We start from the raw sequence: 71,621 nt of genomic DNA, 5'->3' as shown, positions 1-71,621 counted from the left end.
AGGTCCAGTAGGGCCTGGTGTTGTTCGCGATGCAGGACCGCGAGGGAGGCGATGATGTCCGCAAGCGGCGTGGAGGACGGGCTTTGCATGGCGGCGGCGGCGGTCCTGCTTCCTTCCCGGGTTTCGGCACCAGTGTAGCAAGTTCGTTTGGAGGAAAGGAAGAGGACAAAGGGGTCGGCTGGACTGCTGACGTATTTATTTAACAAATATAAAATTAAAGTTCACAAACACCAACTGGTGACTTTTATTCTGATACGTCGGCACAACACTCTCGGTTTGCTCTTTCCGGTTTCGGTTTCCGGTTTGCGTCAGCAGTCCGTCTCTCTCTCGCTTGCTTCCGACTCTCCTGGCGTTTTATACTCTCTCCACGCCAATTACTAGAAACAGGTGATGATAATTTTCGCCCAAACCACTCACTTACCGCTCGTCTCCTGATTCTCTCTCCAGCTGCAGACTTCGCTAAACCACGCCCCCCCTGCCACAATATAATATATATATTTTTAACTTGCTATGTGCACTGCGTCAACCTAACTGTGACTTGTTATAGCACTTATGTATTATTGCTCTTTTGTTGATTTTAATTTCTTCCATTGCCAATTTGGATAAGTGTCTGCTAAATGACTAAATGTAAATATACATCTTCACAGGCATCATGAGAAGCTGCTATGTCAACATCTAAATTTAGCTCTTCAATATCTTAATGATTTAGCAGTTAAATACATAGTTAAAAATTCACTTGGACATATGCATGAACAGCAGTGTGAAGACAGAGTGGTAATGAAAGCAGGGTCTCCATACCTCATATCTCTCAGATTAGTACATTTTGTGTGTATCAGTCCAATGTGCCACAGCTGCTCTGAGCTTCGACTGCCTTCTGAGGAGAGTGCATGAAGAGTCCAGGCTTCTGCAAATGTGTCCAAGTCTGCCTGGATGCTTGAGAGAAAAGTTTACTGTACACTAAACAGGTCCTCAATAAGTCTGAGTCCTTGATTCTGACATCACACCAAATTCAGTCAATCCTATTAGAAACAGGTTTAAAAACAGATCAGTTATTTATTAATAATTGTAAGATATTTTGTTACATAAAAGCAAAAACAAAAATTTTGTTGACATTAAAAGCTACCTACAGATAATTAAAGTTACTAAATTTAGGACTAAATGAAATTTCAGACAACTGTACTTTACCTTTGATTATGGACACTTTTACCAGATATGAAACTATGTTGGTCTGTGCCTCTTGAAGAAAACATGAACCTGGCGATCTGTACATCCTCCAGTCCTTGGTCTCCCTTGACCCTGGTTTAAAGAAAATTTAAATGCTTTTTTCTTTACTGTACTTGCCTTGACAGTATGCCAAATTTCTGCAATCAGAAGAATTCCAGTAAATCAAGTATCTAGAAAAGATCTACTCTATAAACAATGCATTAAATTACATTAAAGACAAAAATAAATTAAACAAGCAAATGAAATGATAACTCATATGTATCTGGTCCACTGATGAAGTCATGTGTCAAGTCAAGTGAATTATTAATCATTTTCTAACAGGCGTCCAATACTGACTTCAGGAAAAGGGGAATAACCAATGACATTTGAGATAACAACTAAAACAGCAAGCCCTAGTCATAACCTGGGTTGAAAATTTTGGTTTTCCAAAAAAGAAAAGGTACCTTTAGCATAACAGCTCTTAACAAAATAAAAGAGAGCTTGGAAAAATGTGAAAACAAATGAAAAGAATATAAAAAGCGAAAAACAAGCAAGTTTCAGAAACATAGGAATTTTTATTTTACTTTTTAAAGCACAGGCATGAAGCAGCAGAACGCTGAGAAATAAATTTCAATGCCATATAGGAAAGAACTGAAAAATGATAGTTCTGTAGAAATTGCTGATAAAAAAAGAACAGATCATACTGTTCAGAATTATTCTCTTTATTCCCTTAGACAATTGCAGTGTGCCAAAGTGGACTTTGATCTGGACTCCTGGCTTCACCCCTTCAACCACCACAGCTGCCTTCATCCTACAGAGCAACTGCATCTGCACCGCAGTCCTTGCCGCCCGACGAAAGACAAGCACAACTTCACAGCATCATCATCATCCAAACTGTTCTGCTCTGCCACCAGGAATGTCATCGGAATGATGAAATACTCCATGACCGTTGTCAGCACCAGATCTAAAGCTCATGAGAGAGTGACACTGCAGCCGGACAGCCTGAACGAGAAGAAACTGGAGGAAAAGGAGAGCATGTCAGAGCTTTCTCCATGATTCAAGTGGCTGGGCTGAATAGAACTGTGCTGGTCTCTCGACCATGGAACAAGAAAGACTTAAAAGAGACACAACGAAGCCTTTCATTAAGCAGTGTAAACACAGTGTCAACAGATCAAGACTGACTTTCCAGTCAGGGTGAACACAACCAAAATCACGCAGAAGAGCAGAGAACAAAGACTGTCTCAGAGTCAGACTGATCTAGATGTTTGCTTTTACTGCAGGGAGAGGGGACATTGAAAAATTTCACTGTGCACATTTGATCAACCAAACGGCGGCTGGACCAGAGAAAGCTGAGGCAGACTGACAACAGAGACTTTCACAGTAGAAGCTGGAGAAGGAGGTGGAGTCGGGGTGTAAAAGTCCACCAAGGCCACACAGCACAAACAGATAAGTCTGAAACACACACACATTTTCTCTAAAGCTCAATGCAATGAAGAAAGTATGCTTGCTCATGTTTCTGCTCACTGCAACGAAGAAAATATGCTTGCTCATATTTCCGCTCTTAGCAATGAAGAAAAATGCTTGCTTTTATACATGATCACATTGGAAGATTAGAAAATGATAAATCTTCTCTCGACAAGAACATAGGCACATATAGTCATCCGAATAAATTATCTTATAAACAAATGCCACAGATTAGATTATGGGTTAATGGAGTTGAAAGGGCTGGCAACTCAGTAATTAGAATGGATGAAATATATCCAATTCCAAAATTAAGTGGAAATTTAGTTTGGTCTACTACTGCATCTGGTTATACGGTCAGAGAAAATTTCACTGTACCATTGAGATGTGAGGATTAGAATGGCATGAAGTTTAAGCATTGTTTACTACTGTCAGAAAACTGCCTTAAAAATTTTTTAGAAAGAGATTTAATGTGAAACTGGGAAGTGGCCCAGTGCCAAATTCAAGCTTTAGCCACAATCCAACAATTGCAGTTGTATAGTTACCAGTGTAAACCTAAAGATGATGATTTATGTAAAAAGCTTGTCAATGCTGCAAAAGACAGTTTCACCTAATTCTGAATTATGCCATTCTCTGAATTACAATGCTCAGCACATGTATCATTTGAAAGAAATGAAATGTTTGAATAGACCTGAAATGTTTAATCTGGAAAGAAAACAGATTTTGTACAAATTGTTGATGAGAGAATGGGTTTCTGACTTCTGTTCTGTTACAGGATCATGGGGGAGACCTGTGGCCTATTTTTCAAGTAAGCTCGATCCGGTAGCGGCAGGCATGCCAAAATGCCTGAGAGCTGTTGCATCTGCAGAAAAAAAAGCTATTTTAGCTTCAAGGGGAATTGTGGGGTAGTCTGTGTTTGGAGTGTCATTGTTTCTGTTTGTCTGACCATATTTGTATCTTGTCATCAAACCGCCTTGCACTTGCATCCTGAGTCGATAAATGCATATGCAACAATAAGATCTGGAGCGCTCCCCGCACATTGCTCTGTGCAAGTGGCTGAACTTGTAGCATTGACGGAGGCTTGCAAAATTACTGATGGACAAACAGTTACCATTTATACAAATTCTTGTTATTCTTTTGGGGTTTGTCATGATTTTGGGGCATTGTGGAAACACAGGAAATTTGTGCGGTAAGTCTGATGGTAAGTCTGTTGGTAAGCCTGATTTAAACCATGATAAAATAGCAGCATTGTTAGCTGCAATTTTGCTACCAAAGTCAGTTGCTATCTGCATATGCGTCACACATTCCAAAAGTTAGTATTTTGTGTTTGTAGGGTAGCAAGTAAGCTGATACCATGGCGAAGGACGCAGCAATGAGAACAGAACCTTCTTTTACCTGTGTAACAGTTAAAAATGACTCATTTACACTCCCTTCAGATTCTCTTACAGCCATGCAAGCTTTTGTCACAGCAGAGGAGAAGAAACAATGGGTGAAGGCCGAGTGCAAACTGAAAACAGGCAGAGTACTGAAGACAGACCATGTCTGCCAAAACTTTTTCCCACTCTAAGCAAAACTTGTACATGGCCTAGATCACATGAGTAAAGGGGGAATGTATGATTCGCTAAATAATTATTGGTTCACAAAGGGATTCACTTCCTTTGCGGAGAGGTATTGTCAATCATATATGGTCTGTGCCACAAGCAAAGTGGACAGAGGCCAAATGATTTCACAAGTGGCGCACCCAATTCCAAATCAGTGATATGATCACATAATGTAAGAGTGACAATGACACTGACAGATGTGACATTAAAGAACAAATTAATGAAGTGTTGTGAGCAAACACGACTGTCTTGGGTAAAAGCACTACCCATTTTGTTAATGTATATGAGAATGACAAAAAGAACAGTCTAACTTGGGTCCATTTGAAATGTTGTTTGGCAGGCCAACTTCCAATGGAGTAGGACCAGAACCACAACCACTGTCCTCTATAGCCTTGTGTGAAGATTACATGCTAAAGTATTGTCGAAAGTTGTCTCTTGTTCTGTCTCAGATATCTCAGCAGGTAAAGAATGCTCTGTCCAAACCAGAGGAAGGAGACTTGCATGATATCAGGTCTTTCTGATAAGACAAGATAAGACGTAAAGTTGCTGAGACAGGTATGTGGTTACACGCAAGTCACTGCAGGAAGGTTCCAGCGCCACCAAAGTGCTACAGCTCAGTAAAGTGATTGACCAGCTGCCCTGTGCCAAGGTGGACATCTGGCTGACTTGGGTGAACAAACATACAGTGGTGTATGGGAGCTGAACACGCAGCAACATTACTGTGTGGGAGTGATCTGAGGTCAGTTTGGGCCAACAGATGACAGCAAGGGACTTAAGTTGTTAGAAAACCTACCATCTGACCACTGCAGTGAAACTACATGACCAACTCGACAGGAGGGAACGCAGGCTGTGGAACGGAGCTGAGAAGTTCTTCCATGCTATAATTACGGCACTTGGGGTCAGCCTTCTTCAAATTTAAGTCAAAATCGCAAGGTACTGTATGAACTGATAAGTTTCATGAACACTACTAAGTTGATGATGGAAGGCGTCTACGAGGAAACTACGAGGACTGAGACTGACTGCACTGTAAGATCATTCTGGACCAGCTCTCCGCATCTCCTGGCTGGGGTATGTGTACTTTCTGGGAACTGCATTCAAAATATATTGGGTTAATGGCCATCTCATGACTTTGGGGAAGTTATGGCCTAGTGGTTAGAGAGTTTGACTCCCCTAGGGTTGTGGTTTCGAATCTCGGGCCGGCAATACCACAACTTAAGTGCCCTTGAGCAAGGCACCGAACCCCCAACTGCTCCCCGGGCGCCGCAGCATAAATGGCTGCCCACTGCTCCGGGTGTGTGCTCACGGTGTGTGTGTGTTCACTGCTCTGTGTGTGTGCACTTTGGATGGGTTAAATGCAGAGCACGAATTCTGAGTATGGGTCACCATACTTGGCTGTATGTCATTTCACTTAGCACTGGCCATGATTTTATTTTTGCTGTGTATGTGGCCTTGTGTAGTGAATGATTAGAAGAGCTGTAAATTCAATCATGAAATCTTTAGTAACGCATCAGATGGTAATGTACAATGTCTTGTGTGAAAGTAATAATAATGTGAGTGCTTCTGATGAAAATGATGAAGACAATGAGATGCTAAAACCTGCAGCAGCTCTACAGAAGAAGAGTAGTTAGTAAGCATTACATGCTGTAGAATAAAGAGGGTCTAAAGCAGGTCATTGTCTGTGTTACGGGATGATGCAACTGGAAGGAAAGTTCATTTTTTTCTGTTTGAATATCACACTAAGATTTTTACATATAATCAAATATAAGAGTTATTGTTTTCTTTATAGCTTGCTTATATATTAGGAATGACTATGTTCCATAAAAAACATGAGACGCCCTTATGAGAGTAATGGTGTTTTAAATCTTGAATTTACATGATACACTATAAGGGTAGTGTGTTCACAAATGTATCTACATTTAATTAATATAAGTGATCAATAATGATCAAAAGGGAGGAGTGTTATGGAAATTTTTAGTAAACATACAATGAATATGGTAGTATATTTAGTCCATAGGGATATTGAGTTATTTTTTTTTCACTCTTATCTTACAGAATGCAAAAATTAAATAAAATGAACAATTAAACATAAGACAGCAACCGGATGTCGTGATAAAAAAATAAAATAAAAACATTCAGATTACACAGTTTCTAATGCTATTTTATAAGCTATCCATTTGTCCCATTTTTCTTTAAATTCTGCTTCTTCCAATCTTAGAATAAAAGTCATTCTTTCCATGGTGAATATTTCCTGCACAATGTCTATCCACTGAGTATGGCTGGGTGGCTCAGGTTTGAGCCATCTTTTTGTTATCGCTTTCCTCCCTGCCGACAATAAAATCTTAACCAAATATTGATACTCTTTCTTTACATTGGACAAAAGACCCAGATACATTGTTGTAAAAGTTAAAGGTACAGAATACTTCAGTACTTTGCAAAAAGTAAGGTGGACAGAAGTCCAGAAAGGTCTTATCTCAATGCAGTCCCAGAAAACATGCGTGTGGTTAGCACCAACAGTGCCACATTTCCTCCAACACATCTGTTGTTTACCTTTAATAGATGGCGTGATAAAAAATCGAATGAAATTTTTCCAATTGAATTCTCTCCATTTTTGTGAATTTGTAGATGTCTGTGACATCTCACAGATTTTATACCATTCTACATTTGAGATCGTGACAACTGCTTCTTTTTCCCACTTTTCTTTGACATACAGAGTTGTGTTTTTCTGACAGGACATTAAGCTAGTGTACAGCTTTGAAACGATTTTGCGCATTTTCTGTTGATATGCACCACACAAAGTCTCTAAAACCGCATTAGGTTCATTTCTGTCCTTAATTTCTTTATTATAATATTCTCTTAGTTGCAGGTATCAGAAGAAGTCTCGATTATCTAGACTAAATTTGTCTTTCAGATATTGAAAACTTATTTTCCCATTATTAATTAAATTACAAAAGGCTGTAACCCCTTTATTGATCCAATATTTGAAATTTGAGTAATGCATTCCTGGCTTGAAGTCTTTGTCATGAGCTACCCATCTTAGTATTTTTCTTTCTTTATTCAATTTTAATTGTCTTGCTACATTATACCAAATTTCCATTGTGAATTGTGCAATTGGGCCAAGAAATTCTATTAATTCGTTTGGAATATGGTCCTCTCCCATAAGTGTCTGAACATTATATCCAGGGATGCATGTCTCAATCTCTTTCCATTTAGCAAAATAACTAGGGTCACACCAGCAACACAAGTAACGCAATTGAGCTGCATAAAAATACATTTTTAAATTAGGAAGGGCCATGCCCCCCTTATCTTTCTGCAAATGTAGTGTTGAAAACCAACTCTGGACTTCTTCCCGTCCCATATAAACTTTGATAACTGCTTAATGTCACAGTGTCTGGGTTGTGTCCCCGGGGTTCCACTAGATGTCCTCCTTTCTCATGGTGTCTGTCACCTTATCACTTCCTGTTCCCTTATTTGGTCACCTTCCTCCTTGTTTAGTTAATTGATTGTTCCCCACCTGTCTCCTGTTTCCCCTTTATCCTTCTGTGTATTTATACCCGGCCTGTCTGAGTCTGTGTTACGGAGTCCTTGTTTAATGTAATGTTAATTCATGTCTGTCAGTTCTTGCCCTTGCCTTGTCTTCTTGTTTGGTTTATGTTTGGATGGATGTTTTTTGGTTTCGACTCATGCCTGGACTGTTTACCCTTTGGATTTGCCCTTTAATAAAGTCACATACCTGCACTTGGATCTCTCCGTGTTTCTTGTATCACCAGACGTAACAGAAGGACTCCGTCTAAGCGAAGATCCAGCGGTATGTCTGCTTATGTCTCCTCCCCAGCCACAGAGCGGGAGAGGAACGGATTTGAGGGAACTCGCCTGGTGGTTTTCCGGGGGACCAGGGGAGGTCGCAGAGGAGGGGGTGGTCGAGAGGAGATTCAGCACCGCTCTCAACCATGGCCTCCCTTCGACCCGGGGCTCGTGTGGGATGGATCAGAGCCACCGTCTCACCATGGCGGACTGAGAGGGGAGAGGAAGCGCACGTCCGCCACGGTGGCGCCACTGCCCATGATTGCCGCGAGTCCAGCGCCACGGTGCAAAATGGCCGCCAGCTCAGCGCCAACGCCCAAGAAGGCCGCTGACTCATTCTTGGATTATTTCGCTACACTGTCCAAGATCCTAGAGATTCCCAAGACGGTTAACGTCATGGCTGCTGAGCCATCGCCTCAGCACAAGATGGCCGCCAGCTTGGAGCCACAGCACAAGATGGCCGACTCAATGCCTGAGACTCCAGAAAAGGTGTCACCGACTCGCCATCATAGAGGGCGGAGGAGGAGGAGACAGGCGTCTTCCGTTCCTCAAAGCCCGGAGGACGTTCCCGAGGCGGTGCCCGATGCTGTTCCGGAGGCCGAGGCGGTGCCCGAGGCCGTTCCGGAGGCCGAGGCGGTGCCCGAGGCCGTTCCGGAGGCCGAGGCGGTGCCCGAGGCCGTTCCCGAGGCCGTACCCGAGGCGGTGCCTGATGCCGAGGCGGTGCCCGATGCCATTCCGGATGCCGAGGCGGTGCCCGATGCCGTTCCCGATGCGGTGCCCGAGGCCGTTACCGAGGCAGTGCACGAGGCCGCTCCCGAGGCCGTTACCGAGGCAGTGCCCGAGGCCGTTCCAGAGGCGGTGCCTGAAGCCGAGGCGTCTCACGTCTCCACAGGCAGTCCTAAGCCAAGTCAGGTGCCCATTGACTCTCCAGAGTCGAGTCAAGTTCCTGTTGACCTTCCAGAGTCGAGTCAGGTGACTGTTGAATTTTCAGAGTTGAGTGAGGTTCCGGTTGACCTTCCAGAGGCTAGTCAGGTGCTTGTGGACCCTCCAGATTCAGGGTTAGTCACCGTTGACCTTCCAGAGTTAGGGCTAGTCACCGATGACCATCCAGAGTCAGGGCTAGTCACCGATGACCATCCAGAGTCAGGACTAGTCTCCGATGACCATCCAGAGTCAGGACTAGTCTCCGATGACCATCCAGAGTCAGGACTAGTCTCCGATGACCATCCAGAGTCAGGACTAGTCTCCGATGACCATCCAGAGTCAGGACTAGTCTCCGATGACCATCCAGAGTCAGGGCCAGTCACTGATGACCTTCCAGAGCCAGGGCTAGGTACCATGGACTTTCCAGAGACAAGGCTAGTCATCGTGGACCTTTCAGAGTCAGGTCAAGTCACTGGGTGGCCTTCTGCTCCGCCCTGTTGGACTCCGGCATCGACCACAGGGGCGTGGTGGTCATCTGCTCCGCCCTGGGGGACTCCGATGTCGACCACACGGACGTGGTGGTCTTCTGCTCCGCCCTGGGGGGCTTCCGCTCTGACCACATGGACATGGTGGACTTCTGCTCCGCCCTGGGGGGCGCTTGCCCTGACTACACGGTTCTGGTGGTCTTCCGCTCCGCCCTGGAGGACTCTGGCCTTGACCACAAAGGTGTGGTGGTCTTCTGCTCCGCCCTGGGGGGGTTCATGTTGTTTTTTCCTTTTGTTTTTGTGTTAATGTCTGTCCCTGTCCCTTTCTGTTAGTCTGGCCCTCCGTCTCTCCCCCTGTACCTCCTCTGGTCCTCCTCCCTCCTGGTCTTTCTGTGTTGTGTTACATTCTGGTGCCTGTTCCCCATGTTTTTCTTTTCTGGCCCTCCGTCCCTCCCCCTGAGCCTCCACCTGTCCGCCTCCCTCCTGGTCTGTTTTGTGTCTGTCGTGGAGCGTCTGGGAGCCGCTCCGTAGAGGGGGGGTTCTGTCACAGTGTCTGGGTTGTGTCCCTGGGTTTCCACTAGATGTCCTCCTTTCTCACGGTGTCTGTCACCTTATCACTTCCTGTTCCCTTATTTGGTCACCTTCCTCCTTGTTTAGTTAATTGATTGTTCCCCACCTGTCTCCTGTTTCCCCTTTATCCTTCTGTGTATTTATACCCGGTCTGTCTGAGTCTGTGTTACGGAGTCCTTGTTTAATGTAATGTTAATCCATGTCAGTCAGTTCTTGCCCTTGCCTTGTCTTCTTGTTTGGTTTATGTTTGGATGGATGTTTTTTGGTTTCGACTCATGCCTGGACTGTTTACCCTTTGGATTTGCCCTTTAATAAAGTCACATACCTGCACTTGGATCTCTCCGTGTTTCTTGTATCACCAGACGTAACACTTAAGGGATATTGAGTTATTTTATGTAACTTGTGCATGTAACTGCTTTAGGTTGAAAAACAACATTTATGGGGAAACTGTGTACCAGGGACGGGCAGTTTTGAGAGTAACCAGGCATCTACCATGTAATGTGAATGAGATGTACATGTGTTATGGGGTGATGTGCACTGAGCAACATGATTGGCTCAAAGGACCTAATCTGTCCTTCAATGTATCTTTTTACATACTATAAAAAGTGGGCTGTGAGTCTGTGTGTCATCTCTTTGCACACAGACTCAAGCTGTGTGTAAACCAGATCATTCTCTGCAGATAATTAAAGCAATACAAAGACAAAACTCTGTTTGTTTTTTTCATTCTCAGTCTCTACAAATTGCTATTGAATTAAAATTTCCACGACACCAACCATAGCGCAAAAGGAAAAAACTGGTCTCACACTTTTCAGCTGACTTCAGACCTCGGACCTCAACCTATAGCAGTTCTCAGAATGTGTTAAAGGAGGTTTAAGGGTGTCACTTAGCTATGCACTTCATTAGAAGGGCAGAAATCAGATAGCCATAAAAGGATAAAACCTAAACCGTTTTTGAGTGCACAAGAGTAGCTCTCCATGAAAGAGACGTACAGTAGAGATCATTGCCATAACAGGATAACATGAGAGTCTATCTAGCAGTCATTGCGCTCCTGGCTGCAGTTCAATGCAAGGAGCTCTTTAATGGGTAAATTCAGATACTTTTTCTTCTTTTGTAACTTATTACTGTATGCCAGCCTTGTTTCCTGTTCAAAATGTGCCAACTGTCTTTTTTCTTTCTTAGAGACCATGTTCTCAAAGTCCATGCAGAATCTGAAGACCACATTCAGATTTTGAAGGAGCTGGAAAGAGATGTGAATTCTGGGGTATCTGTTAAATCCCTGCTGAGATACTTAAATTATCAATTGATCACATATGTGCAATATCACATGGAAATCTCTCAGATTATATATGTTATGTGATTCTACAGCTGGATTTCTGGACCCATGCCGTCTCTACTGAACGACCTGTTGAGATCCGTGTGCCTCACTCCAGTCTGAATGCTGTCAAGGTTTTCCTCAAGAAAAACAACATCCATTTCACTGTCATGATCAACAATGTGCAGGTGAGTTAAATACAAAAATCTATATACAAAATAACATTATTAGCCTTTGCATAATATGTAGAAGATTAGCCATTAATTACAGTCCATTAAATTCCAATAGTTGTGATTTTTCAGTAAAGTAATAGTAATACACAACTTGTCTCAGGAACTTTTGGTCAGAGAGAGAGAAGAAATGGTTCACAATGCAGAAATGGAACGCAAGACCAAAAGCTTGAATTTTGCTGCTTATCATGACCTCGAGACTGTAAGTACATGTACTGACTTTTGCAAAATACCATGCACAACATTCTTATTATAACCTTAACAAAATGTCCGATTTTTTTTATTACTCCTGCCAGATTTACAAGTTTATGGACACCCTTGTTGCAAAACACTCTAACTTGATCTCTAAAGAGAAGATTGGCAGCACTTTTGAGAACCGTACCATGTATGTCTTGAAGGTAAACAGATCATATGATTATAAACTCAGATTACAGACAGATATCTATATACCACTATCTGATTTTTTGTATATTTAAAATGCATCCAGTTCAGCACTGGTGGAGAGAAAAAACCTGCAATCTGGATTGATGCTGGAATCCATGCGAGGGAGTGGATTTCTCACGCTACTGCAGTGTGGCTTGCTGACAGGGTGAGTGAGATAGTTGAAAAATTATACAGTGTATATTAGTGTTTGTTTGAGTCTGTTTGTCATAGTATATCAGAGCTATTTTCTAGTGTTGTTAGTGTATTGCAGTAAACAAAAGAATGTAGCTAAGGCTATATTTTTCTTTTCTGATGGGAAAGATGAAATCTGTCAGCACATTTATTGTTTGTAGTTCACTTGCCATTGCAGATGAGCTACATTTTTAAAAAAAAAAAGTCAGCAATCCTGTTTAAAATGCTTAGAAAAAAATGCCTTAGAGAATAGTTTTAGCAAGATTTAATTTATTTTTTTAGTTTTTGTCTACTTGTATGTGCAGTAGAAATATCTTTTTTATTTCAAGTTTTCTGCAAAAAGAGCTCATGTGCAGCAACGATGATCTTTTTATCAAAATCTTTTATTTTATTATTATTATTATTATTATTTATTTTAGGTGATTTTTTTACATTTTATTATTATTTTTATTTTTTATTTTATGCAAAGGGCAGCAGCAATGAACTCTGAAACTAGTTTATAGTAACATTCATATGTCTTATCTTGACTTCAAAATAAACAGTGTTTAGTGTTTGAACATTGACCCAATGTGCTGACAACACAAGTACAGACGAAGAAGTTGCTAGAATAGTCTAAAGAAAATGACAGATTCAACCAAATCTGAAAGAATAAAAGTACACAGAACCTAAAGCTATGCTTCTGAAATAAAGTTTTTGACTCTATAGATTGCCACAGACTTTGAGGAAAACCGTGCCCCTGTGCCCAGTATCCTTGGACACGTGGATATTTTCTTGATGATTGTTGCCAATCCTGATGGATACGTGTTCACTCACCGCTCTCCCAATGTAAGCAGCCATTCACTGGTTTCCATAAATCACAAATAAATGTTTAGAAGTATTTTATAAGCTTTTATAATTGCATGTATTGTAAATTGAAGTAAATTGAAATTCACTTTACCTCAGACGCATTACCGTTTTTGGCGTAAGAGTCGATCTGTGACCTCTAACCCCAAATGCCCTGGTGTTGACCTCAATAGAAACTGGGATGCTCATTTTGGTGGTACGTTTATATTGTTGTTTTCTGTGCATCTGATCCGAATGACTTTGCTTTATTAAATGTGTCTACATTTTCTTCAGAACCTGGAGCAAGCAATGACCCCTGCGCTGAAGACTACCACGGTCCATCTGTTCAGTCTGAGATTGAAGTGAAAAACATTGCAGATTTCATCATGAGCCATGGCAACTTCAAATCCTTCATGACCCTCCACTCCTTCATGCAGGTCTTGATGTATCCCTACGGCTACAGTGACACAGATGCTCCTGACAAGACTGAACTGGTAAACAATCTACTCATCTTCTAAATCTAGTTTGTTTTATGATCTCACAGTTATATTTTTTGCATCTTTTTTTCTAGCATGATGTGGCCACGCAGGCAAGTCAAGCTCTCAAATCCTGGCATGGCACCGTTTATAAAGTTGGAAGCATTTTCCACACTATTAGTAAGTGGATTGTTGAAGTGGAACTATTTTAACCACTTACCAAGATGTGGTTTATCTAATTTAAGTGTGTTTTTACAATGTGTTTTTCGATGCTAGAAGTACCATTTGAGGTTTTCAAGAGAATCGGTGAACTGGTCTGAAAGGACCATTTAAAATAAAAATAAAAATATTTTAATAATTTAAAGAATCTTTTTTCCCTATAAAGAGCCAGAATAGTAAACAGATGTTCTTTTGGCCAACCCAGCTTTTGTCCATTATTTTATATTTTGAATAATAGTATCACAAAATGTTCGATTACTGATTGTATTAAAAGACCTGTGCTACACAGAAAATGTGTGTTATTCTTGTGTTGTAAATGAATTTTGATATCTAATATCCAGGAATAAATAATGTTCAGTATTGTAAAATTCACATTTCATTTCAGAACCAGCTAGTGGTGCAAGTGTTGACTGGGCTTATCTACATGGCATCAAATATTCCTTTGCTTTTGAGTTGCGCGACACTGGCAAATATGGATTCCTCCTGCCTGCCGACCAGATCGTTTCCACTGCAAAGGAGACATGGCTTGCTCTCAAATACATTATGAAATATGTTTGTGACAACCCTTACTGATAGAAATGTATAAACTTCAGTAAAGTCCCCAGAGGATAATTTTAGATATTACGCTGCAGTGTTGTTGTCCAAATTATAAGTTTTGAAAGAGATCTATTAGTTCCCAAATCCCACTTCTAAGAATGACTACAGTAGCTACCCATAAACTGTCTTGATGTTTTAAGCACAGTTTAAACATGCAATAAAATATCTGTGAAATATTTGTGATGTCTAATCTACAATAGACTACCAATATAACCAGTACGCCTACTTATGTTTGGTTGATGCACCATCCGATACTGGTCTTAAAGGGATAGTTAACCCAAAATGACAATTCTGTTATTATTTGCTCTCATCCATGTTTTTACAAAACATAATGTTCTTTCAAGTCTACTTTATTTAAGTCTCAAGTCTACTTTATTTATAGAGCCTTTTCCACTACAAAGTAGACCAAAGGACTGTACAGCAACATAAGATGAGAATAGTAAAAACAAAAATCAACAATTATAGAAAAAAAAACTATTTACTTCTTCCAAAGTAAACAATTAAAAGCCATAGAAAACAAATATGTTTTCAAGCGAGATTTAAAAACATCAACTGAGGGTGCAGATCTGATGTCAGGTGGAAGGGTCTTCCACAGTCTTGGGCCAGCAACCAAAAATGCACGATCCCCCTTTGTTTTAGGCAAGTTTTTGGTACTGAGAGTAGTAAGCAGTTAAATGATCTTTGAGATCTTCCAGAGTTCAAATGAATCAGATCTGTAATATATTCTGGGGCCATTTCATGGACAGCTTTAAAAATGTACAGCAACACCTTATACTGAATCCGATATTTAATCGGAAGCCAATGCAGCTTTTCCAAAACTGGAGTAATATGCTCCCTTTTCTTTGTACTAATAAGGAGCCTCGCAGCTGCATTTAATTTGCAATTTTAAAATAAGAGATTGGCTCACTCCCAAATTAAGTGCATTACAGTAGTCCAAACGGGTGGAGATAAATGCATGAATCATTATCTCAAGATCGGCAACAGACAAAAAGGATTTCATTTTTGCAATCGTCCTCAACTGAAAGAAGCAACTTTTTACCACACATTTAATCTGATGATCAAACGTTAGAGCTGAGTCAAGAATTACACCCAGATTTCTTATTTGGGACTGCACATTAGTTGTCCATGTACCTAACACATTGTTCATGTCACAATCAACCTTATTTGGCCCAAAAATTATTACATCAGATTTACTCGCATATAGGCGATTTTGCTATAACCAGCACTTCACCTCCTCAAGACATAATAACAAAGATGAATGAGAAGTTGATCCTCCAGATCTAATAGGCAAATACATCTGAATATCATCAGCATAAAGATAAGACATCATTTCTTTAAAATAAGGCCTAAAGGCAACAGAAATAGTGAAGACAGAAAAGGTCCCAAAATGAAGCCCTGAGGTACTTCACAGTCAATAGAGATTGAAGAGGAAAAAAATTCCCCAACCCTCACTGAAAAGGATCACCCCATCAAACAAGAAGAATACCATTTTAAAACAGTCCCTCTCAGACCCACAACATGCTCTAAATGTTTAATAAGGATATCATGATCTATTAGATCAAAAGCTGCACTAAGGTCGAATATAATTAAAGCTCCTCAGCTACTAGACTGCAATGAGTAACAGATCATTGGAAACTCGCAATAGAGCTGATTCAGTGCTGTGTCCTGGCGTAAAGCCAGACTGAAAAGCATTTAGCACATCATTATTAGCTAAAAAAAAAGAGCTCAGCTGAGATAAAACCACTTTCTCCAATATTTTCGAAATACAGGGCAGCTTTGAAATTGGCAGATAATATGTGAAATCCAAAGTGTCCAGAGCAGACTTCTTGAGAAGGGGCTGAATGACCGCTTGCTTAAGACATGATGGAAAAAGACCTGTAGAAAGGCTGCAGTTCACGATAGATGTAATACTTTGGTCCAATAAAATCAGCTGTCACACCAAGCAAACTTAAAGGCAAAACATTTCAACTGGTAGCTGAGCGTTTCAAATGAGCAATAATATGACTAATATCGATAGATGAAACCAGATCAAATTCATCAAAGGTGTTGACACTTGTAGAGTTCTCTGCTACCTTTCCATCCAAATCACGAAACCTGGACCTAATGTTTTTTTTTTTTTTAATTTTCAGAGAAACTTCTCACAACACTCTGTAGATGGAGGTATCGTAACAGCATTTGGATTAATAAACCTATTCATAGTTTGAAAAAAAACTTTTGGTGAGTTTGAATGCTGTGATATAATATTTCAAAAATAGGCTGCTTTAGCATTCTTAACAGCTTTCTGATACTCAAGAAGAGACTTGACTTTTTTCTTTCTGCTGAAGAAAAAAAATTCATACATGTTTGGAACGACCTGAGGCTGTGTAAATTATAAAATTATCAATTATCAACTGAAATGTTGCTAACATTGTTTCAAATGAAATTAAACAAAGTAAAAAATAAAATACTTTTATGACCCAAGCATTTTGTCCTGACTTTCTTTGAGGGTGTTCAAATGTGGAAACCTCCCAAAATTCATTATAGTTTTGTTTCCACCATAATCTCCAATTCTGAATCTAGTTGAGCAGTTCTTGTCCTCTTGGAGATTAAAGATTTTTGACCAAAACCACAGGGACAAACTATATAAAGAAGAAGCCTATAAATCTGATTTATTGTCACAAATAAAATCTGGTGTACTGTACTTTATACTGCAACAAAGTGCAAGGTCAAAGCCTGAGCATTTGTGTTTCTTGCAATACTTTAAGATACAAAGGCATGATTTTTGCAAATCCAGCAACAATAATAAAAAATAAAACATTTTGTAATTTACTCACCCTTAAGTTGTTCCAAACCTGTTTGAATTTCTTTGAACACAAAAGAAGATATTCTGAAAAATGTTAGTAACCAAACACTTGCTGGCAGACATTGACTTCCATAGTATTTTTTTTCCATAGTATAGAAGTCAGTGGAAGTCAAACTTGAGGGTGAGTAAATGATGACAACATTTTTCATTTTTAGGTGAACAATCTCTTTAAACTTTGTCAACTTTTTAAATGTTTCCCGCCTAATTTTAGAAGCCTTCAGAAATTTGCAGCAATGTTCACCTGGAAAAGATACACACTATTTGCTTAATAGTCAGCACTGCATCCGAACTGATTTTACTGAGTATACGTAACATATGTCACTATGAGCATATAAGAGTGGCTCACCATGAGAGAGAGATCATTCCCAGAACAGGAGAACATGAGAGTAAAGATCATTCCCAGTAGAGATCATTCCCAGAACAGGAGAACATGAGAGTCTATCTAGCAATCTTTGAGCTCCGGCTGCAGTTCACGGCGAGGAGCTCTTTAATGGGTCAGTTCAGATATTTACCTTCTTTTATGACTTATTTCTATACCAGCCTTGTTTCTTGTTCAAAATTGTCTTTTTTCATGTTCAGTATATATATATATATATACATATATTTATTTTGATAAAGACCAGGTTCTCAGAATCCATGTAGAATCTGAAGACCACATTCAAGCTTTGAAGGAGCTGGAAGTATGGGGTCTGGGGTATGACAGTTTTTATATTGTGTCTGCGCCTTATTGTTATAGTTATCATTCTTGGTATGAAATGGCTTTTAGCACAAATAAAACTGTAACATACAAGATTCGTCTGTGTCTCAGGAACTTTTGGAGAGGGAAAAATCAGAGATGTTTAGCAATGCAAAGATGGAACGCAGCACCAAGAGCTTCAACGTTGCTGCTTATCATAACCTGGAGAAAAAAACATGTGCATGATGTAAGAATTATGATATGCTTTTCTAACATGAACAAATGTCTGAATATTTTATTCACTTCAGTTTTACAGTTTTATGGACATGCTTGTTGCAAGTCGTCCTAACCTGATCACAAGTGCACATCGGCAACTCTTATGAGAACCGTCCCATGTATGCCCTAAAGGTAAAGTCTGATATAGTACAGATTATATGACTGTAAACAAAAAGTCTTTTTTAATCTATTTGCACTGATTCCAGTTCAGCACGGGTGGTGTGAGTCGACCAACAATCTCCAAGAAGAGGGTTTCTCAGGCTTCTGCTATGTGGATCGCCAACAAGTTAAGATGAAAAAAAAAAAAGACTCTTAATATAGTATCAAAATACTAGCCTTAGATTAAGGGAAGCACAGCTTGGGAAATGAGAGTATCCAAGGTGAAAGCTATGGATTTATTTTAAATATTTGTAATGTTCTTTAAATGTATCCATATTTTTTTTTTGTGTGTGTGGTTCTTTTTTTTTTTTAGTATCGGTTCAGGCACCGTTTATGCGCCGGTACCGTTTTAAAAGTATCGAAAAGGCACTGGACCCTACTTAAAAGTTATTATTTCTCACTGGCTCATTTTCCAAATGGGTGCTTTCTCTTCCTCCTCCACAAATTAAGCTATGGTAGTTCGGTAGCAAGACGTTTTAATAAATTATCGTTCGCGATTGATGACGCGATTGACAATGTTGTGATAAGTAGGCTGTACCAACTTTGTAACTCATTACCCCCCCGAACACTGGACGTAGCAGACATATGTACCCAATACAAGAAGCTATCAATCAAGAAGGTATCAGGATTATGAGTTATTTTTCATTTTTAGTTTTTGATTAATCACTTGGATTAATCATTCATTTTGACAGCACTATAATGTTTATTGTAAATAGAAAACCATACAAGAGTAATTGTTACTAAGCCTGCACTAATGTTCTTGTCCTTTGCCGTCGCAGATTCCTGCAGCTAAGCTTGGATGTACATTTACATTCCATTAAAGGTTATTAATGACATGCCTCTGAAGTTTGAATTTTGCACCATAACAATACTTATTGGCAACTTGTCATCATATCTCTAGTATTATTTATACATATATTATTATCATTATTAAGATTTTCATTATTAAGATTATCATTATTAAGATCAATGTTAAAGTGAACACTTCCCATTATGAGCAAAGAGTGGAGGAGGCACACAGATCGCTTCAGAAGAACCAAAGTCAGCAGACCAAGAAGGGGCAGGAGCTAAGGAGCTATGGAGCAAGGTGGCTGAGCTGTCTCTGAGAGACAGTTTGACATTTTGTATAGACATTTGAATGTTAAAGATGTTGTTGTGTGATGCTTAAGACAACTTTAAAAGTGTTTAAAGAAGTTTTATGTGTTATTGTTAAATGCCAGTTTGCATTTGTTTAATGTGGAAAGTAACTTCAATAAATTTTTATTGTTTGCATTTGTGAAGAGTTTTGTCATTCTTTATTAGTAGCTGTGCAAACTGTACACTTTGACCTGCCTCTTTCACAAGGGTGTGGTTTCAGCAAAAGATCTGCCTCTTTTATTCTATTCCCTATTTGTCCCAGCTTTGCTTTCCTTCGCAACTCCAATGGCATCTTACACAGTGGTCATTGTCCCTCTCAGGAACAGTCCTAACAGTCTACATGCATTGCAGTTTCTTCCTCTGGGATAGGTAGTTTTTTCTTGTATGCTTGCTTATTTGCAATGGCTTTTTTTTATATGTATTATTTTAGATGAAGTGATTCAAATATACTGTAACTGAAGTGATTTCAGTATTATTAAATGAACTAAACACATTCATATTGTTTAGAGAAGGTGACTTGCATGCATTCAGTCATGCAATGTATGTACTGCAGTTTTTTTTATGGTATATTAAGTTGGTAATCTGTCACTTTAAAACTGTAAATTTGAATCATTATTTTAAACCATGCATTCTCATATACACAGATGTCAACTATCACAGTTCACCATGACATTCCTGCCCAGCTCTGAGGGGAATATTCAAAGTTCACAGCTACTTAACACACATTGTGATCTATTTTTATTTTGTTTACTCTGCACAAAGCAATTGTGAGAATTTTTTGAAGCAACTATGGAAACAAAAACTAATATTGTCGAACTAATATTGTCGAAAATGTTTTTTTTTTTTTTTTTTTTTTTACATTTTAAAATGTAAGAGCATGAGTTTTGTTTGCAGGTGAAGAAGATGAAGGACTTGGAGAGGGAAAAGGACCTTTTGTGGATTGGATTGCAGGCTTTAGAGCAGGTGCGAGAGAAATTATGCTACAACCCAGAAGACCACATGGAAGTGCAAGACCAATTCAAGAAAGGAGAGATGAGAAAAGTGTGATGTTTTTTTTTTTTGTTTTTTTGTATCAACATGTTTATATTTTTTTGTGTTGAATATATTTTCTATTCATCAGGTGTTTCCAGACACCTCCACCCTACTGTTGGCTCAGATCCACAGAGTGAACAGGACCTTGAGGAATCTACTGTGACTCCAGGAATCCCACTGATCCTGCAATAGAAGGTTGTTCTTTTAAAAATGTGCATTAAAAAAAATAGAAAATTCCTGTAAAAACATTTAGATCTCTCTTCATTGTCATTTTATGTGGCAGAACTATTCAGTTCAATGTACTGAAAGCAGTTTATTTTTTTTAGGTACTGAAGGAGATCAGCCCTCTCCTACCCATTCAGAAGAAAGTGCTAGTTTTTAATCAGCTATTTGTTTTGAATTTCTATATTGCATTCTCCTGTATTTTGTGCTTGCTGAATGTATTCTGAGTAGATTGAAATGATCATTTTCTGTGCGATAAATGAAAATAGCTTACTTGATTGGATTTCCAAAACATGGCATACAACTCGCACACTGCTTTGTATGTTTTATTCAAGAATTCGGTGCAATCGACTTGGCCTTCAATTTCCATTGTCCTTCCAGGAATGAATATACTAAAGGTTTATTAACTGCGTTCTGCCATTTAGTTTCTGATACTATTCAATTAAAAATGAAAAACACTTATTTTTGCAGTGGTAACTTTATACATGCAATGAAATGAGATCATGTGAGCATTTTTTTCTTTTTGTCAGTATACTTCATATATATTTGACCATTTTTGTATTTATTAATGCATATTTTTAATACATAGTTTTTTTTCTGCGTGTGAAATTGAAGAGCACAAAAAAAAGTAATGTAAAAGAGATTAAATTTGAAAGCTCATTCATTCAGCAGTTCTTAAATATCGAGTTAATGAGTTATCCAAGTCAACAGCGATTATCATTGAAAGAAAGACAACACTGAGTGCATAACAGTGGCCATTCCTCCACACCTTAGCATTTTTTGACATGTCACCTGTCATCGTGGTCCCAGAATTTCCTCTCATGGCCACCCAAGAGGTTAATATGAAAGCTGTTCCTGCCACAGCAAGCTTAGAGATTCCTGTCTCAGCCTCTCCATTCCTCAGCTTATCATCTGCCAGACTGACATCAGTGGCCTTTTACAAGCCTTAGCATCTTGCAAAGCTAGCCTTGGTAGTCTGGTGCCTTGGTTTGAGGCAGTATCATAACAGCATACTTTAACAATATAGTTATTGTACAGTTGGTTCAATAGTTTATATAAATATAGTTCAATAGTTTAAATAATCAATACTTAAAAAAATATTCTGCCATACACTTTAAAAGCATAGTTTATATAAATTATATCACTACAGCATACAGTATTTATTTATATAACAATATGGTATACAATAGTTCACAGCATAGTTTAACATTGTACAATTTGTACAATTGAAAATAATATCACTCAGAAATATGGCATGATTAATGTTTTTATTTTATGTATTGTATTTAATGTGCTGAATAAAATGTAAAATTGTTGAGTGAGAGGTTGTCGCCGTTCATATAATGCTTTTTATTTAATTTAGCAATTTCATTGTTAATAATTTATATATATATATATATATATATATATATATATATATATATATATATATATATATATATATATATATATATATATAAAATATATAACATTTTCTTTTCTTTTCTTTTTTTTGTGTAGTCTTCTTAACTGGGCTTGGCCACCCAGTGGAACGTAAGAGACTCTGTACTCAATAGTAAATGTTCCATTCATAAATGTTATTTTATGTTCTTTTTATTAGATTTTTTTTCAGCTTGTCAAGCTTTGATATAATTTATTTAAAGGATTTTCTGACTGGCTTACTGACTCGAGGCTTTTATTTTGAAGAGTAGTTGCATTGTGTCGGTCTTGGCGCTGAGTTCAAGCGTCGGCGTCGGTTACAGTATAGAGTGTGCAGATGAAAGCACGCGCGTTCAGAATGAATCAGACTGACTGTAGGAGAATCATGTTGAGGAGAGCGAGCACGAGCAGCTTGGTGGGGTTTGATGAATTCGGTTTCGCTCTCAGCAAGAAAAGAGACAGGAAACTCCGACACAGATGTCACGAATACAGGTTGTTTACTAATACACTAATACTAAGAGTGGTTTAGAATTCAGTTCGTTTTCATAACTCGACATATAATTCTGAGTAACTTAGGTCAGTTCACATGAATGAACGCTGTAAGTTATGTTGTGATGTGCACTTCCTCAGTTATCCTCAGCCTAATCCAGTTAAAGTGAAGGAACTGTGTGAATTCCTCAGTTACTGGAATGGAGCCAGTTTTATCTGCAGAAATCAGGTGTGTGCATGTTTCTCTATATAGCTCTGTGTTACATTTACTAATGGTTGAGCGCCATTCAGAATTGAGAATCCATTTAAATTCACAGAAATTTATATATTGTAATATGTATATATTGACTGTCAATCACTTGTCTTTAGAGAAATACATCTACTAGATTCTTCATATAAGAATTAAGGATTTATAGCTAAACATATTGGGCAAATTATATTCTTCTGTTAAATTTATTAAATATTTCACACCCAATTTCAACTCATCAAAAAGTCAGACAAATTTTCAATTATGAATTTTGCCCAACGCGTGCATTTAGTAATTTTTATCAGTTTCCTTTTTCTCAATTTCAGATCGAGAGGTTTATTCGTATTGGTATTCCTCCAGCAATGCGTGGACGAGTTTGGAAATGCCTCCTAGATATCGACAGTATCAGAGCTGCCAGCTCTTTTGATTATGAGGTGCAATCCCATCAATATATAGTTTTATTATTATGCAAACTTGGAATGTGGTGCTTTGAAAGACATTTGCCTTGTTTTTGACCCATTCTGATTCTTTACTTCAGGCATGCCAGGCCGAGATCCGTAAACCTCTGGTTGATCTTGGAGTCAGTGAGTACAGTATCGTCCCTACTATAGATTCCCTAGTGGAAACAGAGAATGAGATCAGCAGCGGACAGGCTTCACATCTCCTCAGCGCTGACCTAACACTCTTCAAACAGATCGCCCTCGACCTGCGTGAGTTGTGCATTTGGATGACCACTGAAATTAGGGCTGCTCAATTATGGTAAAAATCAGAATGACAATTATTTTGGGCAATATTGTAATCATGATTATTTAACATGATTATGAGTAGGCCACATGACCAAAACTTTATATGAATGATTTATTTAAGAAATATCAGCCTGCTATCACATTAAGAGCCACACAGATCCAATTTACTGTTACACGTGTTTTCAAGTGTAATTTATTCATCTGATGGCAAAGCTGAATTTTTAGCAGCCCTTACTCCAGTCTTCATTGTCACATAAGATCAGTGCCTCCATTATTATCAAATTTTGTTACTCCGTTATTAATAATGGGTTTTGTTATTATCAATATAAAAAAAGCAATTTCTGCTTATTACCATTCTTTTCTTTTTTGGATTTTTGATGAAAAAATACTGAATAAGTACTATATTGATAGTATATATATATGCTATACATTTTGGCAAGTAATTTATAAAATGTTAATAATTAAAATGTAAGTGAATGTTTTTTAAGGTTTTTTTTTTCAGCTAAAAACTGGTCAAGTGCCTCATTTTTGAAAGAATGGGAATTTCAGGAGGAAGTAATTTGGCACAGATGGCAGTGTTTTTGTTTGAACTTGGCCAATATTCTGAGCACCACATGAGGGCGCTGCATGAACACACGTTCCCTTTACACTTAACACATAAAAAAATACATGCACCGTGCATTAATGCATATAGCCAACACTTTAACCCAAGTGTTCCAAGGCACTGGGAATCTAATCTATATCTTTGTAGTTGCTGGCACCATGCTCTACCTTTTGAGCTACAAAAGCCTGAAATACTTCTACAGACTACTTTACGTTATTACTAACCTTATCATTTACCTTTTTGAATGTAATCCTTCTATATACTTTTTTATATATATAGTTTGAAATGTTTTGTCAGTTCATTTGATAGTTCCATATTTGTCTATATAGGAAGGTCGTTTCCCACCCATCGCACTCTGATGGGGGACCGTCCGGAGGCTATTGAGGGCCAGGCCAAACTTTTCAGAGTTCTTACTGGATTTGCCCGATATAATCCCCAGATCGGATACGTACAAGGTAATGAACTGCCTGTACTTCCACAAATGAGGTCACTGGCATTATTGAAATCTTCTTGAACTGTGTCCGTGTTCTTTTACTGGCCCTGTCAAACATTTTTCTGTTCAGTATATACTGAGGTTTTGTCTCAAGAGGGCAGTCAAGGGCCATCTTGCTGTTATTGCATGTCATGGTCATAGTTTTATTTGCATTTTTTCTGTGGAGCTAATTTAGTTAGTTTGCCCTTGACATTCTGGCTGTAATGAGCCTATGTGATGCCTCAGGGTTTGTTTTTCTGATCAGGGATGTCCTATATAGCTGCTGTGCTCCTGATGATCCTGTCTGAGGAAGAGGCTTTCTGGGCTCTGGTTGCTCTGCTAGAAAAGCCCAAGTATCTCTCAGCGCTCTTTGATTCTACTCTGAATAAGTAAGTCCTTCAGCTGTACATTAATTGCATTAACAAATGCTTATTTATAAAGGTTTACAGAATTTACACTCAAAACATCTGATGATAGAGCTGTTGGAAGATATTGGAAACATAACACACTTTAGCCAATTTAAGTTTTTTTTTTTAATAAAGATAACTTTTATCTATTTTAATCTGTTTTCTATTGTTTTTGTTTTTTCAGAATTCAGCATCAAGCTTTGATTTTTCACCAGCTCTTGAAGCACAGAAAACCTCTGCTCTTCCAGCACTTGGTGAGAATTATGTTCTAAATTACTTTCAATGGTCAACATCTCACTCATATTATGTATACATATGTATATGTATATTATGTATACATATGTATATGTATACATATGTATATGTATACATATGTATACATATGTATATGTATACATATGTATATGTATATTATGTATACATATGTATATGTATATTATGTATACATATGTATATGAAGGTCTTACCATCTATTATGTATATGTATGTATGAATGTATGTATGTGTGTGTACACACAGAGACAGAGAGAGCTGGGTAGTACCGTAACTGATTACATGTAATTTGGATTACTTGATCAGATTCCAAAAATCAAGTACTGACATGAAATATTTACTTGAAATATTTCTGAGGAATAGTTCAATAATTTAACAACACATTTGCTTGTTTACAGTTTGATGACGCTTGCTGGTCACAATGACATGAAACAAATATGTTTATATGTAAACAAATAAAACTCTATTTTTAGTGTTCGTAATTAAACAATTTATTAAACATTTATATTTATATTTTTAAAGAACTCACAAACCCACTCCAGTTTAGGAAACTGTAATTTAATGTAATGTTTAGTGCAAATTATGTTGATATAAAAAAAATATAATATATATTTATTTCTCTTTACTTTCTTTTATATCAATATGATATTTTGAATGGTAAGTTTAAAACAAGTTAGTTCAAAGGTATCTAAAACACTTAAAACGAGTAACCTAGGTTCCGTTACTAACCTAGTTTTCTTAATGTGATCAGTAATGGACTACATATATTTAAGATCAATTAAATGTCACATTATCAATTATATAAGTTAAATATCCTTGTTTTAATGACAGCAGCACTTGGTTGTCATCTCACATCTAAAACAGGATCAGGATCCCAACAAACATAACAGCAGAACCATCTCTTTTCTTAGCATTTCCTCTGAAACTGAGAGACCTACTAAACTAAGGAAGAGGTCTTAAACTCTGGCCTCAACTTTCATCAGGAAAATGTCTGAATATAAAAACAGGCACAAGCTGCATTAATCACAGAGGTTTAAAGTCTCAGTCCTCTAGAGTTTATGTAGATTCGCTTGAGAAGCCTCTCACATGTAACTCCCTCATAGGTTTGTCACTGTGTCTTATAGACCTTTTCCTGAGGGCTTTCAAATGAGCTCTGGGTTTTTTATTTTTATATATAGTGGTGGCTATCCGCATCCTCAGAGCTTTTGTGCAGCTTGGAGAACTCCTAAGCGATCTGCTTCCCGTTGTGTGTTGAAAAGCTGAGCTATTAGACCACAGCATAGGAGAAAAGATGACGCCGTTAACTCACAAAGAGGGCAAAGTGCAGCAACATACCTAAAAATTAATGGAATGGACATTCTAATTAAAAATTTGTTATTTGATCTCCCTCATGATGTTAAAAACTCAAATGGCTTTTTTTGTAGTGTGAAACAAACAATGGAGAAGTTTAGCAAAATGTGCCAATCATTATTTCCCATTAAATTACAATGTGAGAGAGCTGCTTTCAAGCTTCAAAATATTTATTTATGTTTGTTTGCTTGTGTGTGTGAAATATAACCTGTTCATACAAATGTGGCATGAATGTCAGATGTTGACAGGAGTGTGTTGTTGTCTCTCTGCTGGTAGGAGACTCTTGGGGTGTCTTCTCTGCATTTCATCATGCAGTGGTTTCTCACTCTCTTCACCTCGCTGCCATGCTGGGACTCAGTATTGGCCATTTGGGATCTTATCATGCTGCATGGTATTACACCCCTTTATCCTGTTTGCTCTAGAATAATAACACCTCTAGTTTCAAGCTGCCATGTTTGTATATCAAAGGTGAAATGTGTCATTTCTGTGCCTTAAGCGCCACTAAACAGAATAGAAAATGATTGTTTTCGAACAGGTTTCCTGAACCTGATCTGATTAGTTCTTGACACTCTTTACAGGTCTACAGGCTGTATTCCGCACTGGTCTCACCATCATCCTGCTGCTCGAGTCTCGTATCATGAACATGAGTGAGGAGGCCACAGTGCTTCCTGTTCTGCTGCGAGTGCCTGTGGATGTGTAAGTGCACTAAAGTACAAGATATTTGTTTTGAGATCACATTTTAATTTTATATTTAATTATTAAACAACCATTGTTTTAAGTTTTATTTTGAGCATTAGATGATGGCAAAGATAATCTAAATGTAAAAACAGAAGAAATGAGCATTAACAATTAAATTTCTAGTATTGACAGAAAGCAATTAATAAAAAACAACTCTTAATACTGGCTGATAATTAATATTGTACAAATAATACGTAATATGTTTTCCTTATTTTCTCCCTTAATTATTAGCTGTATTGAGAGTGATTAATAATTGTCATGCACTTTTACAATATATGAATTTGAAAGTGAAAGTGACGTGACATACAGCCAAGTAAGGTGACCCATAGTCAGAATTCGTGCTCTGCATTTAACCCATCCAAAGTGCACACACACACACTGTCAAAGTCAAAGTCACCTTTATTTATATAGCGCTTTAAACAAAATACATTGCGTCAAAGCAACTGAACAACATTCATTAGAAAAACAGTGTCAATAATACAAAATGATAGTTAAAGGCAGTTCATCATTGAATTCAGTTATGTCATCTCTGTTCAGTTAAATAGTGTCTGTGCATTTATTTGCAATCAAGTCAACGATATCGCTGTAGATGAAGTGACCCCAACTTAGCAAGCCAGAGGCGACAGCGGCAAGGAACCGAAACTCCATCGGTGACAGAATGGAGAAAAAAACCATGGGAGAAACCAGGCTCAGTTGGGGGGCCAGTTCTCCTCTGACCAGACGAAACCAGTAGTTCAATTCCAGGCTGCAGCAAAGTCAGATTGTGCAGAAGAATCATCTGTTTCCTGTGGTCTTGTCCTGGTGCTCCTCTGAGACAAGGTCTTTACAGGGGATCTGTATCTGGGGCTCTAGTTGTCCTGGTCTCCGCTGTCTTTCAGGAATGTAGAGGTCCTTTCTAGGTGCTGATCCACCATCTGGTCTGGATACGTACTGGATCCTAGTGACTGCAGTGACCCTCTGATCTGGAAACAGACTGGATCTGGTGGCCACGGTGACCTCAGAACAACAGAGAAACAGACAAATATTAGCGTAGATGCCATTCTTCTAATAATGTAGCAAGTACATAGGGTGTTATGGGAAGTGTTTCCGGTTCCGGTTTACCTAATTAATGCAGCCTGAAAATCCTTTAACGGATTTGGATATTAAAAGCATATTAGTATGTTATGGGTATGCCAGGTTTAAGAGATGGGTCTTTAATCTAGATTTAAACTGCAAGAGTGTGTCTACCTCCCGAACAATGTTAGGTAGGTTATTCCAGAGTTTAGGCGCAAAATAGGAAAAGCATCTGCCGCCCGCAGTTGATTTTGATATTCTAGGTATTATCAAATTGCCTGAGTTTTGAGAACGTAGCGGACGTAGAGGATTATAATGTAAAAGGAGCTCAGTCAAATACTGAGGTGCTAAACCATTCAGGGCTTTATAAGTAATAAGAAATATTTTAAAATCTATACGATGTTTGATAGGGAGCCAGTGCAGTGTTGACAGGACCGGGCTAATATGGTCATACTTCCTGGTTCTAGTAAGAACTCTTGCTGCTGCATTTTGGACTAGCTGTAGTTTGTTTACTAAGCGTGCAGAACAACAACCCAATAAAGCATTACAGTAATCTAACCTTGGGGTCATAAATGCATGGATTAACATTTCTGCATTTGACATTGCGAGCATAGGCCTTAATTTAGATATATTTTTGAGATGGAAAAATGCAGTTTTACAAATGCTAGAAACTTGGCTTTCTAAGGAAAGATTGCGATCAAATAGCACACCTAGGTTCCTAACTGATGACGAAGACAGAGCAACCATCAAGTCTTAGACAGTCTTCTAGGTTATTACAAGCGGAGTTTTTAGGTCCTATAATTAACACCTCTGTTTTTTCAGAATTTAGCAGTAAGAAATTACTCGTCATCCAGTTTTTTATATCGACTATGCATTCCATTAGTTTTTCAAATTGGTGTGTTTCACCGGGCCACGAAGAAATATACAGCTGAGTATCATCAGCATAACAGTGAAAGCTAACACCATGTTTCCTGATGATATCTCCCAAGGGTAACATATAAAGCGTGAAGAGTAGCGACCCTAGTACTGAGCCTTGAGGTACTCCATACTGCACTTGTGATCGATAGGATACATCTTCATTCACTGCTACGAACTGATGGCGGTCATATAAGTACGATTTAAACCATGCTAATGCACTTCCACTGATGCCAACAAAGTGTTCAAGTCTATGCAAAAGAATGTTGTGGTCAATTGTGTCAAACGCAGCACTAAGATCCAATAAAACTAATATAGAGATACACCCACGATCAGATGATAAGAGCAGATAATTTGTAACTCTAAGGAGAGCAGTCTAAGTACTATGATACGGTCTAAATCCTGACTGGAAATCCTCACATATACCGTTTTTCTCTAAGAAGGAATATAATTGTGAGGATACCACCTCTTCTAGTATCTTGGACAGAAAAGGGAGATTCGAGATTGGTCTATAATTAACTAGTTCTTTGGGGTGAAGTTGTGGTTTTTTGATGAGAGGCTTAATAACAGCCAGTTTGAAGGTTTTGGGGACATATCCTAATGACAATGAAGAATTAATAATAGTCAGAAGAGGATCTATGACTTCTGGAAGCACCTCTTTTACGAGCTTAGATGGTATAGGGTCTAACATACATGTTGTTGGTTTAGATGATTTAACAGGTTTATACAATTCTTCCTCTCCTATGGTAGAGAATGAGTGGAACTGTTCCTCAGGGGGTCTATAGTGCACTGTCTGATGTGATACTGTAGCTGACGGCTGAATGGTTGCAATTTTATCTCTAATAGTATCGATTTTAGAAGTGTGAACACACACCCGGAGCAGTGGGCAGCCATTTATGCTGCGGGGCCTGGGGAGCAGTTGGGGGTTCAGTGCCTTGCTCAAGGGCACCTCAGTCGTGGTATTGCCGGCCCGAGACTCGAACCCACAACCTTAGGGTTAGGAGTCATACTCTCTAACCACTAGGCCACAACTTCCCTAACTTATGACATAACCAATAATTCAATCAAACTGATGAGCAATATTTTAATGTTTTTTTATTTCTAATTAAGTCTTAGCACTAAAATGCACTAAATCTAGATTCATTTATTTTTTTATTTAAATTTTTTTATCTAATTAACTTTTAAAACCTATGCAAGTTTAATTAAAAAAAAGACACATTATGATCTGCTTTTAAAACATATTTTATATGTGAATAAACTCAAACATACAAATATTTTAACTGGTATTTCTTTTGCCAATATGATCACCGATAAATCAATTGAAGCCAAGCAGATTCATTATTATGCCCCCCCCATCATAACAGTGGAAGAAACAAGACCTGGTCTAGCAGTTCTAGGAATTATATATTAAGTTTATAAAAATTAAGACTTGTTTACTGAGGTAAAAAAACATTAGGGTTCATGATGACGTAAACTTCAGACAGAAATCGGTGGCACTCATTTCATTCTCTGGATATGTTTATTTGATGATGTCACAGTAAGCAAGGTGATATGGCCATGAGTACCACTTTCATTAGTATAGACAGACAATATTGTTAAGCTGTTTAATTTTTTCTATGGCCGCCATTTATTAAGTAGTGTGTATTTTCATTCCAATCCAAAGAATCATTTATTATGTGATCTGGAATCCTTTTATATGCGTGTGTGCAAATAAAACTGACCTTTCTGAATAGATTAACTTAAATTAACATTTAAAAACGATATTTGTTGGGGCTTGGTGAAAAACCATCCATGCCCATGTGAAGCCCATGCACTTTGTCAGCCACTTTACAGGATTATAAGGGCAAATGAAGCCATTTGCCAGTTTCAAAGGGGATATTTGGTATTGACATGCAGATGGCAGTCAGCACAAAGCTCCTACACATCAGGGAATGGGTTCATGTTGCTCGCCTGGCACGACGTCAGTGCCGACAAGGTCAAGCCTAAATGCTCCTCTCTGATTCAGAGTATCAGAGTTTTGCTAAGGCAGAGAACTGAGCCGTCTGAGAATGAAACTGTCGCCTCGCTTAGGAGGCCAAAGAGGGAAACAGAAAGAAGAAAGAGGGGAAAAAAGAGAAGAAACAAGTAGGTTTGTCCTAAAATCCCTGCAGAAAGAGTCTAAGGTGGTTCAAACCAGTCTCTGGGTTCCCAATCAAGCTGAGCCTTTAAGAAGCTGGTATTAACTCTTTTTGTTTTTGTGTGCTGTGATGACTGATTTTTAAAGCTCATGTTATGTAATCATTAAATCAGGGAAACTCGATTGACGTCACTGCTAGCTGGCCCTTTGGTATCCACAGCTGTCCATCACCCATCACCAGAGACTGTGAAAAATGTCAGTTCTTCATAAAAGTGACTGGGGTGACCTTGCCCTCTTTTACAATACTGGCCCCCTCCTCCTATTCAGTGCCGTTGATGTGTTGCCCACTGCAAAGTCTTGACAGATCGTTTGTGTGCCGCTTCTTCCCTGACAAGGCCACGTCAGGGCTTATGTAACTCACTGTGACATTAAACACAGCCAGACAAGGTTTACTTCTGCTAGGAGGGCTGCTTTCACAGGGATAGTGTTTACTTTTAATAGCAAGGGAAACCATTTCTTGTTTGCTTTTTGATCAAATTTTTTTGTGTAAATTGAATACATTTGTCTGATTTAGAAACGTTGTAGTAAAACAACCGTAATTTTTGACTGGCGTCACCTTGGCCAGGGGTTTTCAAACTTTATGATGGTCCTCTTGTGAAGGACCATATATGTTATTTAAACACTTCTGATGGGCTGTTGATTCATATTATGATTTTTTTCCCCCTAATAATGTACATCAGTGTGGAAATGTAAAAAGTAATCGTCTTAGTTTGACTGTGTTGTATATTTGTGTCCAGCTCCCAGCATTGTGTCCTCATCCCAGCCCTCTGGAACACTGATGTTCAGGAATGGGAAATTAACTGCATGAACCGCCTAGTCTTGGAGGAGGCCATTGGCGGACAGGATGAAGGTAAATACATACCCACAATCCCACCATTAAAGATCCTAGCATTCAAGCACAGCTTAGAACATTCAGTCGATTACAACAATGAATATGCTTGTTCTCCAAGCAAAGCCCCATCCAAACATGTACTGACATTCCAGCCCCCCTTACATAAGACCTCCTTGTTTGTCCCCGTTGTTTGTTTAGTGTACATATGAGCCCACCTTCAGTACAGTATGCTGTCCCATGTGTCTCAGCGGTCTACTGTGCTGAAAGCAAGACTCAGAGTTCAGGACTAAGGGTCAAGTGTAATGGGCTGACAAAGACACTAGATCGGGACAGACTGGTGACTCAATCTCTTCGGTCATCAGCATCTGTTAGGGGACCAATAACAGGGATGCTTTTGACTGGATGAGCCCGTAAGTGCTGGCTTTTAGTGAACAAAATGTCAGCTGCATCTCATGTTAGACTCAGGGGAGGACGCCATTCCTGGGTGTACAAAGCGCACTCTTTAAGTGTGCTCTGGCTGGATGCTGTCTTTGAGTTCAGTAACAATAGGCTAAAGCTTACAGACCTTGTGTACTAATGCAGGTTTCAGTGTTTTCACACATTAATGGTTTAGAAGTATTCAATTTAACTATATGCATAAAAAAGTAAAGTTGGTAAGTTTTCCGTTCCATTGTTTTACCGAGTATTAGAGTACTGTTTGGTCTATAAAACTTAAAAGACACTGTTTCAGTTCAAATTTATTTAACAAAATAATATAAAAATGTATTTTGTATGTATTTTATTTGTAATTAAATTAGTTAAGAACAGTACAGTGTCTCATTGTTCTGCCCAGTACTTGAGTAATGTTAGGTCTATAAACATGAAGAAAAATTATTTCTGCTCAGATTCATAAAACAGAAATAATGGAAATTCAGTAAAATAAGTTCAAAGATCGGGTAAATTGGATGTGGGGGGTGCAGAGTGATTTTCTGAGCCCTTTTCCTCACTCTGGATGTATACAGTTCTTGAAGGATGGGCAGGGGAGCACCAATAATCCTTTCAGCAGTCAGAACCATTCTCTGTAGTTCTTAACCATTCTTAACTTATGAATAAATGTACTTTATCATCTAATCACTCTTACATAACTGCTAACACCAACTAAAATCACCACACTTGTCACTATCCTAGCCTGAGGTCTGCACACTCTATTCCCAATGAAAAAGCCTCCATACTCGCCTGTTTCCACACACACTGAGATCATCAGGTTTCTCTCGTTACCAACAGTGCCTGGCATACTTGTGATTTATTCAAGTTCCTCTGGTGATTTACGGTAGCGTTAATGCAGGTTTGACAGAATCCCATTCGATGGGCACTTGTCTGTCTGGCGGCCGTGACTCATCGGCTTTTAATGTGAGAGAAATTCCCCGAAGGTGGCTATGCATGCTGTAGCTGTTTTTTGGGGGGGCCCTGGTGTAATTGAAAGGCCCAGCAGTGATTTTTACAGTATGCATCTGTCATCCAAAGCTCTGTGAGTCATTTTGAGTCATCCGGGGGGCCGTCAGCCCTCTCTGTCCACCTTTTAACAAGGTAATGAGAACTGACTCATAGAGCCTTCCCTCACTGCACCTGAGCTTCCATGACATGTCTATTTGGGAAACACCTGAATGTCAGGAAACCACAGAACGATCACAGCTGACTTACTGTTGACTGAAGAGTTTTTTAGTGGTCTATGTCTTTAAATAGATTGTATGTTTATTAGGTTTTTAGCACACCTGTCCATGACTTCATACCTGCCTGAAGGTATTTTGTCGTTTGCTTTAAGCAACAAGGAGCACGAGTTCATAATATTTGATCTTTGTATTCTTATCAGCTTTTAATCATGTGATTTAACACTTTCTTTAAAGAAGAAGTTTGAGGGTCAGTAAGATATTTTTTCCCATCATTTGATCAAAAGTGACATTTATAATGTTTCAGAATATTTCAATTAGCAATAAATGCAGTTCTTTTGGTGATTCATCAAAGAATCTTGGAAAAAGTATCACGTTTCCACAAAGATATGAAGCAGCACAGCTGTTTTCAACATGGATAATAAGAAATGTTTCTTGAATAGCAAATCAGCACATTAGAATGATTCCTCAATTGTAAGTGACACTAAAGACTGGAGTAATGATGTTGGAAATTCATCTTTGTATTATGGGAATAGGATAGAATAGAAATAAATAGATTAGAAATAGAATATGAATATTTGACTGAAAGTGTACAATCAGAATTACAGTATTCTACTTTATTTTAATGAAAATCACACTGTAGAAGCTTTAAAATGACTTTTACTCTTTCAGCTAGTAAAGCAGCTATTCTCTACTGCAGGTCTCTCTCTCAGAGGAACTCACGTTTGGATCCCTGTTTGAAAGTCAAGCTTTATAGCTTACAAGAACAAATTAATTTGTCATGAATGTTGCAGCATAGACACCACTGATGATTGCTGTTTAGGCTCCCATGGGGGTGTGCGATACAGAAAGGGGTTTGTTGCCCAGAGCAGGATTGTATTTTGCTTGTGAGTGTGTTGGCAGAATCCTGAGGTGTGCTGCTATCTCAGCGCTGTGGTGCATCGCTGTAATGTTTTTCCCTGCCGTCTGTGGTGCAGTGACTCAGCTGCTTTCTGCAGGTGCAATCAAACTCAAGATGTCAGATATTTACAAAAATTCAATTCAATTTTACATGCATTCATATACACTTTTGTTTCACAGTTAGGCGCCAGTAAGATTTTTTGGAAATAAATTAATGCTTTTATTCAGTACACATTAAGTTGATCAAAAGTGACTAAAGTATTTTCACAAAAATATTAAGCAGCAAAACCTGGATTTCAACATGGATGATAAATGTTTCTTGAGCAGCAGATCAGCATATACAAATGATTTCTAAAGGATCATATGACACTGAAGACTGGAGTAATTCAGCTTTGCATCACAGGAATAAATTGCATATTAAAATATATTCTAATAGAAAACAGTTATTTAAAGTTGTAATATTTCAAAACATTAGTGTTTACTATATTTTCAATCAAATAAATGTATGCTAGGTGAGCATAAGAGAATTTTCAAAAATACTAAAAATCTTTCTGAACCCAGGTTTTTGAACGGCCAATATGGTACCAGTACCTACGGAACCGGTATGCACCGAACCGGACCAGAACGAAGATTTCGGTTCCTCTTAAATGCCTGAGCGATCGATTGAAATATTTTCCTGGTTCTCCGAAATGTACACAAGAGTCATGGGCGTCGCTAGGCTTTTTTTAGCGGGGCTATAGCATTTATCTGCATAAACTGTACACACATTCACGATCGCCTTAGATTCAGTCCGCTCAAAGTTCATTAAAAAAACAGTGTCAGACCCGTCTCCTCCCCGTCTTTCAGCGCGCTCTTCAACCCACAATCAGTTCAGTCTGTTTTCAGACTGCTTGTGCATTCAACAATCGCACTAGATTATTATTAAAATTAATGGCAAAATGAATGTTTGGAAATTTAAACTGCGTGCGCATTTTGCTTTCACTTTCAAATAGTGGCAATTCGGCGTAAAGCAGTTGTTAGTTTTTTGTTTGTTTGAATTTTCCCTCTTTTCCTCACTTATAAATAGCTTTAAAGCACCAATGCAAATTTTACTTTCCCTTTTGAATTAACAACTAAATACAACGTCAAACTCACTTTAGCCTGTTTATAAAACATAGAACATTTATTAACAAAACTAATAAAAAATAAACCATGCTATAGGGCATTCTATGCCTAATATTTAATTTTAAATAGGTATACAAAGCTGGAAATAGGCTAAGTATACATGTATAGTATATAACCAAATAAATAAGAAACGTAGAACGTTTATTAGCAAAATGAGTAAGAAAACTTGGAGGCTCAGCATACACCTTGATGGCAAACAAAATAAATAAATGACACAAAGTTGAAATAAAGTAAAAATCAGCAAACAATGTGGAACCAATTAAACAAGAAACAAATGTTTAAAAAAACATCCAAATCACCTTAGATAAATGACAAAAGTCAACAGGCTTTACAAGATCTAAAATATTTCCAAAATATTGCCTTAATGGTTAGAGAGTCGGACTCGCAATCGAAAGGTTGTGAGTTCGAGTCCCGGGCCGGCAGGAATTGTAGGTGGGGGGAGTGCATGTACAGTTCTCTCTCCACCTTCAATACCACGACTTAGGTGCCTTTGAGCAAGGCATTGAACCCCCAACTGCTCCCCGGGCGCCGCAGCATACATGGCTGCCCACTGCTCCGGGTGTGTGTTCACAGTGTGTGTGTGTGTGTGTGTGTGTGTGTGTGTGTGTGTGTGTGTTCACTGCTCTGTGTGTGCACCTCGGATGGGTTAAATGCAGAGCACAAATTCTGAGTATGGGTCACCATACTTGGCTGAATGTCATGTCACTATCACTTTCACTTGTCGGTCAGCTTGACTCACTTTCTCACTGGATAAATTAAATCTGAAAGAAGCTTTGATTTGTATGCTGTTTTTTGATGAAGATCACGTTATTTTCAAAAAACAACACAGGCGAGGAAGATGCAGAAATGAACATATGCATCTTGCATCTTGTATCATCTATTCTGCATCTTCCTCGCCTGTGTTTTTGATCAGGAGATTCTGGTCTCATTCAGTAGATGCATAATAGTGTCCCCGAGCATATAACAGTGAAAACACGGTAAGCCGTAAAATCTTGTCTTTGGTGGTGAACTGTTTTCTCATAAATGACAAGATAACTCGTCGTCTTTAATGGGAAAAGAGTTAAAATAACAAATTCTACATTATTGTATGTTTCACCATTATTTTGCAATACAGTTACTTGTATTTTATTTTAATAACAATAAGTTCAGACTTGTGGAGCCTGGAACAGTTGCAATGCCAACAAGTATGCGATACCATAGAGGAGCTTATGCTGAGTTCACACTGCACGATTTTCAGACTTGTCAGATCGCCATTGTTTTCACACTGCGTGACTTTCTGGGGTAGCATTCAGTTGCTGCTGTGTTCACATTGCACAAAGTATCGGCGACAGGGGGTTTAATACTCCATGACTTAACAGTAGGGTATAAGGTAATAATCCAAGAACCCGCGTGCATCTAACCGGAGTTCTCGCGAGAGACTGGAATTATTAAAAAAATTTTAGCCTTCAAATTATCTGTGAAGTGATTTCCATCTACAAGGAGAAAAAGAAAAACATTATGCAGGAGGAAGATAATTCATTGCCGATGTAGATTTCAGTCAGAAATCATTGCACACAGCCTGATTGTGAATCGCTGACAGCTCCAGATATTTATTATGCCAAATATTTTGCGGCGATTCTCTCAGATCGCGTCTTTGACAATTCACACTGCGTGATTGTCACTCGCATGAAGTGAAGTGAGTGAAGTGACATTCAGCCAAGTATGGTGACCCATACTCAGAATTTGTGCTCTGCATTTAACCCATCCGAAATGCACACACACAGAGCAGTGAACACACACACACACACACACTGTGAGCACACACCCAGGGCAGCCATTTATGCTGCGGCGCCCGGGGAGCAGTTGGGGGTTCAATGCCTTGCTCAAGGGCACCTAAGTCGTGGTATTGAAGGTGGAGAGAGAACTGTACATCGCTCCCCCCACCTACAATTCCTGCCGGCCCAGGACTCGAACTCACAACCTTTCGATTGGGAGTCCGACTCTCTAACCATTAGGCCACGACTTCCCACATGAACGAGCACCGATTTGGCGATTTTGGGCATTTTTCTGCAATTCATCAAAACCTGTCGGTGAGTGAAAAATGGGCCTTAAATCGTGCAGTGTGAACTCTGAGTAAGTGGGACCCCTGACAGGGACTTGGGCCTTTGGTATGGCACAGTGCTGAAGAAGGATAAAACGGCTATCAAAACCATTTATATTGCATCTTAGCTGTGAATCTGCTTCTCTGGTCACCTTGAGCAGGGCTCTGTGTCTGAGCAAACACAATAGTCAGCCATTTTGCCTTTAATCCTGTAAAACGAGCTGATTAAGTCAGCCATTCATTGCGTTTGACTGTTCTGTCCTCGAGCATGTTCTGCTGAAGGCTAATATTTTCTGTAACCCGAGTGCTCCCGCTGGACTGGCTTAATCAAGTAATCGCCTAGCGCTTGTTCAGAAAATGTGAAACAGACAATGACCAGCACAAGCCGTTCCATTCTGGGCGGCACACGGTTGATGAGCGTGAAGAAATGGCTTCATTGCATTTAGTCAAAAGAGTGCAGCACAGCTTAGGACCCTGGCTTAACCAGGTCAGAAAGGTGAAATTCTTCCGACCTTCTTGAGTAGAGCCTTGTGTTGGCTATAAATCCACTAATGACTGAAGGCTTTCCTGGGTCGCCAGTATCAAGCCACCCATCATCCAGTGGGACCATTAAAGTTGAGTCCTGGATGTGATGAGTCTAAGCTCAGTGTCAGCAGGTCAGTTGCTTCCTACCACTTTTGCTTTATTGATGCTTTCAAATCTACTCGTAGTCTACCACTTCAGATGGATTAAAAAAAGCCAACGGTCCGTGCATATAATTAGAAACGGTTTGCCTTAGTTCAAAGAACATGTTAAAATGTATATAATCTTTCAATTAATATGTATAATATGTATGTTGAAAGATTTTATCATTCCTTAGTTAATTTGAGTTATAAAATGTTACTTTATTTTATTTTAACATGCTGCAAATGTAGTAAACTTGTGGCTGGAAGCAAACATTGGAAGTGTGGTGTATCATCACCCTCCTCCACAGCTGAATCCATGGGCTTCATCTCTTGAGTGCCTCCACGAAAGCCATGGTTAGTGACTCAAAATGAAAGGGCAGCATCAAGTGGTTCTTCTTTAACCCTGCGGTGATTGATATTCCTGAGGGTTTGATAGATGACTATCTTTCAAAGATGATTCAGGCCTGATTGATGGCCGGAAAGGACAATGCAATGGTGGGCCTCCCTCCATAACTCCTCCTTTGTACCCTTTCATGACCTTCTTACCTGGCCCTGGAAAGACATGCTTTGAAAACCAAAAGCAGAGTGAAGTAGAAAAGTAGTTTTGAAGGAAGCCATTTAAAGCTAATTAAAGACTGCATGCGGATGTGGCATGGAGCTTTCTGCGTATTTGCGTAATGCTTATTATATATATATATATATATATATACATATACATATAAAAATTGTTATATATATAACAATTTTAGTAATATCGTTTTTTTTACATAAATATAGGCTTATTTTATTGGTAAATAATTAACCTTTTATACATTTTGTTTATCTTAATAATATACATTTTAAATGTTTATTTATTTACGTATAAATTGTGTGTCTTTTTATATAAAATAACGGAGTATGTGGTTATTGAATGGCAGTTATGGTAATATTATTTAATTCATTTTTACATTATGTTTACTCATTTTATTTGTAAATATATAATTACATTTATATATTTTATTTACATGTTATAAAATCTGTGTCTATACAAAATAATTTAATAACTGTAATAACAGAGCATATGGTATTAAAAAGAATACATTTATATTATACTATATACTATATTTACTAACTATATACTTTTAAACTTGTATATTATAGATATTTATATAGAGAGAGAGAGAAAATGTGAATAGTGAACTAGAAATCTGAAATATTTCTTAATCATTGACAATTCTTTCTAAGGTTGATTTTCTCCTTAACATTGGAATATAGCCCAAGATTTTTTCATCAGCGTGAAGATGTTTTACTATCTGCTAAACCTCCTCATGTCTACTTCAATCTTTTTAATATCCTCAAAGGACAGTCTGAGTTGCGTCAGCAGTACACACGGTGACATCTCTATCAGAAACAGATGGTTTACCAGTAAATATTTTCATTTGTCATTTTGCCATAATCAAATCTAATGCCAGAAGTCAGTCAGCTAGTCTTTTAAAGGAATAATTCATGCCATTCCTCACTTTCCAAACCTTGAACGTTTTTGTGTTCTCATTGGAATAATAATAATAAAAATAAAAATCTTTTAAAGAACCATTTCTGTCCAATGAAAGTTAAAGGCATCTAAAACAACACTTGATTGGACCTCAATGACGTTCATTGCATGGACAACATTTTTCAAAAATGATAGAATTTTCAGCTTAATTTTTAATTTAATTTTATTTGTATTTTTTTGTTTTTGTTTTTAAATGTTTACGTTTTCTGAACAAAATTAGAAATAACACCTGCCCATCCAAAACAATCGAATTTTCAGTTTAAAATCAGTGAGGTTGTTGCTAGATGAGACTTTTTTTTTTTTCGTGGTGCCTTGAGTCCCCCGTCTCAGTTAATGACCTCCTGTAATCACATGACCCACAGCTGTACCATAAATCTCATCAAAGGGAAAGCAGGACATTATAGAAGTTTAATCACCAGTATGTTACCTTTACTTTGCAGAGGTGCAGGTCTTTTAATCTCAAATGTTTTAAGGGGTGGTCTCTTTACTTGAGTGTTTTTTTTATTGTGATGGATTGTTTGGCTGCAAGTTCAAAAGTCAGCTCATTTCCTTTGTATTGGCATGGATAACCTTTTGTGTTCCTTGGCTCCATCTCAGGACTTTTACTGTTGTCATTGTTGGGCTGGCTGTGTGTTATCTGTTTTCCTGCGGCACAATGTTTTGGCGTGTGCAGACTGCACACACAATGTTACACTAAATAACTTGAGGAAAGTGTTGAATTGAAAACTGATGCAGGTTTTGTCTGGACTCTGTTAGATGTGTGTTGTTTGCTAGAGGGTATCCGGGAAATCGGTCAAAAAATGACTGGGCCTTCAGGTACAAGGTAACATAAATAAATGTAAAATAAACTTTTATTATTAAAAAAATGATTCTGGTGCATGAGAACTTGGAGCCACCTCCCTCCGGGTGTAATGGTAGTGAGTTATGGGAGTTTTAATGGAAAAATATGGGAACAGGAAGCTTGAAGTTGAAACTGATAAGACATCCTGCATGTGCACACCTCTTCCATGAGCTTGATTTAAGAATAATTATGATCCCTGTGAAAATATATCACCTCCAGTGAACCCAGTAAACAAAACCAATAAGGATTTTCTGAATGTATTAATTATTTAAATATTTATTTTACCTTTTATATTTCATTAACATTCGTATTATGTTTCCACATACATCATTAAATATATTTTATTTTGTTTTATTTTATTTTTAATAAAAAACATTTGAGCTTTTAGTGATTATATGTAGTGGGGTTCAAAAGAAAACTAAATTGATATTCGAAAATATTTATTTTTATAATTGAAATTAGATTAAAACCCCACTATACTATATTATTATACTATACTACACTATATTATACTATACTATATTATTATACTATACTATATTATTATACTATACTATACTACACTATATTATACTATACTATATTATTATACTATACTATACTACACTATATTATACTATACTATATTATTATACTATACTATATTATTATACTATACTATACTACACTATATTATACTATACTATATTATTATACTATATTATATTATACTATACTATATTACTATACTATACTACACTATATTATACTATACTATACTTTATTATTATACTATACTATATTATTACACTATACTATATTATACTATACTATACTACACTATATTATACTATACTATACTATATTATTATACTATACTACACTATATTATACTATACTATATTATTATACTATACTATACTACACTATATTATACTATACTATACTATATTATTATACTATACTATACTATATTATTATACTATACTATACTATATTATTATACTATACTACACTATATTATACTATACTATACTACACTATATTATACTATACTATATTATTATACTATACTATACTATATTATTATACTATACTATATTATTATACTATACTACACTATATTATACTATACTATACTACACTATATTATACTATACTATACTACACTATATTATACTATACTATATTATTATACTATACTACACTATATTATACTATACTATTTTTAAAAAAAATTTTTTTTATAATTTTATGTAGGCCATTTTCTTTTTGTACTTTATTACAATTGATCCAGTCTTTATGAAACAGGGCCTTGCGTCCAGAAGGAAACTTCAGGTTTATTCTTGTTCTTGCAGCGTTCCTGTGCATAGACGCCATGGTTACCGGTTGCCAGGCCAATATTGCTCTTTGTGCGTCAGAGGAAGTGGCAGATCTCAGTTTCAGAGCTGAAATATGCTGCCACTGATGATCCATGCTGACCTGTTGCCCTGCGCTCAGGCAGACATGACATGCACAAGCAGATTGTGACAGTAGCAAATCTGATCTGGTGCTGCAGTAATGGGATTTGTTGCATAAGGCTCTTGAATTTAAGAGCTTCACAATATTTTACAAATTCACATAAAAATATTGAATTGCTGTGTTGCTCACAGGGCTCTTTAATTTGTGTTATTAGATTATATTAATGGGTATTTATTTAGTTTCTGCAGCATCGACATCAACAAACAGAAACAACCGATGTATAATACAAAACATCGCAACATACACATTTCTGAAGACTTAATGTTATATTATTAATACTATATGTGGTATATACACTGTCAGTAGGTTTTTTTATTGCTTCTTATGCTCAAGGCTGCATTTATTAAATCAAAAATACAAAAAAAGGAATATTGGGAATTATTACAATTTAAATTTGAACTGTCTTCTATTTAAATATACTTTTCTGATGTTGTCTACATACAGTTAGCTGCGTATAGAATTTCTTCTCGTAATGAAACATTGTTCAGGAGCACGCACATACACACAACAGATGTGTTTGTATTGTCACTAATGCCTTCGCTATCATGTTTGCACAGCCTTTTTCTGAGTCTGATAGAGAGCGATGGCCTTCAGTGGTGATAATCCATGATTCTCTCAGAATAGCATGGCATTGCTGCATAAGGGTAAACCTTTATTTTAAATCTGTTATTACATTTGGATCCTGCTCTTTGAAACCGATGCCAATGGGTCGAATGCAGTGATGTGGTCCATTAACTTTCATTCCCTACCAAATTATACATGCAGGGTGAGCGCCGGTACCTTCCAGGGTTTTCTCATGAACATGCCAGAACTTGTTTTAATGAGATCCACTGTGAACTAAAGCTTTTAAACTGCTGCAGATTAAGATTGATTGTGAAATTACATCTTTCTTCAAAGCCCGGGATTACGGTTCAATTGTAGTTTTGAAGTACTTCAAATGTATCTCTGACTCTTAGTATAGTAAAAAATGCGACACAAACATTTTTGCAGTAATTTGTAATTTTCAATGAGTTGGCATGTGTCTGCGGTATTTTTCACTTTGCTTTGCTTTTTTTGGGGCAGAGAAGCTTACATACAAAATAAAGTGCTTTTTCCACATCACACACTAAATACTGTACACTGTGTATGTCTGTGCATGTGTGTTATATATGTTATTTTAATTTATTTTTAGTTTTTTGTATATATTTTATTTATATAATTAGATTTTTTAATTTATTTATTGTTTTTTAAATTTACATTTTATATATAATTTATTAAAATTTGTAAATCTTATATTTTTAAAATGCGTTGGTTTTTATGTATTTATTCTATTGCATTTATAGCTTTTAAATGTATTCCCTTGTTTGTTTTCTATTTATTTTATTTTATTTTTTTGCTTTTCTTTTTGCCCTACCAGGTGTTTTATATATATTACCTATTAAAATGTCCATTTCACATCCATCTTTGCAGAGAAAGTGATTAAAGAAAGCACAAAAGACTGTACAAGTTCTCTCAGCCATGGACATGAACAAGATGAAAAACCTTCACAAGAAGTTGGCAGGAACACTTTCAAGAAAGGTGAGGCGGTTCATAGAGATGATTAATGAGTAATTTAGGCAGGTCTTGACCTCCGTGCTCTTTATCTGATGGGTCATTGCTACAAGAGAAGGATATAGTGTCATAACAAAAGTGCACCAGTACCTCAAGATGGCACCCTGCTGGATCATCCATGAGATTATAGTATTGCTTGGATCCAATCACACGACACGAGTTTATACTGTTGGCCCAGAAAGAAGAAATCAAGACAATAGGCTAAACCCCTTGACACGTTGTACTTCAGGATCACCGATTCATGCATTCAGTGTCAAGCGAATTACACTCGAGTTTTACAGAGCTGTACCGATTCAAAACCACCAAAACAGATGCTTTGAAATACAATACAGCTCACATTTCCTTGTTCTGTTGATGAGATTACAGGGGACAGAAAAAATCCCTAGAGGCATATGTGACTGGCATGGATATCTGTTCTCCAGCACACAGCTTGCATTAGCAAGAGCAGGCCGGCAGCACCTGTGTAAATGTGATAGTCTGATAACATTCAGCTTTGCGCTGTGGGCCTGTCTGCGGTGTGATGTTTGTTTGTACCTGGAAATATACTGCAGCTCACACAAGTTCAACCATTGGTACTGCTGACAGATTTACTTTGGAAAGAGCCACGTGTTTTAAATAATGACTTTAAAATACCTTTTATCCCAGTTTAATCTGTTAAAGTTATGTGAATTAGTTACAAGAATAGAACCAATCACATACTCTCCAGAAATTATAAAAATAAAGTAGTTTTTTTCCAGTTCCATGTGGTATTTTAATATCGACTAACCGATGAAATAAAGCCTTTTAGATAAATACATTTTTGATGTTCCATTTGGTCCCACCGTAAATCACATACTTCAACTTCTGTTTTCAAATATTTGTCTAAAATGTTTTTTTTTTACATTATGATATTTATTAATATTATGTACACATAAAATAAGATGATAAATTAAAAAACTTAGCGTAAAATAGAAAGAAAAAAAAAAGAATTACACACTAAAAACTTGCTATTGTTTATATATATATATATATATATGCAGTATGTACCAGTGAATTTATATTCATTAGTTTCTGTTTATGTATGTATATGTGTTTATTTCATTATTGAATTTGTAAATTATACATCTGTTATTCTGTCACCAGATGCAAAAAAGCATGACATTTTTATGCTTATTCTTATTTAATTTTATATTAATTTGTGTGTATATATTTATTTTGATCGACATATACTTCCCTTCTGTGTAAATTTTTTTGTGATCTGTGTTTCTTCAGTGGTTCCAGGCTCTAGCACTAAAAATGTTTTCACGCGGCTGCTGAAAGTGGCTCAGCATTACCTTTTGGAATCGGGGAAGTACAGTGCACCTGCCAAGAGCAGCCCTGCCCTAGGCCGCCTCTCCAAAACCAGAATCTCCACCTCCTTCACTCAGACACAGGTACATCTCACATTATCACCAATGTATGACCTGCATTCTTTGAAGCTGAAAATAGCAATGTGTTCGCAGCAGCTCCACTGTTTATATCAGAGATCGATATCAGAGAGAAGATACACTTGACACATTTTTTTGCTGTGCTGTGTATTAGTCCTATATATATTTATTCTGAGAATGTATGTGACTCAGGGTCGAACCAGGAGGAGCAGTAGCAGGCGTTCCCAGAATTCCACTCTGGGTGGGGTCAAGAAGGAGCAGCTCCCTTCTCAAGATTCAGATGGAGCTGCTGATAAAGACAGGTGTGTAAAAGAAATAAAGACAAAACGCTAAACAATCTGGCCCCTTTTGTGTTTAAATAGGTTTAGTTAATTGGTACAATGTTTTAATTGACTACAACACCTGTGGCTCATTAAAAGAACTGTTAATATAACACACTCAAACTTTTAGAAGTAAAAAATGTAAAAGTAAATACATAAATTACTATTCAAACTGACAAATAAATAGACATTTGAAATATTTGTTATTTTAATAATAAATTAAATGCAATAAAAGCATTCAAGTGATAATAAAAAAATCCTCATATCCATCAGCTTATGGAGTGTTTGAGCGATTTAATGATGCAGCCAGCACATTCTTTGAAATACCTTCTTTTTTCACAGAAGAAATAAAGTCATACAGGTTTGATACAAGATGAGGAAGTAAATGATGAATAAACAATAAAATAATTTTCTTTTTAGTTAAATAAAGGTGGGAGTCACTAATCAGGTCTTTGTTTTTTGTTTTTTTTCTTCATCACAGAGTGACATAATTTATGGCTTTGTACTAATGTTTTTATTGAGCTTTAACTGAGAAAATGCTTCTGGCTAGTTGAGATAGTTTTGCAAGTCTGCTCACCTGTTTACGCGTGTGTGTGTGTGTGTGTGTGTGTGTTTGTGTGTCTAATTTGTTCCTTTAGATATTTAGGTTGAGATTAGTTTAAGTGGGAGCATTGAATGTATTACCCCTTTAATGTATAAGGATTGAAATTAAAATGTGGAGTTAAAATTGTGTTGTAAATTTCAATGTTGTTTCGCAAACCTTTCTCTTGATAAAAGTTGGAAAAACTTGCCAACATACTTGTCATTCCCAGCAGCTCCTGAATTAGAGTCTGTAGAATGAAATCCTTGAGACCGAATAGGGTCACCGAGGGTCAGTGTGTGGATTTTTCCTAATTTGACATGATGAGGAAATAAGGAGGCTGTTTCTTTGTGTGTGTCCAAACCCCCAGCTTAGGTTTTCAACACTTCACCCTTTTCCCAGAAAACCAAGTGTAAACGCCCTAGAGCACAGCCTGCGTTGAAATGCAAACATTCATTAGCCCTGTGAGAAATACACATTTTACTGATGGGTTGCAGAGTCATAGGGGCACTCAGGGATTTGAGGGTTTTTATGGCAGACAGAAATTCCAAATGTCCTCAAATATGGTATCAGAAATGACACTGAAAAGCTCAAAGCTTTGCACAATAGATCATGATACTCTGGAATAGTCATGTGCATCATGTAGATAGTTAATTCAAAAATGGCATAAGGTATTTAAACTTGTTTTCAGTTAATATATTTTTAATTAAGCAGTGTTGTTTGTTACTCTTAACATATATTATTACTTAAAAAAAAAAAAAAAAAAAGCTTAAAATAGTAGATAAAAAACTTGAAAGTTACAAATGTTGGCTTAGCAACTAATTCAAATATAATAAATAGAAATAAGTTGAAATAGTAAAATGCAAATAAATTTAACACAAATATAAAAACTCAAGCTAAATATAAATATATATAAAAATGGTAATCACATAATGAGATGATTAAAGCATAAATGAAAATCAAAATGAAATCTGAAAAAGTAAATGAATAACTAAAAGGAGTAAATGAGCATATATACTCTTTCTCTCTCTCTCTCTCTCTCTCTCTCTCTCTCTCTCTCTCTCTCTCTCTCTATATATATATATATATTTTTTTTTTTTTTCATTTTGATTTTTATTTAAGCTTTAATCATTTTATGTGATTGTCGTTTTTTTTTGTATTAAGCTTGAGGGGCTTTTTGTTTTAGTTTAGTTTTTTTTAGTTGTATATATGTTGAATATATGTTTAGAGAAATTTGTCACGCGTGAGATGCTGCAAAAGCTGAGACATGAAGAAGATGGTCAAACACATCCGTCTAGCATGTGTTTACATAGGAAAACAATGGAAAAGTTCTTCTTTGTGAATGGCCAAATGTCCAAATACTATGTCCCTGAGTGAGTTTTGAGATCTGATTTCTGACTCTTCACAGCTCCAGCTCTTCAGCCTGGCGTGTGAGGTCAGGACCCGTGGGTAAAGTGGCTCGCAGAAAGAGCCGAGTTCAGTCTGGACGAGGAGGTTCCCTCATGCTGAAGAATCGAAGCTCTAGATCTCAGCAAACAGCAGCTCAAACGTTTATGCGGCCAGAGAACACCAAGAATGATGAATGTCAAGAAACCCAAAGCAGGTACTGAATCATTTGCATTCAAGATTAATAAATCTTTGGCTTGTGTAGGCGGAGGAAAGGCATTTGATCCTCCATCATAAACATTTGTTCACCAGTGCCAACAATAATTCTTGTTTGCTTTGGGAAGGGATTAAACTGACAGGTGGCCACGTTGGTTTGGTTTGGCAAGTTTTTGTACTCAATGAAGATGCGTTAGTTATAATGATGCTTTAATCTGATCCCAATCCCTCATATTCAAAGTGATTAATGCAACCGTATGGATTCTTTGCAACAGAGAAGGATTTAAATGAAAGCACAGAGAACCATGAAAGGCGATACTTTAATGAGGTAAATGGGAGTAAGGGGCTTTTTTCACCACTTTTTAGTAGCATACCTGTGGATTGGTTTGATCTCAGCAAGGAAGTCTAGACTTTTTGTAAGAAATTAAGCAATTGTTAGGGCTTGTACATATATTTTGCAAGGGATAAGTCAAAAACGTATTAAAAACATACATTAAGTGGTACGCATTATATCAGCACCATATTGGTTATTGGATATTACATAAAAAAAATTGCATAAAAAAAACTAAAAACCTAAGTTTTGACGTGTAAAAATCGACTAAAATGGATAACTGAAATGGAAAAAATTTACGCTAAATAGAATTAAAAACAACACTTAATAGAAATGACAAAAGCATATTAAATTATCAAAAGTTAAAATTGAATAAAGGATATTGAAAAATATTAATAAATAATATAATAGTATATAAATAATGCTAAATGTCACTGGAATTTTTCTTCCCAGTTGAAATTTTTTTCTTATTTAAAGACTAAATAAAACCAAAGAGAAATAATAAGAAATTAAAGCAATTGTCAGGGCTTGTACATATATTTTATAAGGTATCAGTCAAGAACTTAAGTATCATATTTATTGAAAGTTATTATATATATATATATATATATCTATATATATAGATATATATATATAGATATATATATATTAGTGGTGGGCCGTTATCGGCGTTAACGTGCTGCGTTAATGGGGGACTCTTATCGGGCGATTTAAAAACATATCGCCGTTAATCTATTCTCAAAGTTGGGTTGGGAGCTGGGTCTATACTATGCGAGCTATGATGACCTTTCACCTTGATATTTTAGCGCGGATGTATACCTAGCCGAATCTGTAGGGGGCGAGAACAAGTCTTTAAACCTGTGTGTATGCCTACTGTGAAATTTCCACATCAAGCGTGACGTGCCAGCATGGATGCCGCCAGGTTTGCTTCAGTGATTTATTTTTTTTTTTTAAGAAGCTTCCCAAAGGAAACCTCGACAAGAAGCACCCATGTTTCACACACACAACGTATGCAGTCCGTGTGCGTTTCGTATGTGGTGCTGAAGCAGCACGGACTCGTACTCATTGTGCTTTCACACAGGACGCGTTTGCATCACTGCACTGCTGCAGACGCAACGCTCCTGGAACCCACTGACGGACATCAACCGCGTGAACGCTGGAATCCGTTAACATGGGTGCATAAAAAAATACGAAACGCATACGCGCTGCAAACGGATTATGTGTGAAACAAGCGTAAGGTTGTTTGCACCTTGTGCAATGTGGAATTAGTTTACAGCTTTCTCAAGAATTGTGATGCATTTTGGAAACAGGAGATGAGCCCCTGGTCTAATGCACCACCTGTCTTGAGAAACCCCTTCTCAAAGACTTACTTTTAGTCATTATTTTATTTGGGTAGCACACACATTCTGAATGCCTTCAGCAGAACTCAAATGAGCCATTTTAATCTAGATTAATCTAGATTAATTCCAAGATTACAGTGAGATTAATGTAGATTAAAAAAATTAATCTATGCCCACCACTAATATATATATTTGGACAGTAACAGCCAATAAGAGATATTTAATTGTCTACAAAAACGCACCTAAAGTTAATCTTAAAAAACACAAAATTTGCTAAAGATCTCATCTTTAGCGAATCTCAAAAAATAAAAAATTCATATTGTACATTATAATGTTGCAATGGTTAATTCACTTATAGAATTAGAAATTATTGTTTTAGTGTTTTACTTGTCATTTATTTAGCCCAAATAGTATTCATTTTAATGTTGACCATTTATTTGTTATTGGCTGTAACATAAAATTATCACATTATCTGAATTGAAATTTTTATATTGGTGTATAACTTTATCAGAATTTCCACATTTAGAAAGCCTGCATTGTCTCCGTCACTGGAAAAAACTTTGATAAAGATAGCTTATGAGGGTTATGAGGACAAAAATATCCCTTTTTTGAGCTCTATTTGTGTCAACGTTTTACATCTTTACCCTCTGGGATCATGCGGAAAAGCAGTAGGTTTGGTGGAAAAATGTAGCAGAAGTGTTAGTTCAGTCAGTTATGTCAGCACGCTGTATTTAAACCCTCGTGCCCAGAGGCCAGCGTCCTGCCATTTCCACCTGCCCTCTTCAATGGAAGGAGCTGACACAGGAGCAGATGAGTCACACCAGCTCTGAACACAAGCATCTGGCCTTTCAACTTTTTACATCCAACTTCCTGGTGCCTTAGTAGCACTTGTAATGATGTCAGGGGGGAGTGTGAAACTTTCATTGACTGGGATTTTAAGAGAGGTTGCAAAGGTTGTTCTATTATGTGTGCATTTTTAACAAAAATGTTGTTGCTTTAGTCTCACCTGAGAATTTTAATCCTCCCTTGAACCAATAATGCAGTCAATGAGTTCAAAATAAAGTTCCTAAAGCAGAATCCTTTCCAGGAACATTTTAATTACTACTCTCAAGCATAAAAGTAGCCTAACTACATTTTTCTTTATTCACATACATAGAGACTTATGTAAAAAAAAAAATGTTTTTGTGCAGGCTGACTCGGGTTTCTTCCAGCAAGTTTCTGGTTTTATGAAAAGTTCCTTAGTACACACAAAATGTAAACACAATGAAACAAATTTAACACAAAGAAAATGTAGTCTAAAGTTTTTCTTTTTTGTTTCAGTGGTTTCCAATAACAGCATACAATTTTGCTGTTAATCTGCTTCACTTGGTTTTGTTTGCTTTGTTTTGCTTTTATCTCAGATTTGTTTTCTAAATCTTTTTTGTTTCTTTTTAGAGTTTTATGTGCATTTCTTTTAAACGTTTTAGATTTTATTTTAGTTTTTGCTTAGTTTTTTTTCTTTCTTCTTTTTGGTTTCTTTTAAATGTTTTAATTTGGGGTATTTAGTACATTTTATGTTATTTTATTTCTGCTTTGTTTTGCTTTTATTATTTTATTTAATTTTATGGAGGAAGGCCATTTAAATTATAGTATATTAAATGTACTTTATATTTCCATCTTTTACACTTCTTTTTTTTATATATCATTAGTGGCCATAACAGGATTTCCTAAAACGTATTTCATCTGCAAATTGTTCCACACAGCTCTAGAATTCATTCACATATGTATATGCTTTTCCCAGATGATAGCAATGGACGTAATACAACCTACACTAAGAAATAAAAAACAACAAATATACTTTATAAAAAATATATATTTATAAAGTATGTTAGTGTGCTTTGTAAGTATAAATATTTTAAAACCTATGTATTTTCAAAATATTTTGACATTTGAATGGTTCCTGTGTTCATCAAAAGAAAAATACTACTTTGAACTTTTTTCCTTCTTTGAAGTTAACAGTGCTTCCATTGGGATATTTTTTTTCTTCTTCCCACCACAGCTTACTATCTTCACAAACCTGGCTGAATCTGCGGTGTGGGTCTTTTCCCAATCATGTGATTATCAGACGTCCCACCTCTGAAAAGAGCAAGAGTGTGGGATGCTATGGAAAGAACCTCTGTGCCTGTATGCCATGTGTGCGTCATGCTCCGAATGAGCAGCAAAGACATGGGATCCCATGCCCAGTGTTTGATCTTCCTCTTCTGTGTCTGGTTTCCAGGGGGAAAAGATTACAGCATACCTGGCAACCCTGCCCAAAGTGGTGATGGGATACATATCTTGGAATACAGCACACAGTTGTCTATGCGTGTAGGTTCGTGCCGACTGTTGGATAGGGGTGCGATAGCCATTGTTGTTCACTTGGGTGCGATGGTTATGCAACAAAACTGAATGGAAGTAGGAAAGTTGATCAGGGAACAGCTGATCTTATCTGAACACATTGAGATTCAGGTGACCGTGTTGGTGGCTGTGCTATAGACTTTGCATAAACAACACTGAGGAAAAATGTGATGGGATCAGATCCAAAGGGAAATACGTGCAGTATGAAATCCCATGATTAACAACACAGAGTGGCATTTATTTATTAATGACTTAGCTCCTGATTTCCCAGCATCACCCTGCTGTTTAGAAGGCTGCGTCTGCCCCAGTGGACCGGGGATAGGAAATGTTTTTAGCCATGTAGAAATCTGGGTCCGTGCGAAGTTTTTAAAGTGCATGGTCACTCGGTTGTTGTGAATGTAACTTAGGCAGAGGAGAGTGAAGCTTTAGCTCTCTTCCAAATTAATTGATTTAATATGCGCTACATTTCAACAACCTGAAATGCACAGGAGATCTGACTCTTTGATTTCAATAGAGTTTGACATTGGCATAATGTTAAGATAACAATACAGTAGTAAACATAATTAGTGCACAGTTATTAACTCTTAATATGCACAGAAATACAGTACATTTCACAACAAGTATATTGAGTGTAAACGTTTTTTGGATTGAACTTTATCTAAATGTAAGATTTTTTTATTTATTTATACTTTTGGGATTCGGATGGATGAATTTGAATGAAATAATATATAGTTATAGTTTAAATTTCTGACTTTGTGAATCCTGGGAATCTTTTAGTTTATTCCACTTTAGTTCAGTTATTTTAGAATTTTTTTTCTTTTAGTGAAATAATTTTTTCAATGTTTGAATATGTTTGCTTATCTAGGGTCCTGTGATTTCCACGATGCCATGGATTTGCAGAATCCAGTCATAGAAAAACGGAATTTACTGTATAACGTTTTCTTGGATTACAAGAAAAGTTAAATTAATATTTTTGCCTTTATTTGATTACCAGAAAAAAGTAAACTCAAACTTAATTAATAGGGCCCTATTAAAAAAAAAAAAAACAGTTAAAAGAAATGCTGTTGAAATTTTCATGATTTCAAGACATGCTTTTTGATTAGTAAACATTTTAACAATTAAAATGGAGTCCAGAAAAATATAACAAATAAATATAATCCAGAAAAATTAAAATGGGAAAACTGAGTTTGGGGCAAAAAAATTTCACACATTTTTACCTGAGCCCAGGTGCAGTTGCTGGCTTTGTTTAATGCAGTTAATGGCTTCTCTATTGTACAGTACAAGGTCCACCAAAACCACAATTCCAGCCACATGAATCCTAAATGAAGCTGCTTAATTAGCTAATTACATCTAGTATGTCATGTCCAAAAGTCTGAGACCACTAGTGCAAAGAAGGGCTGTGTATCTGGAAGAATGTGGCAAAACGATACAAATCACGATACAGGGGTTGGGATATGATATATTGCGATACTGTAAGCAAGGCGATATATTGGGATATTTCTTATTTTAGGAATAGGATATATTTTTAGGAAAGCTGTCATTAAGAACACACCACCATATGCAAACCTTAGCGAAAATAAAAATACCAGAACACACTGGGATCCTGCATTTGCAATAATTAGTTCCTGTAACATTAATCATTATTGAACCACCTTTTGTTCAGAGTCAAGGGGGAAAAATTAAAGCGCTTGCAGATTCTTTAGTTAAATGTTTATGTATAAAATGTATTTTATAAAAAGACTATATATATAGTCCCTATAGACCCTGTTTTAAAGGTTCACAGTTTAATTTTACAACTGTGACATGCAATATCTGAAAAAAAATACATCTGCTTAATATCATTGAAAAATAAAGTTCTAGCAGGATCCCTTAAGAAAACAAAACAATTGCAAAACAATAAAATAAATACAGATGTTAAACATTATCAGAACCTTTCAACTTGGATTTCATCATTTACTCACCTTCACGTCGTGCCAATCCTGTATGCTTTTGTTTCTTCTTTGGAACAGAAAAGAAGATATTTTGAAGATTGTTGGTAACCAAACCGTTTCAGGTCCCATTTACTTCCATAGTAATGTATTTTTGTCCCTACTTTGTAAGTCAATGGGACCCATAATCATTGGGTTACCAACATACTTCAAAATATTTAAGTAATTTAACAGTAATTTAATGTCTCTTAGATCTTATTCTGTCTGTCGTTCTCAAAATGAAGTCGAGATCATTATTTTGGGTTATATGCCATGCCGGCCACAAATAGAGACATCTGGCACTTTTGATTAATGGTGCTCAGTTTCTAGGTTTCCAGCTGTCTTCCCCTGGGACTGGCTGTTCTACACCTCCATTGTCCAACAGGCCGCTCTGTCTCAATGGCTCACGCTGGGCCTTCTGCACCTCATAGTGCCGGCAAACAGCTAAATCCAGCGTGGCTAAACTCTGCAGGGAAACCTGCTTAAACACACTTACTGTGGACCTCAGAGGGTGTATAGCGAGAAGCAGCTGGTCCATACGGACACATGCTTCATACTCCCATTATATGAAGGACTGCAGCGGTCTCAGCCTGTGGAGCTTGAGAGAGACACATTGTGATAGTGTTTTTAATCTGAAATCATGCTTAGCTTGCTGTTTTGCTACCACTGGGCTTATGTTGTGTGGACGTAGTAATGTGGAAAAGGATCAACCCTATTCATATCCCCAGCTGATGGATTTGTGATGCTCTTTGGATAGAAAACACTTTTAACGATGAACAGAAAAGGAATTGTATCAGATTTGTAAAAATCTTGGTTAGAGCACCAAGAAATTTTTTTTGTGTGTGTGTTTAGGTTAGTTGATTAAAATCTGCTAATGCAAAGTAATTAGAAAAACTCAGTCAAAAGTGAGTTTTGTAGTAAATGTAGTTTTGTAAAAAAAAAAAAAAAAAGTTTGTTTTAGAGAAATTTTGTACCAGATTTTCAGAAATTCTCAAGCAGTTTAGTTAGTAATATTTTAAAATTAGTATTAAATAACATATTTTTTAATGTTATACCAAGTTAATTTTATTTTATATATATAATTTACTTATAACATTAAAATGTAAATAATATGAATTCATATTAAGAATATTTCAATTAATAATTTTACATTATATTGAGAAATATATATATTTATTTTTATTATTTTTTAATATTCAAATTAACTTTTTATTTGCTTTTTTTTTTTTTTTTTGCATAATATATGTATATTTTGTATATATGGACTAAAACAGACACACATACAGTATGTATATAAATAATATGTTGTGTGGTCAAGCATGTTCATTTTCATATTTGTTCATGTAGGTTCACTTAATACATTTCAGTTCATATAAGACTAGATAAAATCCATTCAAATATTTGATTCCATTTGATTTTTGTTGAAAAGGCTTCATTTAATGGACACATTTTAAGTCAAAGAAGGTTCGTTGAATGTTATTATTTTTTGAGAGATTTTAAGTGCAAGAGGATGTTCTGCAAAGACCAAAGTGAATGGCACAGCAGGGCAAAGCGATATTTCGAGCGCTCCTGAGAGATGAGAGCGAGACAATAAAGGACAAGAGTGCTCTTGCTGCCTGAGGTGCCTTTAGCTGAGAACATCTCATGCTTTTAGCACTCAGTTTAGTATAGCACGAGCTGCAGGGCCCTTAAGAACAGTTGCTACAGCGGGTTGTTTTTGTGGCTACATCTTAATTGAGTAGTTCATGTAAGGCTACATAACACGATATGTGCATTATTGCTCTTGTTGTTTTAAATCTATACTAGATGTAATATTAGTTATGCTATTCACTGATGCATGTACGTTTGATTTTTTTAAACATTGTTTTAAAGCCTCGCAGGTTCAATTTCATAAGTGCACCATGACCTGGGCAGAAACATAGACCATTATCATTGTGATCATGGTACTGTCCCTGCAATTGTTCTGAAAATCATTTCGACGCACACCCTGAATAACTACCTTTCTGTGTTTGTAAATGAAGGCATGTGCCACTGAGCGAGAGAAACTTCATCCCCTGCCCAAACACAGCCAGTCAAGTGCGAGAATCACAGCTCATTTGAGCCCACGTGGGACTCGTCATGGAACAAAGTGTGCTCACTTCATAACTGCTCAATGAAGCACTGTCATCTGACAATTAAAGCAGGCCCTGCCTGACTCTCTCCTCCTTCACCGTCTCTGACCACATGTTGCTGATATGCACTACCAACTTTACCCAAGTCCGTGTTACTGTATGAATGTAGGATTTTCAAAATCATGTTTTTTCTGACTTGCATAATTTATGGAACGTCCATATTTTAATGTAGCTTTTATAGTTATTTAATAAAAGATTAATTCATAATAAAGGTATGGCTTCTTGTCTTTTATTTGTGAAGATCTGTCTGTCTTTCAGTCATTTGTCTCTCTCACAGTCGGTTTCAAACAAAATGTGTTTTCTGGAGATATTTGTAGTTTAATTGGGAAATTTGGGAACACAGCTACACAAACGTCAGTTAAAACATTGTATCTCGTTACATCAAATTACAGAAACTGGAAAATAATTGATTTAAAAAATGTAAAACAATTGAGCAGTAGCTAACTTCCTTAATGCAAATTTATACTATGTTTATATCGTTTATTACTATCCTGTTAAGTTGTGTCTGAGTTTAACCAGATTACAATTCCGAAAATAAGAAATTCTTTATATTATCACATATGTATATATTTCCCCCCAAGAGTTTAAAGCTACTGCATGGCCCTACTGTACTTCAGCTGTGTTGAGATGTATGTTTTCATGTGTAAAATATCTCATTAGATTTTGAGAATCTGTGAGATCCTGTCAAATCAAGGTAGTGGTTTTAATACTGTGTATATTTCAATGGAAAACTGACTTTATGACTAAATGAGCAGTGTGGATCAGTTGTTTCCCACAGGCCTCTCTGCTGTGGCTCCATGACCTTCTCCAGTATGAAGTTGGCAGTAGGAGTGCAATGACAACATACAAAAACACAGACAACAAGAGTCATAAAGCGTCTGAGTGTCACAGCCCTGTAATTATCTGAGGAGTAGGTTTCGGATGAGCAGCACCACACACGAGCGAGTCCTGCACTGATGTCATGTAACAGCGGAGGAGCCGGTTTCTGTTTTTATCTCCATTTGTTTGCTTTTCACCTCAAAGGCCTTTTTCTGTTTGCAAGTGAGCATATAGATTCAGTCCTCAAATGGCTCCACATCCACACACTGTTTGCCATCAGTTGCAAGAAGAATTTGTAATTGTGTGCTGTTCTCAACGTTTCTGCCTGCTAAGTCAACATAAAGAACAGCGAAGGAAGGGCTCCATTCACACACTGGTCGTGTGAAAAGCTGATTGATTTCCATGAGTTAGTCTTATCATTAGTCCTGTTTGATTTATTCACACAGACCTCACACTTTCACCGGCTCACTTCACCTCAATACTGTTTGAGGCTTGGATACGAGCCAGTAGCTCTGTCCACCCATCCAAAGCATCTTTAATGGCTCAAATTAACATTAAACTGAATATTAGTCACTGAATAAAAATTTTAATCTTTTATGTTTAATTCTATGTTGCTTTCCATTTCTTTGTAATTTAATGACTGCTAGGTGGTTGTTGTTGTGAGGATGTTGTGGGTGGCTGCTTGTGTGTTTGCTAGGGTGTAACTGCCGGACACTTTTATTTATTTATTTATTTTTATAGCTGTATTGGTTTTGGAAGTATTTTTCCAATTCATTTTATCATAAAGATTTTAAAAATTCCTCAATAAATACTTATAAGCCTTTAACTAGTTCAACCAACTCTGGGATAAATCACAACTTTACAAACTTTGATTTGAAAGAGAAAAAATCTGGAAAAAAGGCCAAAGGTGCTTTTTTAGTTTATTAGGAATGAACTATAATTCCATGAATCACTGCAAATGACTGACTGATCAGTTATTATTGATAATCATGCCACTTTTTTTCAGGAATCTTAAGCATTTATTTAAAATAGAACTCTTTTGTAAGATTATAAATTACTACCACTTTTAATAATTTTAATTCATCTTTACCTGAATAAAAGTATTAATTAAAGAAAAAAAACTTTGAACGTGTGTAAGAAGTTTGGAGCATATGAACTCTATGGTGAAAATGAATTACATTTTTATATTTTCACGCTGACTGTTGCACTCTCCAGTATATGAATTAGGGAAAATATGTTTTCAAGAATGTAGAATGCATTTGCTATTATAAGAAATTCTTTCATGTACAGTGCATGTGTAAGAGGCCCTCTGAGTGTGTCGCAGTCCCTTTGAGATCCTGCATACCTGTGTCAACCCACTCCCACCCATTTCCACATAGTCTATTAGTGTAGTGACCTATGAAGTCAGGGAATGCTTTGAGTGGACCTCCATGACCTTGTAATGGCTGAAAGCCACTAGTTCAGGATCAAAGCTGGAAGGTTTGCTGCTCCAAAACCTGCCCATGCACAGAGGTCAGCTTTGTTTGTATTTGGGAAACATCCCCTTCCTCCTCTCTCTAATGCGCTCGTTAATGTGACGCACCATTTATATTTCATCATGAGAAGCTCATTAAATATATTGTTTGTAATGCCAAAGCGTGGGAAAACAAAAATCTTCTTTGGTCCGAAGATCTTGCACTTTACCTTGTTTAAATTAAAATTTAAAGTGACTTTAAAGGGACAGTTCACCCAAAAATAGGCGGTAAACAAAGAAGATATTTTGAAGAATGTTGGAAACAAAACAGTTTTAGGTCCCATTGACTTCTGTGGTATTTTTTTGTCTATACTGTGGAATTCATTGGGACCCAAAACCGTTCAATATGTGATACTTCTCTTGAGTTCTCTCAATTGTTTTCTCACATACTATTTGTTATCTCAAGTGTTTTATTTTTTTTGTCCATACTATGGAAGTCAATGGGATCCAAAACCATTTGGTTGACAACATAGTGTGGACAAAAAACAAATATCATGGAAGAGGAATTTGAAACCATTCAGTCAACAACATAGTATTTACTATGGAACCGTTTGGTTTCCAACATTTTTCAAAATATCCTTTTCCTTTCTGTTTCATATAAGAAAGAAATTCATACAGGTTAGGAATGACATGAGGTTGAGTAAATGATGGAATATCCCTTATTTCTGACTAAATACAATATGATCTTGTTTCCCGAGGTTTCCAGGTAATTTGGTTTTTCGTCACCTTTTCACCTAAGAGAATTGGAATCAGAAGAGCTTTATTACCAAGTATGTTTACACACAAGGAATTTGACAACATAGTGCAGACATACATAGGAATAACACAGTAGGGATGTAATATAAAACTAGGGGAGTCGTGGCCTACTGGTTAGAGAGTTTGACTCCTAACCCTAGGGTTGTGGGTTTGAAACTTGGGCCAGCAATACCACAACTTAGGTGCCCTTGAGCAAGGCACCGAACCCCCAACTGCTCCCCAGGCGCCGTAGCATAAATGGCTGCCCACTGCTCCGAGTGTGTGTGTGTTCACAGTGTGTGTGTGTGTGTGTTCACAGTGTGTTCACTGCTCTGTGTGTGTGCACTTTGGATGGGTTAAATGCAGAGCATGAATTCTTAGTATGGGTCACTATACTTGGCCGTATGTCACATCACTTTTAATATTAAAAAAATGGAATCAAAAGATTAAATAATGTACTATATATACAGAAATGGAAGTATAGAGGTAAAATAGAAGAACAAAAGAAGATTAATTGTTCAGGTTGAATAAAGCCTGTGGTTTTAATAACTCTTAACAGTTTATTTTCCCCTAAATGATTGTGTGGGTTCCTTGGAATAAAAGCAGGGAAACTAGGTGCAACAAGAGATTGAAATTCTGGTCTTCTCTTTCAAAATAACCTGCACACACACTCCCACTTCATTTCTGTTCCTCGTTTCATAAGTGCATTAACATTTTACAGGAAAGGGCGAAAAGCCATCTGCTTCCTGAGATTCATATTATGGGATTTATGAGTATTAAAATGAGCATCCAGCACATTTGCACACATTAATTTTGACCCAGTCTTGCATCTTCAGCCCGAAAAAAAGAACAATTTTGTTTCTCCAGACAGATTTTATGAGTTTACTCATAATGTCACCTGACTGGATTTATCATGTCTTAATTATGATTTCATGATGCCTTAAGTTTGAGGACGTATAGACTAGATTTGTGATATGGCTTAATGTGATGATTAAACGTCGTAAGGCTATGATTTAATTGAATAAATGAGCGCTGCACATTTAAAATCAGATGATGCGCTGCTTAATTGACAGCTGTTACCGGGAAAACCTCTTTGGCAGAGAATAAATGTGCATTTTCAATCAGCCAATCAGCTGTTTTTGTACAGACCAATGTAAAAAAAAAAAAAAAATTTAAAATGTGAACTCTGTTAAAAATCCTGCAGATACCCTGTCATTAGCTATATCCAAGTTCTTTGTTCATGTGATTAGAACCCCAATTAGTTGTAATGCAAGTGATCATTTGAAAACTATAATTACATCATCTGTCAGCATGCATTTATTTGTTTCTCTTTAGGGTCAGGTGAAGAATGCACAAGCAATTAGCTAATTCTTCAAACCATACAGTATTTTGACATTTGACAAGAAATATAAAAAGACGAGTGTTCTTCCTCTAGTTTTTGATTCAATTAAGAATGCTTGCATTGTGGTTGTTTACCTCCAGGTTGCATACAGGCTAAGATTAGTGACTCTGATTTGAGATTACGATCGTTGACAGGAAAAGTGGAAGCAAGTTCGTTGTTTTTTTTTTGTTTTTTTTTCAGAGCAAGTGCCCCAACTTGTTCTTCTGAAAACCTGTTCAATGCCCCTCGAGTCTTCCTCCGCCCTGTGTGTTTTCGATTTGAGATTGTTACTGTAGTGCAGATGGAGCTCAGCATCAAACACATGGGGCACTGGGAAAACAAAGGAAGTGTGCAAGTCTTGTCACAATGTCATCCTGTCACACAGAGAGCATTGGTTTTTTTTTTGGTTTTTTTGTATTTAACTGTTGCATTTTTTCACTGTTTTGAGTCTTATAAAACTATAAACACTCTCAAGTTAAAAGTAGTTTAACTTAAACACACACACATGCAAAAAACGTGTTTTCTCATTCCCTGTGTTTGACTTTTTTTAAACTCAAAAACGCTGCAACATCAAAAATAGGCTAATAACTAAGGGAACCCTGGAATAAAAAAAAATAAAAGGGGTAAAGGTGACTTTTTATATCACAATTTGGACTGTTTCTCTTGTAATTCTAAGAGGAAAAAAGTCTGAATTATGAGATATAAACTCAATTCTTCTCACAATTCTGAGTTAATATCTCATAATTCTGAGTTTAAATTTCACAATTGTCAGTTTATATCTTGCAATTCTGACTTTATTCTCAGAATTCACAGTTTACATCTCGGAAATCTGTTTTGCTTCATTTTTCTCAGTCATCTCACAATTTAGTTTTTCTTGCAAATCTGAGTTTACATCTTCACGATTCTGATGCTTAAAAAAATCTAAATTGTCAGATAACACATCTGTTTTATTTTTTATTGCATGGTGGAAATGTGCTTCCCATAAATAACACATTTTTACATAGAAAAACACTTAAAATGCAGGGAAGTAGAACGCCATAGAAAACATGTTCTGAGGAACATTGTGTCTCAGCTAAAACTAGTTTCCTCATTGACTGGGTTTGTCTTTGGCTGTCACTGGCATCAAGGCAACAGGCCAGATGAGTTTACCTTTTGTTAATGAGTAATCCTTTTTACAAACTCACATTCCTTTACTGTAAATCACTGCGGTTAAATGTAGAGAAATAAATACCTTATTTTGGATGTCCTCTTGATACAACAAATCCCTCCCCCGTCATCTCTTCCCACATTCAAAACTCAACGAAAATTTGATTAATTTCAGTTTATGAAAATGTTCATGCATTCTGATTCATGAGATTGCAATCAATTTGTCCCTTATTTAGTTGTTCTCATTTTTTTGTATTTCTAATATATTATTTTCTTCTAGTATAATTGTATTGTTTGCAACATTGTTCCAAGCATAATCTGAGTGGAAATACAGTACTGATACAATGCAAACAAAAAAAATAAATTCACATCAGAACAGGTGGAAATAAACTCATCTTTGTGATTATTTTTTTAAATAATTTTTACCATCTCGTCTGTGTGCTTTGTGTTTTGAATTGAGCTAAACTTCACTACCGTTCAAACTTAATCTTCTCTTGAGGTATTGTCCGAGGAGACTATTATTTATAATCTTCTTTTGCAAGTCACATGAGGGTACATATGATGTCTTTTGAGAGATTTCCGTGCTCAATTTGTCTGCGTGTGCATGTGAAGATGTGTCATAGCAGAGCTTTTCACTCTGTATTTTGAAACATCCATGGAGGGCCTTCCAAGTGTTCATTCTCATTATGAAATATCCTTTTTTCCCCTTTTTTATATAATATAGTTGGGTGCGTATGTGCTCTCTCAAACCTTTCTATATTTCATATGGTACAAGTTATGATATATATATATATATATATATATATATATATATATATATATATATATATATATATATATATATATATATAGTAATATGCATGTATGTAAACAGTATATGTATGAATGATGGACCAAATAAAGAGTAGTTTTGTTTGTAATGGTTGCTTTGATAACCTAAAGTTCCTTAACAAGAAAAATGGAATAATCATTCCTTACAATAAAAGCTGCATAGCCTGTTTTACTTTGTTAAATGCTACATACTGCTAACAATGGCAGTTTAATTCTAGCCTGAGAGGTTCACAGCATTTTTTGTTTTGCTGTGGTAATCTAAATCTAAGACAACAATTATTGACTTTGATGCTAAGTTCAAAACTGACACACATTTTTGCCTTTCAGGTATTTCTTTCACATGTCAATCATTCACGCATCACTTCCTGTAATGAATGACAGCGGTTATTGAATGTGCACCTTTGAAATGAACTTTCTTGAATTGCTGTCTCCTTGTGAGACGTAAGTACTTAAAGGACTTTTTGAATGACATGTATTGGACAAAACTGTGCTCAGTTAACTGTACGCTTGTGTAATGAGTCTGTGTTGGCTCTGCACCTATTATAAACACTGGTTTATCGTCACAAAACCCCTGCTTTTATTTTATACAGATAAACAGGACAATAAATAATGGCAAACATTAGATCTACATTTGTACAGTACAGCAGTTCCTGCGATTCCAAGAATAATCCTGAAGGTTTTGTTGAATGTCATTCTCAGCATGTCGCCTGATTCAACACAGCCGCTGTTTGTCCCACATCGGCACACTGTTCATCTCTGCTCGTCCAGCTGTTCTTGAATCTCTTCCAAACCCGTCAGAGCTGTTGTTTATTTGAAATGGTTCAATTCTATTCAGATTAATGGCGATTTATCATCTGTCCCCCTCCTCCTCCTCTTCTTTGACTTTAATCACAGAACTCACTGCTGCCAGCATGAAAACCAGACCCTTTTATATGACTTCTGATAGATTTGCCTAATTTTAAAGGGCTAATTATTAATCAGCAAACAAATGGCTCTAATTTAGAGCATAAACAGATGACTTTTATTCCATTTTAATTTGATGTTTTGACGATTTAAAATTTGTAGAGATGGAACATAAAACAGGAAATGTATCTGCAAATTCGGAGGGAGCTGACATATTAGGGCTTTTCCAAATGTCATAATTCATCTCTTTAACTCAACGTATTTGAGAATGAAGTGGGAGGGCGGTTCTTTCCCTTTTCTTCCCATTTTAAAACATCACATTTAAGGCTCAGCTCTTAAATCCTCTTCATACACCACAGAATCCCTGAACTCGGTGACTCTGCTGCATTGCGTTGGATGGATGCCCTGCCCAAACTTAAGAAACTCTGTTGGTTATGATGCTGAGCTCATGCTGGAGTAAAATCTACAGTTTCTGGCATGTTTTAAGTGAGTATGACTTTGTTTTATAAGTTGTTTGTTCTGCATCGGCAAGAAATTGTAAAGTTTGATTTTGACGTTCTAACTGATATAATGATATAATTAATAAATTACCCAACAAATTGAGATTAAATGCTGCAACAGCATTCAAAAACACATTTGGGTGCTCCACCTGATAATTTTGCTATCAGTTGCAATGGAGAAATCATATGTACTGAGTGAGTTTAATCAATGACAAAATGATAATTTGATCCTAAAAGGTCCCTTGTGACAAAATATATATATATATGTGTATAAAGAAGAACAAAAAAAACTTCACCAGAAACGTCAACAGCAAAGTATGTTTAGAAGACTGTGCATTTAGTTTAATTGGAGCAGTCTCAGTGAAATCACTTTAGTCTTCCTCTTTACTGTGAACAAACAGGGCATGCATACACGCATCAGCTCCTCAGACAAAAAACAGTGCGTTGCATGCACTTTTTGATTCCCACAACTTAAATACTGTACATGATGTTTTCTGGTTATACAAATTGATTCCTTGAGTAAAAGTTGATAGCAAATTGTTCCGATGAAAACAGAAGTGATTTGCTCATAGTTGCTTAATGCAGATATGCCTAAATGTTGTACAATAAATAATTCTCAAGACCCCATTAAATCAAAATTAGAGTTTTGTGATATTTAGTCCATGCTTGTTAGCTATGAGGAATTCTGTATGCAAAACGTAAAAAAAAAAATCTGGTTAAACTCATCCTGCACTACACAGATTTTTGTCCAATCAGATGCTCAATAGAGTCAGAATGCCCCACCCCCTACATACCACCTGCAACTGACTAGCAAATTATGGTTCAAGTTTATGATGTAACTACAGCTAGACTCATTTCTTTACTCTCTTAAAATATTTCCTGTTTAAAAAGGCATATTGAAAGCCTCATACTTTTTTATTTTTAAATAGCCAATAGATTTAAGGTACATTTAAGCCAAGAATTATAATATTTTACCTACTTGTTTCTAGAGATCATCTGAGTTTAATGTAGTGCAGGATGAGTCATCAATATTTAACAATGTATATTTTGAATATATATTTACCCACAAAACTCTAATTCTATTGGTATTACATTAGTCAGCACGCAGTGGACAGTCTGTGCATTGGTTAATCCGTTATAATTTGATAAACTGCACCTTAGCTATTCTCCATGTGTATGAGTGAGGCAATTAGAGAGTGAGGTGGTCATAACACTAGACTGGTATAATTTACATGCGTTCCTCTCTTATGAAGAGAGAACATTCTAGAAATCAATAGAGGCGAAATCTTGTCTGTCACACAAGTGACTCGCAAACAGGCGCGTTATCCGAGTCCTGGCTGTGCATTGAACTCAATCCGGTGTCCGAATCATCATCATTGGTGCATGTTTTGGACAGTCCCCTCGCCTGCTCTACCCAAACATTGTCTATGGACGGCAGTTGTTCAGATTCTCCAATGTCTTTGCTGTCATCCGCCTGTTTCACGTCCAACTCGTCTAAGCTGTGAACCTTTTCGAGCAATTCCCTCAACTCCTTTTCCTTCGCGTCCAAAAGCTCCTGACTCATATCTAAGTCGCTCTTCACCGTCTCCAGATCGGTGTTCAAGCGCAGTCCGATGTATAAACTCGTATCCAGTTGTGTTTTGATCCTCTCCTCCTCTAATTGGAGTCCATTGTCTGTTAGGAGGTCCGGAACAACTGGGTCCGGCTCCTCGGTAACCGAAGTCACCTTGAAAGCCGTTTGTTCTCCAGTGCTCTCCGCGTCTTTGTTGGAAAGTTGCTCCTGTCGTCGTCTCATCCACCTGTGGTTGAGCTCTTCTTGAATTTCACCTGTAAGTATCTCCATCAGAGCCTCCCTCTCGACTAGTTCCTCCTGAAGTTGAATGACTTGGTCGCAGCGCGCCGCGTATTCCTCAAACTGCGCAAAGGACGCGTCCGGGTGCGCGCTGGAATCTGCATCCAAGCCTTGGTCGAGCAAATAAGTGTCTTGCACGTAGTTTACGCCGTGTATTTTCATTCTGTCAAAGTGAACTTTTGATTCACACCTTTCGATTTCATTATCCAGCTCTTTTATTCGCTGTATCTGCTGTCGGATTGTATGATCCTGCGAAACTATGAGATGTACGAGCGTTTCCATTTTCTCCGCCGATGATTTGTCTCTCGAAGCCTCCTCTTTCTTCCTATTCATTTTGTCCAACTTTCTAAAAGCTTTCCGCACAATCCTCCGCTGTTTTTCCTGAGAAATCTGCATGGTGGCTCTGGTAGGGCAAGGGCTCTCTTTGCTGAGCACGACCCGCGCCTCGGCGCTCCTCGGCCCGCTGTTGGGCAGCGACGCGTCGCTCCTGACCAGGACGAAGCGCACGTTCTCCTGCTCGTCTCCCCAGGCGCTCCACAGCCGCAGGATTTTGGTTTTATTCGGCAGAATGCGCTCAAAACCTCTCCATTTCTCCACGATACAGTACGACTGCGGAGTACCGGTGAGCATCGCGCCTTTCTGGAAGTTCTGGTCCTCCAGCAGCACTTTCACTACGTCCGCGCAGGTGGTGCGTCTGGACAGCCCGGACACCAGTTTCTCTTCCCGGCATACCCACACCGAGATTTTGCTCTCCTCTTGTTCCATGATCATTTACATCGAAGTCCCCGGAACCAGTTTTACTTTCCACTCTGACATTCAGAAATTGTTACACGCGGTAAAACTAGAGAGATTCGCCCCGCGCGCTCGTCAACCAGTTGTGTTTGTCTCTGAACTACAGCAGCGTGGTTCTGAGCACCCAGGCACCACCCCATCGAGTCCCAACATCACATGACGTTAAACTCCAACCTTACTCTTAACAGATAATAATGCACTCAGATGAGCATAAACACATGCTGTGAAAATACGGGATAGTTGTCACTTTTTCATTCCATTTACGCCATGAGTTTTTTAAAGCAAAAATGCATCTGAACATTTCCGACATTATTGCGCAGGGGAAAAATAAATTTCACAGAACAAACGTTGACCAGCAACGGGGCTTGTTGTTACAGAACTGAATATGGTAAAGTTGTCGCAATGGAACCTGCCATTAAACTGCCCACATGTGTTTCAGCACAATGTAAACACACAAAACAGCCATGAATCACAAACTAATTTTTAAAACTAACACAAAAATAGTGCATTGGCTGAATTTCATCAACCCCTGGGCATTGCGAGTTCACAAAAAGTACAAGTACAATAAAAAGTACAAATAATAACTTCATAAAAATGTAAAAAATAAAATATTCATTTAAAAAATAAATGAAAAATACAAGATTCTATAGGCTATAAAAGTTGAAATTGTATTAGTTTACCTGCATGTATAATTAATAAAATTCAGAGAACAAGTTAATAATTACATTACAAAATTTACAAATAAAAATAAATAAATATAACCCTTGACATTTTATTAGTTTACACACACGAATCAAGCAGCATCAGAGAATGAAAAGCTAATAATTATATCAAAATATCAAATTAAAATAAATGATAAGAAAACAAAATAAAAAGCTTGCAAACGGTTACATATTTTCTTAGTTTACCTGCATGTAATTAACCAACGGAGAACTGTGAACACTGACAGTGGCGCCCCCGTAAAATGTTAACAGGGGTGGCCAAATGAGGCCACAGTAAATTTTGGGGGTGGCACATTAAAATAAAGAAAAAAATTAAGGGTTTGCAATATAGACAAAAAGTTATATCTCTGTGAGTTCTAGGATTTTATCGATAACGATAATTACACTATTTTGCTGAGTGTTATTGTGCTGATATCTTATTTTTAATTGTGCTGACACCTGATTTTTTTTTTTTTACCTTTACACCATTGTTTCTAAAAGTGTGCACCATATTTTAGGTCAAATACTTGCATTTGGGCTGTTACCAAGCAAATGCAATCAGTATCAACAAAATTGATCTTTGCAATGCAGATAAAACAGAAGCTGCATCTGAAGTGCCATTTAGATGTTTTTACACACTGTTTAATGCAGCTCCGTGGAACATGGAATACTTTAACCTGCAGTTACAAATTAATAAATAATGTTTTGATATTTTAAAGATAAAACATTGAAAACTGATGTTTGAAATTATTTAAAAAATGAAAACGTTCCATTAAATGTGAAATTAAAACCGCCAATAGGTGGCAGCAAATCACTGTTAATAAGTGAGTCATTGCGATTGAATTAATCAGCAAACAATCAGAGTTTATACATGGGGGCGCCCCTGAACACTGAATGTGTTGTGAAATATTAACTTAAAATTTCATGAGGTTTTTTAAAGTAAATATTCAGGTCAAAAAGGTTTGGCTGACAAAAACGTTTGGGAACCTTGTAATTAGCATGCATAAATATGTAACATTTAAAACAAATGACAACTTGTCCCAAGGAGAAAATTACATAATATAAAAAAAAATACCGTTGTCCTAGAAACACAGTTCAGCAAATATATATAAAACAATATAAAACCTGTTATCTTTGTTAATTTTATTGGTCTTACTAGTTGTGTAAATTGCTAGTAGCCTACATCTATTCATGACGTACATTTGATCAAATATGATATTCACTGTAGGCCTGTATAATGTTAAGCCTGTAAAGTAGTTCACTAGAGGGAGGTTTATTATTGTAAGTCTGAAAAAGGTCAGTGACTATAGCGTAACCAGCTGTGCATAACTGGATGTTCAGATTTCCCATCGGTAAGTGCAGATTTAAGATGTAATATCTCCGGATGAGTGAGGGCAAAAGACAACTGTCCTGGTGAAATAAACCGTCAGGATTATATTGAGATATAATCTATATTATGTGCTAATATAGAGCTGTCAACATATAGTACTACTGATAATAATAATAATTATTATTATTATATATATATTATAATAATCTGTGTGTGTGTGTGTGTGTGTGTGTACACACGTGATACACGTTAATATTTATAATCACAATAATTAAATATTACTGTTAAATTTAATCACGAGCAAATTGAAAATGAATGAAAAAATTAAACCGTGTTAATTACAATGTGATGTCTTAATTCACTTGCAGCATTCTACGTAAATCATTTATTTATTTATTTATTTTACAGTTTACTTTTAACTAATATATTATTGGCCATTTATGAGTTATCGACCAAATCATTGTCAATATTTGTGTTCTTTAGCATATTTCAATGTTCAGTGAAATATGACAGTATATGATAATATATAGATAGTAATAATAATAATAATGTGATTATATTCATAATTTTATAATTATTTTCATCATTAAATGTATAATTATTATAAATAATAATTGTAACATTTTATGTAAGTATAATAATATTTATTTAATATGTATTGAACTTTATTTTGTAAAAAGGAATAAAGTATTCGTGGAAAAGGTAGCACGTTGAAGAAAACAGGGACGTGTAGCGTGTCATTATTTACAATGTACTGCCACCTAGTGATTGTAGAAAGCCTTACTTATGTTTTTTTTTTTTTATCCCCCAGACTCCATCAAAACAAGCCAATGTCATTCATACTGGTGGTGATATATTTGTTTCTCAAAAACAACAAGCATGCTACTGATAATTTAGTGCAGGAGAGAATATAGAAAAGCAAAGCAAAACAGTTTGCAGTGCAAACACTAAAAGTTTATTTTTTCATCCCCTCAAGGAAAATATACACAACGGAAAAAACAATTATTTTGACATGAGTGCACCTATTTAAAAAAAGGCTACCAGACTGAACGTTTCAGTGCTCTCCAGATAAAAGATTCTGAAAAAACAAACAACAACTGCGTCATACATTAGTGTTCTATTTTAATGCTCATTTTACTAACAGATACTCTGCAAATCATGTAAAACATGGCTGACAAAAAAAACAAAAACAAAACAAGACTGAATTAAATAAGACTGAGATCAACAGTTTGATTCAGATTGAGGATTAATTTTACCCAGAGTAATGACGGCTCTTTAAGCACGTGAACTGTCACTCATTAGTCTGTTTGTCTTTGTAATTAAAGTCACTTCACTTGATGCCTTTGTACATGAAATACTTTCCGCTATATACATGACACCATAACGAACTGCTTCTTATTACAGATAAGAAATTCCTGATCTGTCATTTGATTCCTACTAAAATTAATTTATCCTTCAAACATAACATTTTTCTATCAGATTTAATTTTAATATATTTTTTTTTAAATGTCAAAGGCATTATGGTGATAGAATCCAAATCTGACTCAATTTTTTTTTTGGTGTCAAAAAAATTTCTGAGCTGGAATAACACAAAAGGCACTTTCAATACCTTTCACTTGGCATGAATAGAAGTTATAGAATGCGTTTATTTGGTGTAAGAGAGAAAGATGACACATAACTTTGCTTAGACTGGCTTGACAAAAATGTGGGACCAAATACATACTTTAAGTGAGGTTATACAGCCTGCTTTTACTCACAGACGAAGTCTGCGATGATAAACACTAAGGCACGATATGCTTTGGTGATTTTGCTATATAAATTCCTTTTCTTGTGTAGCCTGTTCTTATATGATATGTTAATGAGAAGAAAAATGTAATTTTTGCGCCAGTAGCGCCATCTAATGGAATTTCAAAAACAAATATTTGTTTTCAGAACAGCTTTCTGAACACGTCATTGATGGAACAGGAAACCCCACCCCCAACTCACACCATTGGTCGAGGCGGGTCGTTCAATACAAATGAGGGAATTTTTATGGCGCAAGAGAGAATCGTAATCGTTTTCGCGAAAATTAAGCGACGAACGGCTTTACTCACAGTCTGTATCTGGGATTTGATTTTAAACAGAAAATTACATCACAGAAGCTTTAAATGCAAAGAAAATTCATAAATAAACAACTTAAAAGTTGAATTTTGTTGTTGTTTTTAAAGTTTCTATTAAGAAAATGATCGGTTTCTTAGTGTTTTCGTATATATAACTGTAGGTCACACTGGAACAGCCCATGTGCAGAGTAAGGCAGGTAGTTCCACATAAATAATACAGTACCTTTTTATGCTCTTTCATTAACATTAAATCCACTAAAGGTCAAAAAATACCAGGGGCGAAGAAATGTAGTGTGAGAATAAAAGGTTGAACAACAGAAAAAAGCTTCCATGTACTATGACAATACGATTTTATATAAGCAATGTTCTTTCAAAAACACAATGTTGGTTTAAAACATCAACCAAGTTAAACAGACATCTGAACAAAGTAACAAAACCGTACCATTTCACCCATACAACAGGTTTAAGAAAAATAAACGCCAATACACAAGTGATAAACGAATTATAATGTAATTATTCATTGCAGACCTCACCCAAAACATGACAAAAGCCTTCTGGGTGGGACTGAAAGAGGCACATCCACTTAACATGAGGTCGTGAGTCATTCAAAGGCTTTTCTTAGTCCGGT

The 71,621-nt window shown here is 36.8% G+C and overlaps 4 protein-coding genes and 2 long non-coding RNA genes across 7 annotated transcripts in view; 3 read left to right on the top strand and 3 right to left on the bottom strand.

Moving 5' to 3' along the window:
- Positions 1-10,997: 10,997 nt before the first annotated feature.
- LOC132133267 (carboxypeptidase A2-like) lies at positions 10,998-14,324 on the top strand. The gene is made up of 11 exons (XM_059546071.1): positions 10,998-11,128; positions 11,225-11,306; positions 11,411-11,545; positions 11,691-11,789; positions 11,884-11,985; positions 12,075-12,176; positions 12,908-13,027; positions 13,145-13,241; positions 13,319-13,518; positions 13,596-13,680; positions 14,105-14,324. Exons 1-11 carry the CDS (start codon positions 11,064-11,066, stop codon positions 14,290-14,292), a joined length of 1,275 nt encoding a protein of 424 aa, XP_059402054.1. The 5' UTR covers positions 10,998-11,063; the 3' UTR covers positions 14,293-14,324.
- A 5,981-nt stretch (positions 14,325-20,305) lies between these two features.
- On the top strand, positions 20,306-21,093 carry LOC132133711 (uncharacterized). The gene is made up of 3 exons (XR_009429214.1): positions 20,306-20,447; positions 20,527-20,633; positions 20,765-21,093. It is a non-coding gene; the product is annotated as an uncharacterized LOC132133711 (long non-coding RNA).
- A 1,249-nt stretch (positions 21,094-22,342) lies between these two features.
- LOC132133630 (TBC1 domain family member 8-like) lies at positions 22,343-56,602 on the top strand. The gene is made up of 15 exons (XM_059546516.1): positions 22,343-22,571; positions 22,710-22,797; positions 23,142-23,249; positions 23,354-23,525; positions 24,495-24,620; positions 24,903-25,026; positions 25,229-25,298; positions 26,944-27,058; positions 27,246-27,363; positions 32,287-32,399; positions 44,158-44,265; positions 45,550-45,710; positions 45,897-46,006; positions 48,013-48,207; positions 56,242-56,602. The coding sequence occupies exons 1-15, from the start codon at positions 22,417-22,419 to the stop codon at positions 56,318-56,320; spliced, it is 1,842 nt and encodes a 613-aa protein (XP_059402499.1). The 5' UTR covers positions 22,343-22,416; the 3' UTR covers positions 56,321-56,602.
- A 6,767-nt stretch (positions 56,603-63,369) lies between these two features.
- Positions 63,370-64,835, bottom strand: LOC132133795 (uncharacterized). The gene is made up of 2 exons (XR_009429227.1): positions 63,562-64,835; positions 63,370-63,523 (listed from the first exon to the last, which is right to left on the bottom strand). It is a non-coding gene; the product is annotated as an uncharacterized LOC132133795 (long non-coding RNA).
- A 29-nt stretch (positions 64,836-64,864) lies between these two features.
- LOC132133793 (ras association domain-containing protein 10-like) lies at positions 64,865-67,146 on the bottom strand. Its single transcript, XM_059546764.1, has one exon. The coding sequence runs from the start codon at positions 66,840-66,842 to the stop codon at positions 65,514-65,516; it is 1,329 nt and encodes a 442-aa protein (XP_059402747.1). The 5' UTR covers positions 66,843-67,146; the 3' UTR covers positions 64,865-65,513.
- A 2,680-nt stretch (positions 67,147-69,826) lies between these two features.
- LOC132133794 (transcriptional enhancer factor TEF-1-like) overlaps positions 69,827-71,621 on the bottom strand; it is a 36,226-nt gene continuing 34,431 nt past the window's right edge. For both annotated transcript variants that reach the window (XM_059546765.1, XM_059546766.1), the window contains exon 12: positions 69,827-71,621. This exon is cut by the window's right edge and continues 240 nt beyond it. The gene's annotated coding sequence lies outside the window, so the exon portion shown is untranslated.

This window comes from Carassius carassius, chromosome 50 (assembly GCF_963082965.1).
Source record: "Carassius carassius chromosome 50, fCarCar2.1, whole genome shotgun sequence".
NCBI lineage: Eukaryota > Metazoa > Chordata > Actinopteri > Cypriniformes > Cyprinidae > Carassius > Carassius carassius.
The sequence above is the reverse complement of the archived record's forward strand: the minus strand, read 5'-3'. Positions and strand labels throughout refer to the sequence as shown.

Coding starts and splice junctions, on each gene's coding strand:
- LOC132133267 (XM_059546071.1), top strand. CDS start 11,064: ATGAGAGTCTATCTAGCAGTCATTGCGCTCCTGGCTGCAGTTCAATGC. Junction 12,177..12,907: donor CAGTGTGGCTTGCTGACAGG/GTGAGTGAGATA, acceptor TTGACTCTATAG/ATTGCCACAGACTTTGAGGA. Junction 13,681..14,104: donor AAGCATTTTCCACACTATTA/GTAAGTGGATTG, acceptor ATTTCATTTCAG/AACCAGCTAGTGGTGCAAGT.
- LOC132133630 (XM_059546516.1), top strand. CDS start 22,417: ATGAAAGCACGCGCGTTCAGAATGAATCAGACTGACTGTAGGAGAATC. Junction 22,572..22,709: donor CACAGATGTCACGAATACAG/GTTGTTTACTAA, acceptor GCACTTCCTCAG/TTATCCTCAGCCTAATCCAG. Junction 46,007..48,012: donor GGAGCTGCTGATAAAGACAG/GTGTGTAAAAGA, acceptor GACTCTTCACAG/CTCCAGCTCTTCAGCCTGGC.
- LOC132133793 (XM_059546764.1), bottom strand. CDS start 66,842: ATGATCATGGAACAAGAGGAGAGCAAAATCTCGGTGTGGGTATGCCGG.